The sequence below is a fragment of the Carcharodon carcharias genome, chromosome 14 (assembly GCF_017639515.1).
Source record: "Carcharodon carcharias isolate sCarCar2 chromosome 14, sCarCar2.pri, whole genome shotgun sequence".
Classification (NCBI taxonomy): Eukaryota; Metazoa; Chordata; class Chondrichthyes; order Lamniformes; family Lamnidae; genus Carcharodon; species Carcharodon carcharias.
Window position 1 is genome coordinate 148,363,272 of NC_054480.1, and position 72,089 is coordinate 148,435,360.

The window sequence follows — 72,089 nt, forward strand, 5'->3', positions numbered from 1 at the left end:
GTTAACTCTTCCGCCACCACCTTAGCTGTAATTGTCCTTAAAAGAATAGTTTCTGGAAATCAATTTGTCATATCCATGGCAGTAAGGATATACTGATGTCCTGCTTTCATTTTGCGTAATGGTCCTACACAGACTACTAATAGCCGACTGAATGGTCCTTCAAAAACTGGTATAGGTATTAAAGGTGCTGGTTTGATTACATGTTGAGGTTTACTTACTACCTAACGTATGACACGTTATACCATGTTGCGCTACAACCTTATGAAGTCTTGGCCAAGTAAAATACCTGTTTTTTGATGCTTGGGTTTTCCATTTTCCTACACGTCCTGCCATTGGGATTTCATGTGCTACTCGCAATATCTCCATACGATATTTGGGCGGTACAACTATCTGATGAACAACCATCCATTCCCCATCTGCAGGGTGTCTCCACTTCCTCATCAGAACTCCATTTTCAATGTAATAGCCCTCTGGAACTTCTTCCGCCTAAGCTTCAGTGTGAGCTGACTGTGCTAACTTATTTAACTCTGGATCTACTTTCTGAGCCTCAATCAATGAAGAAAAGCCAAACACTTCCTTTGACGTATCCTCATCCTTCAAGAAAGTTTTGGCTACTCTAACATCTGCTCATTGTATTACTTTGACCTCTGGTTATGGACTTTGTTTAGCCGTTGCTCTGGTCGCTACACATGATGGAAAAATGCCAGGAACTTGTTCTAGTAACTGTTCCGTCTCTTTAGCCTCTCTTGGATTTTCTGTAATTATGGGCAAAGCTATAGCCTTCACTCCTGCCAAATCATTCCCAAGGAGTTAATCAACTCTATCCACGGGTAATTCCTTAATCACTCCTACAACCACTGATCCAGACAACAGATCACACTCCGATTGCACTTTGTGCAATGGAACAGGGATATACTCTCTACTTGTCCCGTTTACCAATACTTCAGTTTTCATTGAACTCTCTGGAGGGAAAACTAGGTCCTTCTCCAGCAAAAGAGTTTGAGTAGCTCCCGTGTCTCTTAATATAGTAATGGGTTTAGCTGAACAAATGTGTCCCACTTTATTACAATGGAAATATTTAGGCTTTCGAGTTTCACCTCCACCCTCAATAGCTTCCTCCTTGATCTGGGGAGGAGATCTCAAGGTATTCCCAGCTATCCATTCCTTACCCTGGCTACTTGCCTTCTTTTCACTCTGCCACTTTCTATCCTTTTCAAATTTATGGGGGTGATGGAAAAAAAGGTTCAGTTTTATGGATCAGCTCATAATCATCAGCCATTAATGCTGCCTGTCTAGCAGTTGCAACCCTTTGGTTTTCAACATGGGTTCTTATTACAGGAGGTAGGGAGTTCTTAAATTCTTCCAAGCGAATGGCCTCTCTGAGAACTGCATAGGTAGTTGCAACTCCCAATGCTTGTATCCACCTGTCAAAACTACTTCGTTTAATCCTTCAAATTCAATGTAAGTTTCCACAGGCTGTTTCCTTAAATTTCAAAACTTTTGTATGTATGCTTCAGAGACCAACTCATATGCACTCAAAATGGCCTTTTCACCACATCATAATCACTAGAAACCTCCTCTGACAGTGAAACGTAAACTTCCTGTGCTCTACATGTAAATTTGCTCTGCATGCGCAATATCCAGCTTTCCTTTGGCCAGTTCATCTGTTTAGCTATCTTCTCAAATGAAATAAAGAATTCTTTAACATCTTTTTCTTCAAACCTTGGAAGAGCTTGTACAAGTTTAAACATCTCCCTACTGGGTTCCAATCTGGAAATAAGTCCTGCCTCACCTACTGGTGTCTCTTTTTTAACTGCCAGCATTTTAAACTGGAATTCTCTCTCCTTTTCTCTTTCTTCCTTTTCTAACTTGGCCATTTTTAACTCCCTTTGAAATGCTAGCTCTCTTTCCTTTTTCTTTCTCTGCCCTTTCTACCTGTTCCCTTTGGAATATCCTTTCTCTTTCCTTTTCTTTTTCTTCTGCCTCTAGTTCCAATTTTTAAATTTTCAACTGAATTTGAGCCCATTCCAATGAACCACCCTTGGAGAACTTGGTCTCTCAGGTATTCCTTCCAATTTCAAATGCTGTGCCGTCTCTTCGATTACTTCTGTCTTCCTAGCTTTGGCAGGCAATCTTACTCTTAATTTGCTTGCCACTTCAATTAACCAGGCTTTTGGGATCCCTTATAAAATCATCAGGAACATCTCTTCCACTTGCAGGAAAGCTTTAGCAGTTTTCAGTGCCATCTTATTTTTGACAGTACAAACCTGGTGTTTCCTTATAGCTCTTTACTTACTAAACCTACACCCGAATTGTCACTGTCTTCTGTTCCAAAATATCCTGGACCCAAGCCCCCAAACTTTGTCACAACTCACTGAGGATAGTGTACTGCAATATCAATCCCCACTGCTCCCCGAGCCGTGAAAAAGTTTGATCAACCCACCTAATTGTTCAACTTCAGTGAACAGAATATGAGCACCAGGTTTGTAAACTTAATAAGTAAACAACTGTTAACGAATAAATTGCTTTTAACCAGTGGCAAAAGAAAGAAATATGAATTGCTAATTTCTAACTCCATAACCTAAACTCTACCCCTTCTTAAATTTCTATACACACACACACACACACACACAAGACACATAACACACACAAAAACATGGATTTTAAGGGTGGGATAAAACAGTTCAATAAGACCAATTCCGGAGCACAGGATTTGATTGGTTGATTTTGATCGGTGCCTTCCAAATTCCTTTCAGTTCTTTGTGAATGACATGAGATGGTCTTCCAGCACTTTCAGACTTTAGTTCACTGGTTGAGCATGTGCCTTTCAATGTCTCTTACAGTGATTTTCCCCTTTGCCTCTTGCCAGGGGTTTTCAGAGAGGGAGCAGGTTATAGAGATATGAGGAGAAAAAGCCATCTAGTTATTATTGTAGAATTAGTGGAATCTTACACACACAGGAGAAAGAAGATTTATGTCTTTTTTCCTTTCAGGGTATGAGTTATTCTGCTGCACTGCTCTCACACAAAGCCTGGTCACCTAGTCAGGAGCCAATTAAAATGTTGTTTCCAGGCAGTTCCCCGTTAGACCAGACTCCTCCTCGGCACTATCCTGTCTTTCATGGCACACTCTGTTCCAGGACAGCAACATTGTATATATCCCTCACACTGTTTCAGTAAACATGCTTTTCAACTGCAGCCATTGTAATATTAGTCCACAGTCCAACAGAAATAAAATGATATGTTCTTTACACAGGGCAAATTGAAAACGTGCTTAAAAAGGCTTATGGGATCATGGGCTTTATAAATTGAGGCATAGAGTACAAAAGCAATTAAGTTACGATGAATGTTTATAAGATAATGGTTTGGTCTCAACAAGAGTATTGTGCCCAATTCTGGGCAGTATACATTAGAAAGTAAGTGAAGGCTTTGGAGAGGCTGCAGAAAAGGTTTACAAGAATGGTTCCATGGATGAGGGATTTCAGTTACATAGATAGATTGGAGCAGCTGGGGTTGTTCTCCTTATAGAAAAGATGGTTGAGAGATTTGATATAGCTATTCGAGATCATGGGGGGTCTTTAATTATTCTTTCATGGGGTGTGGGCATCGCTGGCTAGGCTAGCAATTATTGCCCTTCCCTACTGGCTCTTTAGAAACTGGTGGTGATCTGCCTTTTAACCCACTACAACCCATGTGGCATGGGTACACTCATAGTGCTGTTAGGAAGGGCTTTCCAGGATTTTGATCCAGAGACAGTGAAAAAATGGCAATATAGTTCCAAGTCAGGGTGGTGTTTGGCTTAGAGGGGAACTTGCATGTGGTAATATTCCCATGTGCCTGCTGCCCATGTCCTAGATGGTAGAGGTTGCAGGTCTGGAAGGTGCTGTTGAAGGAGCTGTGGTGAGTTTTTACAGTACATCTTGTAGATGGTACACAGTTCTGCCACTATGTCGATGGAGGGAGTGAATGTTTAAAGCGGTAGATGGGATGCCAGTCAAGCAGGCTGTGTTGTCCTGGATGGTGTTGAGCTTATTGAGTGTTATTGGAGCTGCACTCATCCAGGCAAGTGGAGAGTATTCTAACACACTGCTGACTTATGCCTTGTTGATGGTGGACAGGCCTTGGGGAGTCAGGAGATGAGTTAATCCTCACAGAACTCCCAGCTTCTGACCTGCTCTTGTAGCGACATTAGTTATATGGCTGGTCCAGTTCAATTTCTGATCAGTGGTAACCCACAGGATGTTGATAGAGGGGTATTCAGTAATGGTAATGCCTAGACAGAGTAGATAGAGAGAAACTGTTCCCTTTGGCAGAAAGGTCGAGAACCAGAGGACACAGATTCAGAGTGATTGACAAAAGAACCAAAGACGACATGAGAAGAGACTTTTCACAAAGCAAATGGCTGAGGTCTCAAATACACTGCAAGTGTGATGGAGGCTGATTAAATTGTGGCTTCCAAAAGAGAATTGGATAAACACCTGAAGATAAAAAATGTTCAAGGTTATGGGGGAAGAGCAGAGGAATGGGACTAGCTCAACTGCACTTGCAGAGGGTCAGCATGGACTCGACAGGACAAATGGTCTCCTTCTGTCCTGTAGCCATTAGAGAAAGGAGACATGGAAATGTTAAAACTAAGATCCACTAAAATGATAAAAATGCAATTCTATAATTATGAAAATAAGCTTAAAAAATTGGGGTTTTCTCCTTGGACATAGGGTGAGAAATTTGAAGTTTTCAAAACTTTGAAAGATATTGAGAGGGTGAGTGGTAAAAGATTGTTTCCAATTGTTGGAAGATCCATAATAAAAGAGAGGTGCAGGATTATCATTGGAGGAATCAGAAGGGCGGGGGCATGATTTATTTTATATGGAAATTTATTAGCACAAGAACAGTGACTTACAGCAGAATAAATAAGACAAATTAGATGAAAAATGTATAAGAATTTGAAAAAGAAAATGTAGAATGATATAGTGAAGGAACAGGAGAAAAGGATTAGCATATAATGATTAATTTGAAGGGCTAACCTCATCAGAGACACAAGAGGTCATGCAACTCTATTTTATGCTTTAATTTTTATGATCTCCATAAGTAGTGTTTTAAGTGAGCTCATGCATGACCATTAATAACCGGTAGATGGCTGGAGAAAGGTAAGACTGGGGTAGGTAATGAATGCTTAGAGGTTCAGAGAATGAGTTAGACTACAGGTATTCAAAATTGTAATGAGTATTGATTTTAGGAAACAAGATTGTGTAGGAAGAGGAGAAAGTATGTGGAGCAGCATATATGCAGCCGAGGTGCAATAAAAGCACAATGTTTATAAAGACATTGAATATAGTAGTATTAATAAAACAAACTGGAACGGTTGCAATAGAGAAGACAAAGATCACCTATCAGGCTGGCAAGTGTTCTTATCTTGTGTAGGAATGCAACAGAAAGGGTGCCAAGTTTTGATGTGTAAACAAAAACTGAATTTTGGCAGGTTATTCAAACTGAGACATTACAGCTGTGTCTGATTCCCTAGTGACATCCATGTATCCTTTCTAACAGGAGTCAATGAACAGTGTATAAGAGCAAGCATCCTGCTGATTTTCTTCCCCCTTTCTTAACCCAGCTGTACTGAAGTACCCTCACTAGCATTTACACCCCATATGACAACATTGTTCAGCAGTATACATTTCAACCTGGCCACATGAAGTGTGTAGATCACCACTAGCTGAATGACATAGTGGCCTGTTGAGCTCAAATGCCTCCTCTTGCAATTTATAAATCTCTCACTATGAGGTTTACAATAAATGTTCTAGAGTACATTTTGTCTTTATACTAATTTTATTGCTGTTTGCTTTGGTCACTGTATAACCATTGTTCAGTCGTAGCGCACATTCCTCATTGTTTGAAGGTCCTGGTTCATGTTGTATTCTAGTGATTAAGCATATAATCCAGTATGATAATTCAGTGCAGTGAAGGAATGTTGCACTGTTGGAGAGCAGTCTTTTGAATGAGATGTTTCTTGGGATTTCCTTCCCAACAGCACTGCGGGTGTACCTTCACCATATGTACTGCAGGTAGCTCACCATCACCTTCTCAAGGACAATTAGGGATGGGCAATAAATGCTGGCCTTGTCAGTGACACTCACATCCCAAGAATAAATATTTAAAAAAGCTTTCTGGTGGATGTAAAAGATCCCCAGGTACTATCTGAAGACCAGGTAGTTCTTTCCTGATGTCCTGGCCAACATTTTTGCTCTTCAATCATCACTAAAACAAATTATTTGGACATCCATCACATTGGCAGTTCTAGGACTTTATGTACATACATTGCCTGCCAATTTATTTTCAGAAAATAGTGACTGCACTTCAGAAATACTTTATTGGCTCTGAAGCACTTAGGGATGTTACAAGGATGCGAAAGGCACTATATAAATGCAAATCCATTTTGTATTACATGAATCAATTTTCAATTTTTGAACTGAATGATTTTCTTTCCCTTTTCTCCTTTCTTTAATTTTTCAAAGGTTGTGAGCATTACTGACAAGGCCAGCATTTGTTGCCCACGTCTAGTTGCCCTTGAGAAGGTGGTGGTGAGCCGCCTTCTTTGAACTGCTGCAGTCCATGTGGTGTAGGTACACCCTCAGTGCTATTAGGAAGGGAGTTCCAGGATTTTGACCCAGCAACAGTGAAGGAACAGCATTATAGCTCCAACTGAGGGTGATGCTTCCATCCATCTGCTGCCTTTGTTTATCTAGGTGATAGGTGGACATACTTTGCAATTTCCTTTTTGCTGGTGACCATGCACCAGCTGCTGGGGGAGAGTTGGACATGCAATATAGCATGGGCTTGTTCTCCAATGCATGTGACAACTTTGGCTTTACAATCAGCACAAAGAAACCTGAAGTAAGGTATCAGCCTGTTGCAGGGAAGCCGTAGGGCCCAAGGTTTCAATCCATGACCAGAACCTGTCAGCAGCAGATAGATTCACTCAGATATAAAAACAAAAAACTGCGGATGCTGGAAATCCAAAACAAAAACAGAATTACCTGGAAAAACTCAGCAGGTCTGGCAGCATCGGTGGAGAAGAAAAAGTTGACGTTTCGAGTCCTCATGACCCTTCCACAGAAGAATTCTGTTGAAGGGTCATGAGGACTCGAAACGTCAACTCTTTTCTTCTCCACCGATGCTGCCAGACCTGCTGAGTTGTTCCAGGTAATTCTGTTTTTGTGATAGATTCACACATCTCGGCAACATGCTCACTTGATCTATCTATATTGATGACGAGGCACATGCAAGAATCACCAAAGTGTAGCCTTTGGCAAATATCAGTCTGGGAATGAAGAGGAGTATGTCTGCCTGCAAAACAGAAAGTCAATAGAGAAATAGTCCTGTCCACTCTACTATAGCATGTAAAACTTGGACTGTGTGTCAGTGTCATGCCAAGATACTCAACCACTTTGATTTGAGCTGCCTTCGGAACCTTCTGAAGATCCAATGGCAGGACAAAATACCAAATACTGAGGTGCTCACTTGAGCTAGAATGCCAAACATCCACACCATATTGAAAGAGTCAAACTGAGTTGGGCTCGTTGTGTAGCCAGAATGTCTGATACTAACTTAACAATGCGAATTTTCAATGGAGAATTTGAGTCTGAGATGCACTCTCATGGTGGTCAAAGGAAGCACTACTAGGACACCCTGAAGACTTCATTTAGGAGTTTTGATATCACCCCTGAGAGCTGTGAGGAGCTTGTCCAGGATCGCTGCACCTGGTGCAACCAAATAAAAAAGGTTGTGGCCTCCTTCAAAAGCAAGCGCAATATCAGAGGCGGAGAGGAAATTCTGAGCCAGAAGGTTGTCCAAAACTCAATCATCTACAGTATGTTGTTCTGTTTGCAGCAGAACATTCCAGGCATAGATTGCCCTCAGCTGTCAACTACGTACCTACCAGAATCCTAGCAAACACTCCGGATAATAAACAAAAACAGAATTACCTGGAAAAACTCAGCAGGTCTGGCAGCATCGGCGGAGAAGAAAAGAGTTGACGTTTCGAGTTCTCATGACCCTTCAACAGAACTGATTTTCTGTTGAAGGGTCATGAGGACTCGAAACGTCAACTCTTTTCTTCTCCGCCGATGCTGCCAGACCTGCTGAGTTTTTCCAGGTAATTCTGTTTTTTTTTGGATTTCCAGCATCCGCAGTTTTTTGTTTTTAGCTCCGGATAATAAACATGGTCATCTTGGCCTTGAGGGATGAACAACAACAGGCAGTAGAGGTCACAGGTTTGGAAGGAGCTCTGGGGAGTTGCTGCAGTGCATCTCGTATGTGATGCGCACAGCTCCCACTGCGCACTGATGGTGGAGGGAGTGAATGTTTATGGGTGAGTTGCTGATCAAGCAGGCTGCTTTCTCTTGAACGGTATCGAGTTTCTTGAGTGTTGATGGAGCTGCGCTCACCCAGGCAATTGGATAGTGTTCCATAACACTCCAGACACGTGCCTTGTTGAAGGTGCTACACATGGTATACAATCCCATATGTGCATCGGCCTTCCATTACCTTGTCTAAGTATTCGCTACGCTTTACGTATGAACTCAAATGGCAACTGTCATAAATCTATTTGAACGTGGAGGATCTTCATCCTGCATAATTTCAGAAACGTTTTCTAAGAGGAGCCAGTGGGTATAGTCACAATCAGGAAACTCTGATTCTCCTTCCTCCCTTAATGCAGTTACACTGAGGCTGCTCAAACCCAACTGGGATCAGCTAACTTCAGACTGGGAATTAAACCTACTTTGTAATATTTTCCTATTGATCTTTGCAAATTAAAATGCAGTGTTCTATCAAAGTGAGGCAATAGGTGTTTTTGCAGGTACTGAATTGAGTATAATTTCCCCACTTGCTCTCAATGCCAGAGAATGTGGTTGCATCTCCCCCTGCGCGATGGATTCATCCAGTGCCACCCCTCCAAGCCCAAGCCACATGGGTTATTCCAATTGGCCCCGGAGGATGCTGGGGGTGGGAGGGGGGGGCGGAGTCACGTGGTTCCCCCGGCGTCACGTCCCTTTCAAGATGGTGGAGGCGATGGCGGTGGAGTCGGTCGGGCGGACACTGGTGGACGTGTCGAGGCCGCTGAAGGAGCGCTTTCGGGCGCTGTTCACCCTCCGGAACCTGGGCGGGCCGCTCGCCATCGAGTGGATCTCCAGGGGCTTCGGGGACGAGTCGGCGCTGCTGAAGCACGAACTGGCCTATTGCCTGGGCCAGATGCAGGACCCGCGCGCCATCCCCGTCCTGACCCGGGTGCTGCAGGATCTCAGCCAGGAGCCCATGGTCAGGCACGAAGCAGGTGAGGCTGGAGGCTGGACACCGGCTATCCCCAAAAACTGCTCAGTCTCTCCTCATAAGAACAAGCCCCGCATCTCTGGAATCAATCTAGTGAACCTCCTCTGAACCGCCTCCAGTGTAACTACATCCTTCCTCAAGTAAGGGGACCAAAACTGTGCCCAGTGCTCCAGGTGTGGGCTCACCAATGCCTTGTACAGTTGCAACAACACTTCCCTATTTTTATACTCTCTTCCTGGTGGTGTCCGCGCGACTGCGAAATACTGCGGATGCTGGAAATGCTCATCAGCTCAGGCCGCCTCTCCGGAGAGAGATGGGAATCGACGTTTCAAGCCGAGGTGACCTTAGCTCATTGTAACTTTTCGTCGGATTGCTGACACTCCTGACAATGCTGCACTGCAATGTTGCAACGAAGAAATAAGCAGCTTACAAATGGATGCGGACAGGTTAGGTCAATGGGTCAAAATTTGGCAGATGGAGTTTAACGTGAGCAAGTGTGAGGTTATCCATTTTGGTCGGAAGAATAAAAAGGCGACTTGTTATTTAAATGGAGAAAATGTTTCAGTGCAGGGGGATCTGGGTGTCCTCGTACATGAATCGCTGAAAGCTAGTATGCAGGTACAGCAGGTAATAAGGAAGGCAAATGGAATTTTGGCATTTATTGCCAAAGGAATAGAGTATAAAAATAGGGAAGTGTTGTTGCAACTGTACAAGGCATTGGTGAGACTGCACCTGGAGTACTGTGCACAGTTTTGGTCCCCTTACTTGAGGAAGGATGTAGTTGCACTGGAGGCGGTTCAGAGGAGGTTCACTTGATTGATTCCAGAGATGTGAGGCTTGTTCTTATGAGGAGAGATTGAGCAGTTTGGACCTATACTCGCTAGAGTTTGGAAGGATGAGAGGAGATCTAATTGAGGTACATAAGATGCTAAAGGGGATAGACAGAGTAGACGTGGAGCAGATGTTTCTCCTTGTGGGGCATTCTAGAACAAGAGGCCGTAGTTTTACGCTAAGGGGTGGTAGATTTAAATCAGGGATGAGGAATTGCTTTTCTCAAAGGGTTGTGAATCTGTGGAATTCACTATCTCAGTGCAGTGGATGCTGAATAAATTTGAAGAGATACAGATTTTTAATTAGTAATGGGTTGAAAGATTATGGGGAGAGGGCGGGAAATTGGAGTTGAGGCCAAAATGAGATCAGCCATGATCGTAATGAATGGTGGGGCAGGCTCGAGGGGCTGAATTGCCTACCCCTGCTCCTAGTATGTTCTGCCTCAGTGCTACACCGAGCTGCTGGGTGGGTCATATACTCAGTTATGGAGTGGGACTTGAGCAGCCTTCTATCACCCCCGGTCATCTGGACCTGAAACATCAACTCTGCTTCTCTCCAGAGATGCTGCCTAACCTGTTGAGCATTTCCAATGTTTTTTTTTTTGTTTTTTATTTCAAGGAGCCTACTGTTGGCAGTTTTATGCTTAATTCCAATTAGGTAACCATTTAACATGTGGAAAAGGCTCTTTTAAAGGACAAATTTTGTGTAGTAATTGCTCCTGTGAAGGGCCATGCTTTACTATGTAAAAGGCACTATATGATTGCAAAACAGAAAATGCTGGACATATTCAGCATCTGTAGAGAGGGAAATAGTTAATCTTTTGGGTTGAGTATGTATACTGGAGGGGTCTGGCACATACAGGGTTAATGTGGGACTGTACAGTACTGGCCACACACTGAGGTAAGAAGGCACCTGACTTAGACCTAGGGTCATTGTGGGGTTGGCCAGGGAAGTATACCTAGCATGGAGATAACTCCATGCCTGTACACTGTATATTTGTATATAATTACAGGTAGTTAATAAAAACTTGCTGTTAACATACAGAAGACAATGAAGCCTACTTTAGTAGGCACATTATATAACCAACACCATCCCAAAAGTATGTTCCAGCATTTTCTGTTTTTATTTCAGATTTCCAGCATCTGATGTACTTTACTCCCATATAAATATGAGTTGTTCTTGCACTACAATAGTGATTATGCTTCAGAAATATTTAATTGGCTGTGAAAAGCTTTGGGGCATCCCAGAGGTTGTGAAAGACGCCTTATAAAATCAAAGTTTGATCGTTCTTTTAGTTACACTGTGACTGGGATTGACAGACCAGAGGTAGGGTGTTGGAGCAGATATGTATTTTTTGACTGCTGTTCCTGGACAGCTATCTGTTTATTGGGTCTGTATATGTACTGGTTAAATCTTAATATCTAGAATCTGTTGGATTCTCTGTTAATATTAAAAATTCAGGTTAAATAACCAATGTTGCGGGGAGTTGTTCATAGTTTAAAACAGGTTACCTGAGGATTTCTCTGCTTTTCTGCCACTGCGGTACTTTTTAAAATGTAATCAATGTTGTTAACACAAGCAAACACAATTACAAATGCAAAGTTACAATTAGCAATGCAATAAATAATGAGTTAATCTGTTTTGGTGATGTTTGAGGGATAATCATTGGTCAGGGTACTGAGCAAACTCCCCTGCTTTGCTTCAAGTAGTGGAGTGAAATCTTTTAGATTCACCTGAACAAGCAGACGGGATCTGGTTGTAATTCCTCATCTGACAGATGACATCTCTGACAATGCTGTACTGCCTCAGTCATGGAGTGGGACTTGAGCATCCTTCCATCATTGAGCCATGCTGACAATATGATAACTAATATGCATGTTAGAAACTCATTGCTTGTTGCCCAGGTAAATGTACAGGACTTGATTACCATTGCCTGTGTTTCAAATGTAAATATTCCGTTTGATTTGCACCTGAGTTTGCTATGTATCTAATCTCTAGTACCAGTAATACCTATATGCTAATTCCTCATCCATTCTTGAGCACCCAGCTATTCAGTTCCTTTATTGACTGCCTTCGTACCCCTGATATGCTGGTACTCACTATCTTTCCCCAAAGTCTTCATTTCACTTCCCTAGCCACAAGCCATTGCCCTCAAATGCTTCACATCCCCTCCTGAGTACTTAAAAACCAGCACCCCTCTCTCAAACAATATATTATTTATTTACTGTTGCAACATAATTGGAGATCCACTTTATTATGAAACGCCATAGGCCTGGTTTTCGCTTTTAAGTCAATGGTTTTTGAGTGAGTTACAATCTCGCCTCATGTCTTCCAACTATCTATGAACAACACTGAAGGAAATCAGCTTCAGTGGTTAACATTAGAATTGGACATTTGTGTGGGTAGATGTCATGACTTGTTACAAATGCAGAATAATGCAGCTTTTTAGGGAGTGACATATGAAAACAGCCACATCTATCTGTCAGCTGTGGTTCATTGGATAGCGCACTCACCTTTGAATCACAAGGTTCTGGGTTCAAGTCCCACTCTAGGGCTTGAGTACAAAAGTCAAAGCTGACACCCTAGTGCCATACTGAGGAAGCATTGCACTGTTGGAGGTGCAGTCTTTAGGGCATTAAACCGAGGCCCCATCTGCTTGTTTGGGTGGATGTAAAAGATCTGTAGGCACTAGGAGGAGAGTAGGGGAGATATTTCCTGTGCCCTGGTCAATATTTATCTGTAATTCAACATCACAAAAAGCAGATTATCCGGTCATTATCACATTGTTTGTGGGAGTTTGCTGAGCACAAATTGGCTGCAATGTTTCTTAGATTGCACTACACTCTAGAGTACTTCATTGGCTCTAAAGCCCTTCGACACATAGTCGTGAAAAACGATTTATAAATGCAAGTCTTTCTATTTTTCATCACTGGCTTTTTGTTGCTATAGAGTGCAAACATATTCTGCCTTTTATCTGCCACGTGCATAACACTATGTATACTTTAAGTTGAATAGCATTCGCTAAACATGAGCCAATTTTTCTGGCATTTCTAGATTTGCTTTTAGTGGTTGAACATTCTAAAGAGTCTTTACATTTGGTGTTATGTGAGCTTGTAGATCAATCCCCAACACAAGCATCAAAATCATCAATGAAATAGTCCTGAGCCCTGCAGGAAATTATTGGTAACTAGCCTCCATGCAGATCTATATTTTTCAACAACAACTTTGTGTGTGCAGTCATTCAGCCAGTTCCCAATCTGCTGCAGCTAATAAATGTCTAAATTATCTTTTTTTTCCCCTGGGATTTATTTGTATTGCATTTTTAATACTGTTACTATATTTCAGGTGAGGCATTGGGAGCTATTGGAAAACCAGAGGTCCTTGAAATATTGAGCTATTACTCCCATGATGCAGCAATAGAGGTAAGGATATTTTAATTTCATTTTATAGATGTGTAATTTAATTAAGATCAGCTTCTGACCTTTTAACAGTAAATCTCCATTTCTACCTCTATCATTGCCCAGCTGCATCCCTACCTTGCTGTCTCTAGATTTGACTATTTCAACTCACTCCTGTCCAGCCTCTTATATTCTATCCTCCATAAACTTGATGCCATCCAAAATTCTGCCTGCGTCCTAACTCGCACTGAGTTCTGATCACCCATTGCCCTTGCGCTCACTGATCTGAATTGGCTTCTGGTTAAGCAAAGTCTCTTTAAATTCTCATCCTTATTTTCAAATTTCTTCATGTCCTCACATTTCCCTACCCAATCTCCAGCCCCACAATCTTCCAGGATCTGCCCTCCTCTTGAGCACTCCCAATTTTAATTGCTGCACCATTGGTGGTGGTGCCTTCAGTTGTCAAAGCCTAAAACTCTGGAATTGTTCCTCTGTAAACCTTTGTTTTTCTACCTCTCATTCCTCCTTTACTGTGCTCCTTAAAACCCACCTCTTTGACCAAGCTTTTGGTCATCTACCCTAATATCTCATTACATGGCTCGGTGACAAATTTTGTTTAGGAACGCTCCTGTAGCGCGCCTTGGGATGATTTATGATGTTAAAGGTGCTATATAAATACAATTTCTTAAAATATTGTTTTCTTCCTTTTTCTGGATTTTCACCTTCAAGATCAGTTCATATTACTTTCCATCTGATTGTTTCTTCCTTCTGATGCAGCTTCCATTTGGCCTTGTTTACTCCCAGCAAAGAAGAGGGTACATGGGATAAAAATTTTCTGGCTGTTAAATGGGTTTGGTAATAGGAGTGTTTAATGGAACTATGGGTTATTTCGTATTTTTTTAAAAAAAAAACACCCTCTTGGTTGTACTATGCCCCATCTCAGCATTGCTGCCAAGCATAGTTCTAGATCATCTTTACTAGAATATAGGACTGTACCAGCCAGTAACCCAGTGACTTTCCAGGAACAGAAGCTGTAACATAAAAGGGTCAGAACACTTATGGCTTTCCCCCCAAACACAAACTTCTTTTCCAGCCCTTGAGCTTCGAAGATCATGTCCGATCCACATAAATTGGAAAGTGCTAACAAAAAGAGGCCGAGCCCAGGAATTGTCCCTATTTCAGGCCAACAAGAGTCAAATGCAAGTCAGGAACAACACAACACGAGAGGGGAGAAATAATTAGACGGAAAGTCATAATCTAAAAGTATATTGAGGTTGAAAATCTATAGAAGAGAAAACAACTGCTTAATATCAACTTGTATTTGTATAGTGTCATCACAGCTTCAGATCCATTTTTTTTATCTGAAGCACTTCTTTCTCTTTTGATGTTTGCCCTGCTCCCCTCTTTTCCTGTTTCCCCCACCCCACGTTACCTCTGTCGAGTGTTCCTACCTGATGTAATGGGCTTCAACAGTGTCATGAAGGACCTAGGTTAACAACTATTGCCTTTGTTACTGGATCCTGATTGGAAGTTATTGATTCCACTTTGTTACTTGTTCAGTTTACAGCAAAACAGAATTTCAAAACACATGCCCTGTTCTGTGTTCAACTTGGATGATCCCAAGGCAACATGGGGCACTACAATTGGCTTCAGACTAGAGTGAGAAATTTAAACCAGAATTCCATTTTCAGAATGCTTTCCAGCGATCACAGTCAAGCAATAGATCTGAAACCCAATTTTTGGACTGCTGTGTTTCAGTGCACAGCTTTTCAATTTCCAGGATAATTTTCATGATGTATTTCAAATTCAGCTGTGTTTGCACTTGGCTTAAATAAATGATGCAATTACATCTGTAGAATTTGGGAAAGTTGTGTGTTTTACAAAGTGCTACTTATTAACCTATTGAAAGCTAGGGCAATAAGTTTCTCTAACAGTAATGTGGCTTTCTGAATAACAGCCCATATTAGAATGCATCAAGAAGTTCTTCTTTCACAGTGCAGCCATCAAACACAATAAGCAAAATACTAGCTGATACTTGTGCTCAACATCACAAGCCTTCTGAGACTTATGAGTTCTAAGACCAAAAGTAAAGAGGTGGAGCTGTGTTTTATACGCTATTGGTTAAATTGTATTTGGATTACTGTGTCTGCTATGGTTGTCCCATTAGTGAAAAGATATTGGAACCATAGAAAAGTTGCAGTTTAGATTCACAAGAACAAAACATGATGAAAGCATGCAGTAGTGATGAGAGACTTATAAAAACAAAGCTATGCTCACTAAGCAGGACAGATGAGACCTAATAGCAGCTATACTGCCAAGTGCTTTGAATTCATTTGTTGAGATCCCACATGTCCGTCTTCGGACAATTTTGATTTGGGTCTTTATAGATTCAGATTCCAACACCATAATGACAGATATGAATGAGCCTGGGCAAAACCCTGTTTGTATTCCTGTGAAAGTGGGGAGAGAGTGAGACAATACAACATGCAGATGTACAGCCATTAGTACACACATTATCTCTCTTCCTCAGCCCTACTGGGGCTGTTTAACTACCATTACAGAAAATGATAGTCTGAGCAGTAATACATCAGTGGATTGTGAGATGCTGGTGAAGCCCAAGAACATATGGTAGTTTATTTTCATGGAATCTTAGAACGCTGCTTGAAACTGAATTGTATTAATTTATTTTGATACCTTTATAATATGATTAAGTGGCTCTCCTATATCTCACTTAAATGGTTAATTTGTATTGAAACACTTAGGTTGCTGAAACTTGTCAGCTGGCAGTTAAACGAATTGAATGGCTTCAGAATAACAAAGGCCAGAGTGAAAGCCAATACTGTTCAATTGATCCTGCTCCCCCAGCTCTGGAGAAAGATATTAAGAAGTTGAGGGAAACTCTGCTGGATGAATCCTTGCCCTTGTTCGACAGATACAGAGCGATGTTTGCCCTGCGGAATATTGGAAGTAAAGAAGCAGTCTTGGCCTTAGGAGATGGTGCGTATTTTAGCAAGTTTTTTTTGGTTAGGTCATTAATACAGTTGTAATTTGGGGTTGACATATCAAAGTCAAATGATTAATTGTTTTCTTGCCTCTAAATCAGAATGTTGTAGCCTCACTTGACCTAACCACATTATATGGGCTGACAATCCAGTGCAGTACTTTGGGCAGGTTGTGCTGCCTGGAGTACCGTCATTTGGATGAAACATTAAACCGAGGAATTGACTGGGCTTCTCAGGGCCATAAAAGATCCAATGGCACCATTCAAAAAAAAACCCAGAAGAATAGTCCTCTCAGTGCCCTACCAAACATTTATCACTTAGCCAATTTCCCTGAAACAAATTGTTGTGATTTATTTCACGTCACCTTGCTGTGCTCAGATCGGTTGCTATATTTCTGTACATTGGCCACAAAGTGCTTTGGAAGGCCCTGAAATCATGAAAAGCACCATACAAATGCAATTTCTTCCTTTCTTCCTTTTAAATATTTTTGTATTTAGTTTATTGCTTTTATCTTTCCATAATATTTTCATATACCATCATGTCAAATCTTGGGAAGACATAAACTTCTCATTGCCCAAACTGTAAAAAGCATCTTCTGATTGGCTACTGAGATATAAATATATAATATTTCCTAGTGAGATGCTCTAAGTTGAGGCTATAGCTGTAGTTAGTAGAGCAGCTTTCTCCTGTAACGGATCTAAATGCAAAATGCTATGTCCCTATGGGGCTGAAATGTAGCATTCCACTTGTCCCAGACTTTAGCAAATCTCCTTTTGAAAATGACAAAGGCAAATTCAAGTTGACACACATTACAGAATCTAATGTCTAAATTAAGATGCACCTTTTAATTTGAAGAATAACTTTATCCTGTCTATCACTGCCATCTTAAGGTAGGTGAGGCCCTAAAAGCTAACAAAAGGCAGATGAAACTTGGGTCAATTTATAATTATTTAATATCATAGTATTAATTTGATAAGTTTTGTGGGCTGAAGGGGGCTGTTGGAATGTCTGTTTTCTGCCAGGCGTACACTAGCAGCTACTAGAATGCTAGTAGCAGGATTCTGATAGGGTTACCAGCATTCTAGTTGAAAAATCTTATGTTCACATTTCGGGGTGCTGTTGACTGTTGGCACCTTGCTGGCTCTTGTGGAAAGGCTGTAGAAAACTTAGTTGTTTATTTAGACTTTTGGAAAATAAACCCACAATAAATCAGGAAATTGGCTTATTATTTACACTGTACTATTAATGATTTTCCAGATCTTCTAAGTAAGCACTTCTGGATATAATTTTGATTTGACTTTGGGTGGTGACATCTAGTTTTGTGTATTTCCCTGCAGGTTTGCAGTGTAGCAGTGCTTTGTTTCGACACGAAATTGGCTATGTCTTTGGCCAGATGCAGCATGATGCCAGTGTTCCGCAACTTATAACAGCATTGAAAAAAGTAGATGAAAGTCCCATGGTCCGTCATGAGTGTGCAGAAGCTTTAGGATCCATTGCCAAAGAGCCATGTGTGGAAGTATTAAAAGAATATCTCCATGATGGGGAACGTGTTGTGAAGGAAAGCTGTGAGGTGGCACTGGACATGCTTGAGTATGAAAACAGTCCGGAGTTTCAGTATGCTGATGCATTGATTAAATTGCAAAAAACTGAGTCTGAGAATTTAACTTTACCTTAATGGAACTTACCTTAAACTGCTGACAGATTGTTGGGACTTGACGTAATGAACACACTATTCCCAGAGGTTGTAACTTGCTTCACTACCCGAGTTGTGTATTTTCTGATGCCATTCTTTCTATGTTGTTTAATTCTAAATAACGTTGTAGAAACTATAATGAAATACATCAAGTTTTATTTGTTTTGTGTCTAACAAATTTTAATAAATCAAAATGCTTATACCATATAAAATGTTTAGTTCCAGGTTAGTCTTTTAAAACTTCACTTTGGATCTTATTTAGGTATTGTTACCTGCTAACATTAGACCATATGTAAGGGGTTCAAAATCCTACATGTGCCAAGCAGTATTGTGTAAGCTGACAGTCTTAACACCAGACTTGTCAGGTGTTATTTGGTGGGAGCAGTCCTTTGGTTTAAAAATGTATTAAAAGGGATTTCAAATCTTAACAAAATGCTGGAAATACTCAGCAGATCAGATCAGGCAGCTGCTGAGTATTTTCAGCATTTCCATTTCAGATTTATGACATCCACAGTATCTTACTTTTGGATTTGAAATCTTTCACTCTATCTGATTGAGGAAATATTACAAATTTTTACATGATGTTGACAGCTCTGTAACAGATCTAAAAACTGCTTGGGTTATCGGTCAGTTTGTCTAATATGGCATCCTGAACAGAGAGGATCCAAGAAAATAAATCAGTAACCTTGTTATGTCTTTTATTTTGAATGTTTATAATTTATGTAATTGGTCTTTCTTATATCTTAGTTATACATATCAATGGTCCTGGACATTTATTAACCATTAACTGTACGCTTAGCTGACATGACATATGGCATAATGAGACACAATGCTACTCACATTTTATATCTCAGTATAAACTATTATTCTGTTTGGTTGTTCCACCTCTGAGCTGGTTAAATTCACCAATTGTCTGAGACTTCATACCATGCATTTGAACTCCATTCCACCAGGCTAGTAAATTATTGATTACAAGAAATCAAATTTTGGGCTGAAGGAAGGTATGCAGTGGAATTGCCCAAGGGTCAATATTTGGAACACTTCTTGATATATATTAATGCCCTGGACTTGGATGTACACGGTACAATTTCAAAATTTGCACATGAGAAATCTTGAAACTATTGAGAGGAGGATAGTGATAGACTTCAAGAGGACCTGGACAGGATGATGGGATGGGTAGGTACTTGGCAGATGAAATTTAATGCAGAGAAGTGTAAGTCGTACATTTTGGTATGAAGAGCCAGGAAAGACACTATATAATAAAGGACACAATTCTAAAGAGTGTGCAGGAACAGAGACAAATGGGGGTAAATGTGCACAAATGATCTGAGATGATAGGGCAAGTTAAGAGAGTGGTAAAAAAAAACATATAGGAAAATTGCAGGGCACCGAAAAGAATGTGGGAGAATGAGTTGAGTTGCTGTTGCACAGCTAATTGAGTTGCTGTTGCACAGAGTTGACACAGATACGCCACGTCAAATGGCTTCCCTCTGTACTGGAACTGTTCTATGATTTCATGAGGTACCTATTGACAACCCTATTTTCAGAAGGAAGGTTTCCTGTGCCTTTAGCTTTGCGTAAATGAAGTTGAATGAGGGCAGGCTCTTGTTAATTACCAACAGTATTATTTATCTGCTCAACTATTGTTTGGTGGAAGTAATATTTGTTGTGCATCAAATGTTTCTTTTAAAGGAGGGGGGTGCTTCTGAAAGTACAGCAACATTTCATCATCATGCACCATAATTAGAAACAATATAGAGGCAGTATATATTTATAAAACACCTATAGTAAATAGTCAAGACACTATTTTTGAAAAGTTGGCATAACTAATTTTTTATTTTGGTTGAATAGCTATACAATAGAAAATGTTGCTTGCAGTGAACATTTCAGTTTGTTTCCTTAATTTGTCTCTTTTCTCTTTCTAATTTAAATTTCCTTATCCATGGTATATTGTAGAAAACTCTTCAACTCCACCCCACCCATTATGTCCAATCATATTTCAGTAAAATAATGATATAGTTACAAAGAAAAACCTGAGATACAAATGTCATCCTATTCCTTACCCAGCCCTGACTGAGGAAATAAAATTTGCTTTACAAGTTTTGGAATATCTCATAGAGCTAATGAGATTTATTGCAATTAGATTCAGTGCTTTACTGTGGAGATGCAGGGTTCTCCTCAAGCTACTGTTTAAACAACCTATGAACTCACTACACCTCTTTAAACTCCATTCCAAGATCTATCTGTGTTCCAGCACTGCCTCTGCTGCTTCCCTCTTTCATCTATCCAATCTGCATTCTTCCTTGCAAACTTATCCCAGGTCTTCCAGTTAGATTCTGCTCCAGTCCAAAGCAGTATAGCTGTTTTTAAAAAAAAAAATCCAAGCAGTCCTGTGAATTACCAGTTTTCATTTAACTTAGCCGTAATGAACTACACACTGTATTTTCCTGTCTCTACAGAAACATCTTGACCTCAAGCTTTTAATTATTTGTCCTTGTGCCTATTTGTAATCATCTTATTATAAATCCCTAAGCGTTCCACCATATGTATGCGATACAAGTTTGATTGTAAGTAAAGTAAGCTGATGTATTACATTGAACAATATTGAAAATAATGCTGCCTTTGATAATGTCACTCCCTACCACTGTATCAACTGCTTTTTAACCTCCCACTTTTGATGCAGTATTCAAAAACTTAACATTTTAAAGTCAAGGTTAGAAGAGTTGACTTTAAAATTCAATTATTGTTCCAAAGGTACCAGCTTTATTTTGAGGTGCCCTTTGTTATCCAGAGTAACAATTGATGGACTTTTCCCCCTCTGATCTTAAATCGTCCACTAGAAGAGATACAATAACAATCCAGTTTACTGAGAGACACTGGCTAAACTCAGTTCCTTGATGGTGCAAAGCAGAAGTTATGAATTGGTGTAAAATCAGGCAAGTAAAGCTAATTACATAGAATTAGAATCACAAAAAGCTGCAATACAGAATCAGGTCATTTGACTCAGCTGGGTCTGTGCAGCGTTTATGATTCACGAGACACTCCCATCCCTCCTCACTTGACCCTACCAGCATATCCTTCCATTCCTTTCTCCCTCATGTGCTTATCCAGCTTCCACTTAAATACACCTATGCTATTTCCCTCAACTACTACTACTGTCTGGGTGGAGAGGCTTTTACTGAGCTCCTTATGGGTTAATTAAGTTTACCCAAGTGGGACCTATTGGACAGTGCAATCCCATACTACTGCAAGGTGAGAGTCCACTGTAGTATCTACCTTTTTTGCAGCTTTGAGCTCCACTGCATCAGTGGGTAAATGGCGTAGTACTGAGCCACACAGTCTAAAAACCCCCACCACACAGGTCCTACCTGCAAGCTTCACCAAATTAAATGAACTCAGAATGGAGACTGGAACTGGGTTCAATGCTTCTACGTAAGAGAGTGGGGTTACAGTAAATCAGGGTCTCTGGTACAGAGTACTACCCAAAAGTCCTCTGGAAGGTGTGTGTGTGTATTCAAGAAGAGGAACAGGAATGGACTTCGCTAGGATACCCCCTTTGTTGAATAGTCTACTGATATTCACTATCCCCGAAGGGCTATTTAGTGGTGCCTATGGAGCATCTCTCTACAAATCACTTACCTCAAAACAGGAGAGGTTTAAATGCACAAGCCGAAACATTTACAAAGCAACATTTATTTTAATTCATAATTTGGGAATTAAAACATCTGTAGATGGATTCAACATAAGTTTACATTGTTTTAGCAATTATACTCGATGTCAAATTTTGTCTCACCATGGTCCAATATAAATGGGAAAAATGTATAGACTAATATAGGGATAATAGAGGTGTTGCTTAAATGGGGAAAACTGAGAAATGAAGTATCTTGGTCTCATGGATGGAAGAAGTGTGATTTTTGCACCCCTCCCAGGTACACAGAGTGACTATCAGCTTGTCTGCAGCTGCAATTGGGTCACACAACTTCCAGAGGAGAGATGTACACCTTTGATTCTTGGTGACACAGTAAGTTATTAGGGAACACTCAATTAGATTTTAACTAGAGTTCACACTGTGGCATTTATTATGCAAGGCTTGTAAGAACACATATTACAGTTTAAAGATTATAGGTTCAAGTATTAGTTGTGCCTGAAACTCAAAACCACCAGCTTTAACTATTGGGTCAACTGATGGTTCTTAGTATGGCTATAAAGACGAATGCTAAACAGGATGTGCAGAGTTTCTGTGCAGTACTGCTAATATAAATTTTCCCAGAGTTTGTGTTAATCATTTACTATTGTTACACATTCTTTTTTTCAGTTATCTGGTGTTTCAACACACAAAAATTGCAGTTCCTGACCTTTGACCAAATTATTTCAACTCCATTGCAGGCACAACATTCTTATCTGTCATATTTTATTACCATTAAATTATACAACCTAATTAGAGGTGACTAGCAAATGAGTAGAAGTGCATCATTAGGGTTTTGCCCATGAATCTATTCAATGCCATTGTAGGAATAGACTGTAGAGGATTAAGAGCAGCAGGGGATAAAGCACATTATTTAATAAAGCCTGAGGAAAGAATTGGCTGCAGCCCAGGGTTTAATCTGCAGAATATGTATTTAGCAATGCTACCTTTTTGTAATTCACAAGGCAGCTGGAAGTTGTAACTACAGAAATACATGAGCATTTGTTCACATGCGATCACTGAAAATATGTCTAATATCCCAGATGAAACAGAACATCCTCCCCAGAACTTTTACAGAGAAGAGATCGTGTACAAGGATTATAAACCTCCTTCAAGAGATGCCATTCATCTTCCCAAACATGTAATCTATTTGTTTTTGGCGGCCCTGGTTGTTTTGGCTGTAGCATATGCCATTGTCGGGCATCTTATTAGGGATCTGATTCATGATTTTGCAGGTAAGTCACTTTTAAGATTGCCTACAATTGTATGCAGTAACATTTTTAAATGAACAGGAACTTCAGGAATGCTATGAGTCATTCTTCAAATTGTCAATTCTAATTTGCAAGGAGCAATTGAGATATAATTTAAGAATATGAAAGAAAGTATGGGTTGACTATCAGGGATTCTGGTCACAATATTTCAATTCTGTTTGGATATGCAAATGCTGCCAAAGAACTGGAGGATTGTAAATGTCAAAGAAGAGGAGAGGGATAATCTCAGAGGTCAGTCAGTCTAATGCTGATGGTGGGAAAACTTCTAGAGATCATAATCTGGGACAAAATTAACTTTCACTTGGAAAACTCTGGGTTAATAAATGACAGGCAACACAGATTTGTTAAAGACAAATTGTGCCTGCTAAACTTAATTGAGTTCGTTCATAAAATAACAAAGAGGATTGGTGAAACTGGTGGAGGAGGATTTGAATTAATTTGGGAGAGAGATAGGCACCAGGATGAAACATTAGAGAGGAGAAACAAGGTGCACAGAGAACAGCCTTGCATAGCACTACAGTAAAGAATAGTTCAGAAGTAGGAGGGATCAGACAAGAAGCAAATCCTTAACCAAGACAAACATCAAGCATGCAGACTATAAACTATAAACACATTTGTGTTAACTGAAGAAGAGTCATACAGACTGGAAACATCAACTCTCTTCTCTCTGCACAGATGCTGCCAGACCTGCTGATTTTTTCCAGCATTTTTTGTTTTTGTTTCAGATTTCCAGCATCCACAGTATTTTGCTTTCATACAACGCTCAGATGGTTATTCACCAGTTGCAATGTCTGGCTCCTCAACAAACCACCTTATAAAGAGACCTTTTTCAAAAACAACTGTGCTTTGTATTATATAGCATTTTTATCACAGTAAAATATTCCAAGGCATTTCACACGATTTATTCTGGTTGGTTCTGCTATTAACGCATTCTGCTGTTACATTTATGCCACTATTCGCCCTTTCTTTACTCTTTACCACTACCATTAACACTCCCTCTGTCTTGTGGCTATGACATCTGTCAATTTCTCCTTAGCTCCCATCTATCTCTGACCTTCTGTCATGCTCTACCTGCTCCACCCCTTCTTAAATAGTATAAAATCCATCACATTTCTACTTCTCTTTACCTCTGAAGAAGAGTCATATGAACTCAAAATGTTAACTCTGTTTCTCTCTCCACAAATGCTGCCAGACCTGTTGAGTTTTTCCAGCATTTTTGTTTTTGTTTCTGAGCATTGTATTTTTGATTATGGGAATAGCTTTCTTAGTCCATGCTCCACCAAGCCATGGCAAGTAAAGGGTGAAAGAATACTTTTTATAATTATAACTGAGAAAAATAGTTTTAGGGGTGGGAAAGGGGAAGAATAAACAAATCAATGAAATTATTTGCATCTTTAGCCAATAATGCAATGTGACTATGCAGGCATGGGGGCTGTATATCTTTTATAATGTATATAACATTATTGCATCTTAAGTTTTCTGAAGTTGAGGCCTGTGCCTATTAGTATCAGTAAAATGTGCAAAACTATCAACCATGGAGAATATATTGATTCATTAAATTGGTTACACTACAGTGATGAGGAAACTGCTGGCATAAGTCACATGATATTGTGATGGTTTTAAAAAACCTAAATGACTTCCCATGAGCAATGTCACACTGGCTCAGTTAGAAGTGGAAATCCAGTTAATAATCATTCATGCAGAAAAACTGTTCATCTTCTGCCTTATAAATAAAGAACACAGAAGTAACTAATTTTAAAGCTATCTTTATGTTTCACAACAGATTGTGTCCTTGGACCAAATCCTGATCAAGACTTTTGGAATAATGAAATTACCGATCAAGGATTTGTTGAGCAGATTGAAGAAACAGAGCTAGTTATAAAAGAAGGCAAGACAGATGATATCAGTGTGATAGTTGAAGTGCCTAAAATCTGTGTAATACCAAGTCAAAGGACTTCCTTTACCATCACATAACATGACCATACAACTTACCTGAACAGCTTGGCAGGACATGCAGATAAGCAGAGGGACATCTTTGGTAACAAAATCTTGCAACTTTATGGAAAAATGGAGACCATGGATAAGAAAGACAAAAATCTGTGAAAGGATTGCTCCAAAATTCAGTCAATATTGCTGTGGTTAAATAACATTTATAAACCAAACAATGTGAAATTTTGAAACACTTAAATCAAATGATAGTGTGATGGTTTAAAAAATAAATGACCTCTTAAAGTCTTTCTTTTCTTGGTGATCTGTCTCAGCTTGGTATTTGGAATGGGATGATTCAGGATATGGCCTGTGATCATCACTTGACAAAAGACGTGTTAAACCAGTGCCAGCACTTTTTTCTTACCTCTTGAATCTTTCCTTTCATAAGTTGCCTTACTTCTTAGTGAAGCTAAAAATTGGCCACTTAAATGGTATAGTATGTTTGAACAAAAGGAGATCCTGAGGTTCAAGCCTAAAACCATATGATGGAGAGGAAGCAGTTTAACTTTGGGCATGATAATTAGAGCTACATATCATTTCCTTTTGGATCCCTCAGTCCTGTTGGACAGGTAAAATCATCTTTAAACAAACCCAGGGAGAAAGAGATGCCGTCTTTTCTAATGGAGGACCATTTGGTGTCTTGATAGTTCTAGCTTGTTGTTTACCTAGGGCCCAGATTTTCATCCTCAAGATGGTTAGCGGGAGTCAGAAAAATTCTTGGCTCAGCCCACCTGCTTCAGGAGATGAAATTTTCATTGTGATGGGACGGGTGCTGGCTACAGTGGGGCCAGCCAATCTGAGAAAAAGTTTGGAGACAGCCACAGGGGCTGTGGGGTGCCAAGGCGGACAGTTTAAAAGGCCCGCCTTGGTGCTGTGGGGCTTCATCCCCGTTATAATAAAATACCAAGGCCTTCCAGCTCTCACCCTTCATACCCCACACACTCCCTATGCCCCATCCATGCAACTGTATGCCTCCTACCCACCCTCCTATGGGACCTCATGTCCCCATGCCAAGGTATTCCACCCAAACAACCCCCTGACCCCTCATGTTCCAATGCCAAGCTATGCCCCTCCAACCGCTTCCCATGACCTGCCATGTCCCCCCGTACCAAGCTATGTCCATTGTCCTCCCCCATGGCCCTCATGACCCCAATGCCTAACTATGCACCTCCACCCATCCCATGGCCTCTCATGGCCTCTATGCCAAGCTATGCCCCTTCACCCACCCCCATGGTCCCTCATGGCCTGATGAAAAGGTATGTCCCTCCACCCACCCCCATGGCTCCTCATGCCCCCATTCTAAGCTACGCCCTGTCACCACCCCCCCATGACCCCCCATGCCAAGCTATGCATCTACACACAATCCCCATGACCCCTCATGCTCCCTTTGCCAAGTCATGCTCCTCCAACCAGCCCCATGGCTCCACATGATCCATATGTCAAACTGTGGCAATTCTATGCCCATGGACCTACCATACTCTGTATACAACCAATGAACCCCAACATGACAATGGGATGTGTAAAAATAAGCTCTAGAAAAACAGTCATTCATCCATAAGTTACCACTATGTCATTTTAAAAAGACCTTTTGTTACAGGGCAAAGAAGTGTCAGTCATCCAGACCCTTTAACATTTCAATAGCTGAAACTGCAAGCACTTGAAACCTCTTAACCTTGTGTAAATAAACATTGTGCAGTTGACAGCAGAGATCAGAGAGCCAGAGCTGTCAATCAAGCAATGTTTTCTCTAGAGCTCAAGTGTTTTAGTACTCTAATGGATTCCAGGGTTCTCAGCCAAGAATACATAATGAGGCTTGGCTGAGAGCCCCAAAATCCATTAGCCCATTAAAACAACAAGTCCAGAGTGCAGGGTGCAGGCTTTTGACCCAAATCAGCCTGCACCCTTAAAAGGCAATCTTGAAAATTGAAAACTCCAGGAATGGGGTCAAGAATCCCAGAATTGGGTCCCGGCTGTTATTTTTAAAGGGTTCCCAAGCCATTCTGACTCCATGAAAATCCAGCCCTACAGGTTCAAATCTCCCATATAACAATTATTCAAGCTCAAGATGGCAAATCTTCTGGTCTGGGTACCAACAGAAGTTGATATAAAGAGCTTGATACGATTGGAGGCTTGTTCAAAATTTAGTGATTTAACCCATCTATGTGGATAAGTAAACCAGTTGTGATGCTCATATTGAGGGAATTGTGACTTGGTGGGTGGGTGATGTGTCATGATGCAGCACCTGAGTCTGAAAAAATACTTTGTGGAATCATGACTTACATTGCAATAAGGCAGAATATAGAATAGGCTGAGGAATAGCACCAAGATGCTGCTGAGATTTTTCAGAGAAAGTGAGTCTTAGGAGGGAAGCTATCATTGACAACCAAAGGATTAGAGGCAAAAACAGAATTACCTGGAAAAACTCAGCAGGTCTGGCAGCATCGGCGGAGAAGAAAAGAGTTGACCTTTCGAATCCTCATGACCCTTCGACAGTACTTGTTTAGATTAGAGGAATGGCCCAAAATACATGGCAGAAGTGGAGGGCCTAATTTTAACTCTGTGCTAGTGAATGGAATTTGAGTGGGTTAAAATATGGTTCTGGCTAGTAATCCATGTCAATGTGCATAGTAACTCAAAGAACAGAGGTTCAAGTATATAGGAGTGCTCAGTTGCTCTGTTTAAGCTAATCTGGTCCACCCAAAATCAATGCGCTTTTGGCTGACCCCTCACATCCCCCATGATGAGACCCGCTTGGGCAGGTCTGCAAAATTCCAGCCAATATTTCTTAAGTAGGACACTAAAGTGTGCAGAGCGCATGCAATTTTAATTCTCTTACTCTACCTTTCCCTTATTTCAATGCTTACTGTTAGGGGGAGTGTAGCAAGAATTTATGGAAAGGAAATTACTTAGAATCTGCAGGCAGACAGCTCCATCAAGTACATTAACAGTTCAGGGTTACTGGATGAACTTTGCTCGCCCTTAGAGCCTTCAATCACCAGAAAGACCCTGGGAACCAGAATGGAAACAGAGGATGAAAACAATATAGATTAAGTGTCCTCTTCAATAGGTAAGGAAAGGCCAGATGGTCCCAGCGTAGATAGGAGGAGAAAGCTATGCCTGTGTGTATGCTGACAAGATTGGAATCTGAACAATGTTCTTGTACGTGATCAGTGATGTATAAATAAGCTGTATGCTTGTAATTTGGTAGAGTGCTACCTCAAGCTGTTTTGAGGTGGTTCTCTCCTTGCAATTGCTCAAATAAACAATCGTAACCTGTACCTGGGCCTCCTGTGGTTCGTTTGTCAAACTTACCACAACATTTACTATTAATGGTCATTTTACCACAGGGCATTCTTGAACTCATCAATAGCTACTTTACAATGCACCCTTTGCTTACAACTTTTCCAGAAAGTTGCATTTTAGTTTCTCCCTTACTATCGTATAATACATGTAGACTTATCTACTGTTGTCTGCACAATGGCCCTTACTTATAGCTCCATATGTTCCTAAATGTGAAACTCTTCTGCATCTCTCCTTTGTTTATTAATGTTATGCAGGATAAGGTAGGGTGTAGCTATAAGCCTACACAGAAGAAACTACTACCTCCTCAGACCTTTTAAAGATACCACTTGGGCTAATCGATGCTGAGGCAGCAGAAAGGGGTGAGGGATGGTGAAGTTGATGACCACTCAAGCTGAGGTCTAGTGCCATTTTTATCATTCTCACTCAATCTACTCACCCATACCCACCACATACAACTCAAAGCACAAAAATGTGTAAAACTGTGTGACAACTTCTCATGGAGCCCGTTTTGAATTGATTAAACCATTATCTTTGGTTTTTTCAGGTGTCGAACCAAGTTATCCAATCATTTTGCAGCTACCAATGTCACTTACTGTTACCACCCAAGCAACAGCTCAGTCCTTTTGTTCAATGACAGTTATAAGGATTCTTCAGGAGATTCTGAGGACATCTGTGCCAGAGTTCCCATGAGCAGAGGCCTTAAGCTTCAATGTTAAATATATTCTCTCCTCAGATTTACGCACGTGTAATGATTAGACTGAGTAAAACATTGCCAAAGGCTACAAAGATCATTTTGGATCTGCTGTCATGCCATTACCACTATGTCACCATCTCCCCCAAGTGTTGGCACAGATGAATGTTTTGGTCTTCAGGACCCTTCTGCTATTTCCCTCTGCTTTGTATATATGTATGAATATATTCATGTGTATATGTATATGAGCATATAGGCCTTACAGCTGAAGATATGATGGATCGAGTACTTGGACCACCTAAAGATCCAATTTAAGCGGGTTCATAGAATCGTGAGGTATGGAAAGAGGCCATTTGATTCATCGTGTCTGTGTCATCTCTTTGAATGTGCTACCCAATTAGGCCCAATTCCTGATCTTTCCCTATTGACTCCTTTTCAAGAACACATCCAATTCTCCTTTGATAGAGGATCATCTTCCACCACCATTTCAAGCACTGTATTCCTGATTATCTTGCTGCATCAACAAAGATCTTGTTTTGATTCTGGATTTTTTGTTTCGGTGTTCCAGCCATGGTGGGTCACCTGTCATTTGCAATGGCACTGTGTGATTGGCTCCCTGCGGAGCAAAATTGATTACTATGTACCACATTTCTGGTTAAGAGTGACCAGTGGTCGCTCATTATAATATAACCCTCATTGCACAATTGAGAGCTCATCCATTTGTGTAGACTACAAAATATATATTATACTATCTGGATGGAAATATTTTCTTTCCCAGCGTGTATGATCACACAAAAAGTAAATACCCAGTAGTAAAAGCTAGCCATTGGGCAAGTAATATTACTGAATACTGATGAATAACCAGTAAAAAACGATATGCTTGGATTAAAATTTTTGCTCACTGTAAGTAAGGAGAGATCATTATGTTTATGTCTTTAAAGTTTGAACCTGCTAATAAAGGCACTATGAAATAATGACCAGGGACTTTCATAGCCTTTTTGCAGTAGGAAGTCAATGCTATCATATATAAAAATTACCATTGACTCAGATAGTTATAACATTATCATTAATAATCATAAAATGATTAGAACAGTTAAACCTTAGCCTTATTTTTATTGCATAATCAATATAAATAACAGGCACATGAGTTACATGTATGCTTCATTACGAACAGATTCAGAATTTCAATTGTATCATTTACATCGCTGGTTCTAATAGCTCTACTTTTGAGTTTATTAACATGGAAATTTGCAGTGATGGTTACATCCAACACCTGCTGGTGCAGAGATGAACATGGATTCAGATGCTTCAAAAGTACAGTGGAGGAGAGATAGATGGATTATTTTTTAGTAGCAAAATGAGATCTGTGGTTACCCCATAGAACTGGAATTAATTTCTTCTGTTATCACAATTGAATTTGACAAGTTCCAAAAACTCAGAAGTGTTTTTGCCCCTCCTATTATGACCACAAAGGGTTTGGGGACTTGTTTGCAACACCCTCTGGAGAGGCAAGTTAGTTCTTTTAATATTTAAATTAGGCTGAAGTAATTCGTTTTTCATTGTGATTTGATCCTAATGCCTCCTACACAAATTTTCCAGGCTTTGGGAAACTTGGCATTAAAGCAAAGACCAGATTGAATGGCACTTCATGAGGCTAGTTAAAGATCAGGAACCCTGAGATTAATAAAGGGTTAGTGTTCCCAGCTGCTTTTTCAGTTTCCTGGTTTGGTGAGTATACTTTGTGTGAAATAATTATTTGTACAGTTTGGAAGTCTTCACACAGAGAACATCAGAGAATGTCATGCCTGCATTAGATTGGGCTTTGGATGTGGAAGACAAACAGCTTCAGCAGCAACAGCAGCAGCAGCAACAGCAACAGCAGCAGCAACAGCAACAGCAGCAACAGCAACAGCAACAGCAACAGCAAGGTTGTATTGTTGAGGGAGCTTCAGGTGGACAGCAGAATAAGGAGCACCAGAAAGGTCAAGTTGGCCAGGGGCACTACTCACCCAACAGGAACCTCAGCTTCCTTGACCTATTGGAAGAACAGTGCTTCCGATTATTACAGTGGGTGGTCACAGATATCTGCAGCTTCCTAGTAGAGACCCTGTTGGATCTGGTGGCTACATATTACCATTGGTAATAAACATCAATATTTTTGCTTCTGCACTGAGATATATTGAGTGTCTCCCAGTTGACTGTACAAATGCACAAGGGAGGTGATGGACTTGCACTAACAGAAAGCAATCCTGTAGTCAACTATCCATCATTTGGTCCTCATCAATTCATGCCTTCTTCACATTCATCTCTAAGCAATTGAAGAAATGAGTTGACACATGGCAGCATCAATGGGGAACACGGGAAACATGCAAAATACTACATTTTATGTGAGTTGACACAAAAAGAAATGATGCAACTCCTATGGCCTCTGCAGAGGTGGAGAATTCTGCTCTGACTGTTGAGATGCTCATGGTCAATGATCCCTGAATCTTGGAGCTGTTGAGGGCCACTCTGCGGAAAAAAAATGCACCAAACGCATATGTTAAAACATCTCCAAGTAATTTGACAAATCTTTTACAGACCGGAATTTTCCACTGCCATTGGCAATGGATGTGTTTGATGGCATGAGTGGGCAGTTTGGTGAGAAAGCCAAAAATTGGTTTTACACCATTGTGAAACCAGTTTGCGATTGTCCGCTCCACCCGTCAATGGTGGGCGGCGTTTCCCACCATCCAACTTCGGGAACTTATTTTTAATGCATTTGCTTCTCATCATTGTGCCCACATGCCAGAAACATCCCCCACACGTCAAATTTACACCCCGCGTCGGTGTGACTTCAGAACAGCGTGATTTACGATTGCCTGGCGAGCTGAACTTCAAGGGGTCTTGGAGGTGAGTGCACACAATCTTGCTCAGCACTTGTGAGGGTTGCCTGTGGGTCATCAAGGAAGAGGCGCTATGCATTCTGGAGGGACACAGGCAAGTCATTTTGTCCCCGGCTGGTTTTCAGTGTGGGTGGAGCTGGTGGGAATGTTGGCCGAGGCAGCACAGGCTGATGGAACTATACAAGCATATGCTGGGGGTGGGGTGGGGGTGAGGGTGGGGGGAGGGTGAGGGAAGCTGCCACACACTTGGAAAAGTTTGTCAAAAGTGAAATTTCTTCCACTGCTGCGATCATTCAGCAGCTGCTCCATTGACCTGCTGGGAATCGAGCCTCTAAAGCTTTTCTGCCCACTCAAGAGACACAAAAGCATGAAAGGGCCACCAAATGATCCAGAACTTTCCAACCCTCGGGTGCAGGCTGCAAATTAATGTGCGGTTTAGGGGGCTGCAGAGCAACTGGATCACTGGAAAGTTGTAGAATCCCTTTACAAAAGGCCTTTAGATGGTGCTTGTTATTCCTGCAGGTGACCAAGAACCTGTGTTGCTGAAGATGGTGGATGTCTAGGGAACTGATCAGTCACATATGCCACCTGCTGCAGGATTTGGCGCCAAGGGCACCTGGAGGGTATTCACTGCCAGTGGCCATGAAAGTGACCATGGCACTCAATTTTTACACCAGTGGCACCTTCCAGTGCTCCACAGGTGACCCGTGTGGGATCTTGCACACTCAAATATATCCAGGAGATCACGGACACCTTCTTAGCCAAGGCACAGAACTTTGTGCATTTCAATCAGGATTAGGAAATCCAGGAAGCAAGAGAGCGAGGATCTGCAGTGATCTCTGGTTTTCCACAGGTGCAGGTTGGCACTTAGATCTCTGTGGCAACAAGCATTTCCAGTATATCATCCGCCAGGGCTTTCACTTGTTGAATGTTCTACTGGTCTGCGACTACCACAAATGCATCCTGCATGATTCCCAGGGAGCGTCCGTGACTCCAACATCTTCAGCAGGTCTCAGAGCTCTGACATCTTCCAGGCTCTATAGAGGCTGCAGGGTTGGCTCCTTAGGGACAAGGGCTACCCGCAGGGGACATGCCTGGTGACCCATGTGTGGCCGCCTCACATTACAGCACAAAGACAGTACGATGAGGCTCACGCCACAAGCTGGGTTGGTGGATCAAACGATTGGCATATTGAAAATGAGGTTCCAGTGCCTTGGTAGGTCCAGTGGAGCCTGCAATACAGGCCCCAGAGGGTGTTGCACATCATCATAGGTTGCTGCATGCTACACATCCTGGTGCTGTGTTAGGGGGGAAATATAAGGATACAGTAGAAAGTATAGGGATGCAGTAAGGATCTATTGAAGGTCTCTGGGATTACTTAAAATACCTAAGCATGTGAAGCCTGTAATTAACGGTTATAGGTCGGGCTGGATAGAGAGAGATTTGAACCTTGCACACCCTCAGGGCTTGTGATTACCAGCAAGGCCATACTGGACAAAGAATAATGCAACTCTGATAGATTGGGTGCCCTGGGAGTCAGACTGGAGCCTTAGGTTGGAAAAACAACCAAGATTGGGTTCTTCCCTTATAGTAAGTAAGGGAAGAACAGATGGTCATAGTGGATATAGGGGAAAGGTCACCAGGGTGAAAGTAGGGTCAGATGATGCATGTACCTTTGCACCAGAGACTTGTCTGTTTAATGTAAACCTATATGTTGACAAGATCGGAATCTGGAGGATGTTCTTGTACATGACCAATAATGTATAAATATGGTGAACACTTGTAGTTTAGCGGAGTGTAGCGGAGTGCTGTCTCAAGTTGCATTGAGATGGTGCTCTCCTTGCAATTGCTCAAATAAACGATCGTAACCTGTACCTGAGTCTCCTGTGGTCCGTTTATCAAAGACACCACAACACGCTGCAATGTGGGAGGATCTGAGTGAGGAGGGGATGGAGGAGCTCCTCGTATCCTCCGATGAGGAAGATGTCGTAGGGGATGAAGGTGATGAGGTCCTTGAAGGCGAGGATGCTGGTGATGAGACCATCGCACTGGCCAGATGAGACAGGCTCGCTCGAGAGGACCTGATAACCACAACATTCATGGAGGATGATGGCGAGAGGCAGTGAGGACAGTCCTGACATCCTCACCTTTTATCTGTGAACATGTGACTCCTGTGTGGCTGATGTCAGCGCACATACCCTCAGTGCTCAGGGTCTTGTCATGGAGACGCAGCAGAGACCCTAATAGTCACTAGATTGCAGGAGGATGATGATGACATGCAGTGAGGACACTCCATAGATCTTCACACAGCCTCTGAGAATATCTGTCTCCTGCCTGGCTGCACTCTGTGATCAGGGTCATATCATGGAGACGCAGCAGAGACCCTAATAGTCCCTAGATTGCAGGAGGATGATGATGACATGCAGTGAGGACACTCCATAGATCTTCACATTGTCTCTGTGAGCGCCTGACTCCTGTGGCTGAGGGCAGCTCGCTTGTGCTCTGTGATCAGGTTCATATCATGGAGACTCAGCCATGAAACTTTAAAGGCACCTGATCCTTTGTCAGCCTTCAGAACCTGACCCCTTCAGGATCACAGTGTCACCGGACACAGAGGCTGGTGTGATGGGGGCCAGCCCCAGCTCAAAGGTGCTAAGAGCACACAGAGAGAATGGCGGAACTCTGTGAGGCTGCCCATGACATTCTGGCAGCAATGACCAGCATCACTGAAGTGCTCAGTAATGCGTCCTGGACTGAGACACCTGCCTTTATCTTGTGCAGGAACCAAGGTTTCACATCTGAGTGACATGAACCCTGCTCATCATAACAAGGAGTCATTGGCTAGGAGACATTCTTGGGAGTTTATTTAAAATCATGAACATTATGTACAAGTTGTTACCACCTGTGCCCATGCTGGCTGGAGTGAGATCGCACCCCTCTCACGTTGACACTGTTGGAAGCTAACTATGAAGTCAGCGATGGAGCACAGCCTGCGGAGCAGTGCAGGACTGAAGTCCTGGATCACAGTCTCCATGGTGGCTGCCATTCTGCCAGTGTTGATATCAGTGTGACAGCATGCCGGCGCTATCTTCTCAGACTGAAGGCGGACGGACTCCTCCATCATCCCTTGTAGCATGAGGAATGGGCCAGACATCGCTTCCTGATGTTCCTGTGATTTTCTTTGCAGCTCCATCAACTGATTGAGGCCTGAGTCCAGAGGCTCATCATCTGACTCAGCAGATTCCTGGCCTCCAGCAGTCCTCCAAATGCCAGCAACCTTGGGTGTCCCTGTCTTCACCTGCTGTGGAATAGATTGTGTGCCATGCTCACCAGATTGTGATACCAAGGCTGCTCTACAAGTGGCCTCAAGAGGGTGAGGACTGAAGAGGCAGTTTCCAGAGGAGATGAGGCCAGATGGAGATGTGAGAGTGTGGGTTAGAGAGTGAGTGGTGGTGTCCTTTGAGCTGCCAGTGAATGTGTGATGGGCTTGTGAGTGGGTGAGTTGAGATTGATGAGACGGTTGACTTACCCTGGCGACACGGATCAGATAATTTATCCTCTTTCTGCACTGTATGGTTGACCTCTTGTGGGCAGCATTGCACTGACCACAGCTGGTACCGTCTCCCAGGCCAGAGTGGTGAGACTGATGAGCTTCCTGCAGCCAGAGTAGGGATAGAGGACATCGCAGTAGCTTCCACAGCATCCAAAAGACATTCCAGGGATTCCATCACTGAATCAGGGGGCTGCACTCTTCTTGGCTCTTAGGGCCATGTCTTCATGGGAACAGTCTTGGGCTGCGAGCATTGAGAGATGTGCGCGTGGCTGCAGTTTAAATATGGTGCCCAGAGTGAGGAAGCAGCGAGGTAACAGCATGGCAGACAAACAGGAGGCCGCCTGTCAACGACACGGTGTGTTTCCCATTGCTGCATAACTTATGAGGTGGGAAGGGGGCAATGTGGTGTGAAAACCTGCCATTACAGCCGGTGGCTAAAATGCTGTTTTTCACGCCCACTACCGCAATTTGTGCAATTCTAGGACAATTCCACCCATTGTCTCTTTCCAAGTGCTCAATACAATGGTGTAGATTTTGTCACTTTTCATCTTCATATCCTGAATGTTTGAGTGTCAGACTCTTCCACTGAAGTTCCCAAGCATCTTCCAAGAAGTCAATGCTGCTTAAGTGGCCACGAAGTTGTAAACATTTGTGAAATTTATTAGTATAATTGCATATGACTAACTGAAGGATTACCTACATATCTCAGTACTTTGATCCTTGGGTTGCATTAAGGATCAGAACATTGCAGTCACCTGGGCTCATTTTCAAGCATTGTGTAAGAGGCACCAGTGAAAATGGCTTTCCCTTGCCGAGTCCTTGTTGTTCTGCTTTTAATCAGTGCAGTACATGCACAGAGTGGTAAGTGCTAGTTTATTATTCATTTGCACTTGAGCAGTAACTCCACTTGAAAAGCAGGAAGTGTACCAGGAAAAAAGTACGATCCGAGGCCTGAAAAATGATGTTAACTCTGATCCATTTGTTTTTAAAGTTTAGAACTGTCTGTTCTGTTGCAGGCTGCTTTCTCACAATTTACTGAAATGAAAGATAGATCTGGGGAAACTGAAATGCTTCAGATGTCAGACTATTAAAGGGCTATTGTGTTGAATATTTGCAGACAGGAGACTATAACTTTCCAATTTCCACTCCATTCACAGCAACACTGCTTGAAAATGTTGTGTCATCAATTATTGTGAAGGCTTGCGCTACTTGCAGTTATGTGTTTATCTGTTTCTGGTGCCACAGTTTGTGTGTAAACTGTTGATTGCTGCAAGGAAGTGAAATCTTATCCTGACTTTACATGGCTTTCTGTGGTTTTTCACGTTAGAAAAGTCTAACTAAGATACCCCTTAAATTTAACATTTTGAATGTTGTTTCCTTATGCAGATTTCATAACCTCTGGACAGGTACAAAAATAACGACAAATGTTGCCAAGCTATCCACAGAAGAGAGGTTCTGATCCTGGGCTGAAGGGATCTGATTGCAGGATTTAGGGGGGCGGTTTGTATGTGTTGCCGGGGGGAGGTCTGATATTGCCCTTCCCCTCCTGGCCCACAAAGAGTTCTCCTAAAGCCTGTCCTTGCCTTGTTGCGGCTGCCAGGTTTCAATGCCTACTTTACATGACAGGCCACAGTTATACCTGCTTCCAGCCTCATTAACTCCACTCAGTAACATAGTTAAAATGCCAACATGTCCGCTGACATCAGATTGGCTGCTTGTCCCCATCCCACCTAAATGAAACCCATCTGAAAAGATTTTCATGGGACAAGGGTGTCACTGGCTGGGCCAGCACTTATATTGCCCATTATTAATTGCCTTGAGAAGGTACTGGTGAGCTGTCTTCTCGAACTGTTGCAGTCCATGTGGTGAAGGTACACCCACAGTGCTGATAGGGGGGAGTTCCAGGATTTTGACCAGCCACAGTGAAGATGATACGGTTTCAAGTCAGGATGGTGAGTGACTTGGAGGTTAGCTTCCAGGTGGTGGTGTTCCCATGAATCTGCTGCCCTTGTCCTTCTAGGTGGTAGAGCTCACAGGTTTGGAAGGTACTGTCGAAGGAGCCTTGGTGAGTTGCTGCAGTGCATCTCGTAAATGGTGCACACTGATACCATTGTGTGTTGGTGGTGGAGGGAATGAATGTTGAAGGTGTTGGAGGTGGTGTCAATCAAGTGGGCTGCTTTGACCTGGATGGTGTCAAGCTTTTTGAGTGTTGTTGGAGCTGCACTCATCCAGGCATGTGGGGAGTGTTCCATCACACTCCTCACTTGTGCCTTGAAGATAGTGGGCAGATTCTGGGGAGTCAGGAGATGAGTTACCCCACAGAATTCCCAGTCTCTGACTTGCTCTTCTAGCCACAATATTTATATTGTTGGTCCAGTTTATTTTCTGGTCAATGGTAACCCTTGGGAAGATGAGAGTGGGGGATTCAATGAAGGTAATGCAATTGAATGTCAAAGGGAGATGGTTCGATTCTCTCTTGTTGGAGATGGTCATCACCTGGCACTTGTGTAGCATGAATGTTACTTGCCACTTATCAGCCCAAACCTGGATGTTATCCAGGTCTTGCTGCAAATGGACATGGACTGCTTCAGTATCTCAGGAGTCATTAATGGTGCTGAACATTGTGCAATCATCAGCAAACATCTCCACTTCTGACCTTATGATGGAAGGAAAGTCATTGATGAAGCAGCTGAAGATGGTTGGGCCTAGGACACTATCCTGAGGAACTCCTGCAGTGATGTCCCTGTGACTGAGATGATTGGCCTCCAACAACCACAACCATCTTCCTCTGTGCTGCGTATGGCTCCAAACAGCAGAGAGCTTTCCCCCTGATTCCCATTGACTCCAGTTTTGCTAGGGCTCCTTGATGCCACACTCGGTCACATGCAGTTGACCAATTTCAGCCATAATTGCATTTTATAAATACATATTTTTAATAGCAACAATTTTCTCATATTAAGAAATGTTTTAAATTATCATTCCATACAGCTGGTCACAGTTAAAAACAAAAGTTATACCAGTTAAAGATGCATTGTCTTCATCAAACTGTTTAGCAAACTCCTTTGCTCAGGTACACAGAATGAAATGCTAAGAAATCAAACACATTCCAGCATCATTGGCTGGACTGAAGCAGTGTCCCTGACCTTGTCTGTTTTTCCCAATCACGTTATTTAGCTATCCCAATAGAAGAAGCTGGTGATGAACCAAATAAGAACAATGTCAACTTTGCAGAATAGTTCTGAATGTTTCTTGTGAGCAAGTCGTAGATAATAATGAGAGTTTGATTTGCTGATTCCAGTTATGTTCTAGCAGCTGCTGTATCTGGTAACTTAATGAGGCAAGAAAAGAACATTTTCTCTACACAAATAGATAAACTAACTTACAGTAAACAGCACCTGCTCCACAGTAAGAATATTTAGCAATAGTGCTGCCTGTACAAAATCTAAAAACTAGAGGTCCCACTTGTAGCCCTGTAAGTGATTTGCAAATGGTGTTTGTGCCAATGGAAAGATTGAAGCTTGGGTAATAAAAAATAATATTTAGTTGTACTGATATCAGTAGTTTCTAAGAGAAGAGATGATGAGGAGGCATGGTGGCATGAAGTGGGTGTTAGTACAGGTTTCTGCATTTCACATTTTGTATATTTTGTACATTCTGTACAGGCCCTCCAAGCTCCTAGGTAATTCACAAAAAGGAGCATATAGTTCCCTGTTGCTTTCTTCATGGCAACGTCTCGGCCAATCAGAACAGACTTGCCAACCAATCAGCACTCTTTTCTCCTTTGGTATAAATTTTTCTGATTGTTTGAAGTTTGGCATGTTGTGTATGTCCTGATGAGTGCAAGATGAAAAGCTTTAGCAACATGTCTCTCTTTTCAGCAATATTCAAGTTATGTGCTCACAAGTTACATTGTTACTTCTCTTATATACAAAACAATGGACAAAGTTTACACAGATAATACCCGCTGGAGGTGCTTTGATGCAGACTGTTTTTTGGCAAATCACATGAACAAAGAGAACATTTTATCACATGGACTTTAGTCCATCTGCTGATAAAAATTCACTTAACTCCACAATTCTCTTAAAAGCAATAAAAATACCAAGAAGCCTGCAACAAGCAAACAGTGGATGATCTTTCTCGGCCTCCTCTTGAGATCCCCAACCACACAGATGTAGCCTCCAGCCAATTCCATTCACTCCACATGATATCAAGAAATGGTTGAACATATTGGATACAGCAAAAGCTATGGAGCCTGTTAACAGCTCAGCTGTAGTACTGAAGACTTGTGCACCAGAAATAGCCATACCCATGGCCATGCTGTTCCAGTACAGCTACAACACCAGCATCTACCTGACAATGTGGAAAATGTTATGCCCTGTCCAAATTGAAGGACAAATCCAATCTGACCAATTGCTGCCATATCAATCTACTGTCAGCTGTCAGCGAAGTGATGGAATGTGTTGTTGGCTCTTACTCACCAAAACCTACCCACCAAAGCTCATTTTGGGTTCTGTCAGAGTCACTCAGCTCCAGATATCATCACAGCTTTTGTCCAAACATGGAGAAAAGAGCTGAATTCCAGAGGTGAGGTGAGAATGACTGCGTTTGACATCAAGTCAGCATCTGACTGAGAGTGGCATTAAAGACCCCTAGCAAAACTGAAGTCAATGGGAATCAGGAGGAAAAACTTTCCAATGGTTCGTGTTATACCTAGCACAAAGAAAGATGTTTGTGATTGCTGGAGGCCACTCATCTCAGCCCTGGATCATAGCTACAGGAGTTCCTCGGGGTCCTAGGCCCAACATCTTCAGCTGCTTCATGAATGACCTTCCCTCCATCATAAATTGAGAAGTAGGATGTTCGCTGATAATTGTAAATCCTCAACTTATCAGATACTAAAGCAGTCTGTGCCCAGATGTAAAAAGACCTGTGCAATGTTCAGGCTTGGACAGATGTGTGGTAAATGACATTTTTGCCAAAACAAGTGCCAGGCTATTTACAACAAGAGGCAATCTAACCATCGCCACTTGATGTTCAATGGCATAACCATCACTGAATCCCCCATCACCAACATCCTGGGGGTCCCTATTGACCAGAAACTTAGCTGGACGAGCCATATAAATACTGTGGTAACAAGAGAAGGTGAGAGATTGGGGTCGGGATTTTCCGTGCCTGGCATCACCGGGTGTGGTTGCTGGCGGGAGCAGACAATACGGCATGATCAGTTTTACGACAGCGTGAAACCAGTTTGCGATCGTCCAATCAGCCTGCTGCTGGCACGTGGTGTTTCCCACCACTGGATGTCAGGTTGGACATTGAGAACCTCATTGTAACACATCAGCATGTCATTATAAGGCCAGCCCACTAGACTCATCCCCCCATGCTGGATCGTCAGGCTTCACAGATAGCACCACATCACTTTTAGGGGGGTTCACAGGTCGGCCTCTGCCTATCAGATCAACAATGTGTGGCTGCAGGGCAAGATCTTTCTTGGGAAAGTGGGGAGAAGTGGCCTCAGGCAAGGGAAGACGCTGCAGTACGACGGCTGTACTGGGGAAGGAGGGTATCTCAGGGTGTGTGTGGGGGACACATGTTGATCTGTGCAAGTGGCCTCAAGATGGTGAGGGCTGAGGAGGCAGTGTCCAGAGGAGATGAGGCCCGATGGAGATGGGAGGGTGTGTCTGAGAGTGAGTGGTGATGTCCCTTGAGCTGGCAGTGAGTGAGATGCCAGTGAATGTGTGATGGGCTTCAGTGTATGAGTTTAGAGTGATGAGATGGTTGTTATACTCTGGCTGCATGGATGGGATCATTCATCCTCCATCTACATTGGATGGCCAACCTCTTCTGTGCAGCATTGGCACTGACCATCACTGCCACCACCTGCCATGCTGGATTGGTGAGGCTGCTGCCTGGCCTTCAGCCAGAGTGGGGGTAGAGGACATCCCAGTGGGCTTCCATGGCATCCAAATGGCGTTCCAGTGATGGATCACTAAACCTGGGGGCTGCAATATTTTGCCTTTTGTGGACATCTTCCCTGCAGTAGTCGTGGGCTGGTAGCGCAGGATGTGGTGCATGTGGGCTGGACTTTAAATATGGCGCCCGTCATGATGAAGCAGCAAAGTGACGGCGGGGGTGGGGGGGGGGACAAATGAGAGACCACCCGCCATCAAAACTGTGTTTCCTGGGAATGCATAAATAATGTGGCGGGTTTGGGACAATACGGTGTGAAAACCTGCCATCTCGACTGCCACACTTAGTGCAAATCTGGGACGATCCCACCCTGGGAATTCTGCAGTGAGTAACCTACCACACCTCTTGAATCCATGAATCCTGTGCATGATCTCCATGGCACAAGTCAGGAGTGTGATGGAACACTCAACACTTTCCTGGATGAGTGCAGCTCCAACAACTCTCAAGAGGTTCAGCACCATTCAGGCCAAAGCAGCTCATTTGAGAGGCATCTACCATCTTAAACATTCACTCCCTCCATGACTGCTGCACAGTGGCAATAATGTACCATCTGCACAGTTTTCCCAGACACAAATTGCCTATGATTTTGCTGCTAGAATTACACCCGGATAATAGAGTGTAGTTTTCATTAGTTTTATAAAGAATCATATCTTCTAAAATTAATAATAATGAATGCCTTCTAGATCTTTTGTTTTCTATGATGAGGTATTCAGAACAAGACTGCTGTTTGCAGTCCAAGACTTTTCTGGCTTGACTGGATGGATGATTCAAACTGCATCTTCTCCCAGCCTAGAACTGTTTCCAGGAGATCTTCCTCACACAGCCAACAGGCACTGGAGACAGGGTTGTCTGGGAGGTTTAAGACATGGAAGGCTAGAGGCATTAGGTTTGTGCATTTGCAATAAGATATAATGGTGGATTTGAGGTACAAGTAAATAGGTTGGGCTTAACATTTGCATTTTTAGATACGTTGAGAGTTTATAATAATGAAAAAATACAAAATCTCAGGTACAAAATAATAAAGTAGAACTTCAGGCAGACCTAATAATAGGGTAGAAGTTTAGGTACATCTCCTTATAGTGCAGAAATTCAAACACACTACATCAAGTGTAGAACTTTGGAAACACCTAATAATAGGACAACTCTTTAGGAATACTTTATCATAGAAAAGAAAAGATCTAGAAGGCATAGTTCATCATGAGGGGCAACCTCATGCATACTCATCACAGGGCATCTTCAGCACACCTCATTATAGCAGAAACCATCTGGCACACTCTGTTATATTAACTCAGTCATCTACCTATCCTAACTTATTGCTTTGACACTGGTAACGGATGTGAATTGGCTTCACGGACATGGTAACATCCTATATTGGAATACTCAGCTCAGATTCATTTAATTTTTAGTGGTTAGGAGTCTTGACATTTGCTTGGCATATCCTTTAAAAAATGGTAAAACAAAATAGGACTTTCAATGTCAATAAAATAGAATTGCGCACTAACACTAATATTTTAGAATTATCTCTAAGGATTTAATGGTATACTCAACATCTAGTGAAACTTTTGGCTTGCACTGTTATGAGAATGGATGTTATTTTTTAAAAATATTTTTTGGAGAACATTGTGTTATTCTGTGAAGAAGACTGTGTGTGTGTGTGTGTGTCTGTGTGTGTGTCTGTGTGTGTAAATGATTTAATTAAGCTGGGGAAAGGTTACTAGAGACAGGTTGTCTGGGAGGTTTAAGACATGAAAGGATAGAGACATTAAGTTTGTGCATTTGTAATGAGATGGGTTTGAGGTACAAGTAAATAGGTTGTTGGATTTAACATTTGCATTTTTAGACAAGTTGAGAGCTTGTTTGAATATCAAAGGGAATTCAGAGGTGGCAAGAAACATTTTTGCATCTTAGAGAAGCTTCATGGGTAAATAGAAGAGAGTATATTACATTTTATTGACCTGAAAGCGGAGACAAAATAGAAACATGAAAGATTTTATATTTGGAAAAATTTGAGTTTCAAAGAGATGTGAGAACAATGGAACCTGAGATGATAAGGGGGAAAGGGTATTTGAGAATTAATGTAGAGAGCTTAGCTGTTGGCTGTTGTTTGTGATTGGCTGTTGGCTGTGTGAGGGAGATCTCATGGAAACAGCTCTAGGCTGGTAGGAGATGCAGTTTGAATCAGCTATCCAGTGAAGCCAGAAAAGCCTTGGGCTGCAGAAAGCAGCCTTGTTCTGAAGTCTTGGGCCAGAGTATAACTCTCATCAGGCCGTTGTATGCCCAATCTGACCGAGCGAAAAATGATGCGCAATGATGTCAGGTGAGCATCCTGAGTCATCGCGCACTCGTGCGATATTTCGGACGCGGGTGCGCACGGGAGTTGGCAGCGTGCCCACCGACAATTAAATGGCCTATTAAGGTCATTAAAAAGGTAATTGAATGGAATTTTCGCTGCCCGTCGAACCTTGTGGTTGGTGGGCAGGCAAAAAGGCCATGCAGCTTTTGCACTTTTTAGGAAACCTCGTCCATGGGCAGGATGAGATTTCCAACAGCTATTAAAAGTTAAATGAAAATTAAAACATTTCATTAATGACCTGTCCATGCTTATTGTATACTGTGTATGCTAAAAATACACAGCAGGTCTGTAATTATCTGAAAGGAGGAAAGATAGGCTACCATTTCAGGTGCAGACCCTTTGCCAGATCCTGAAAGGTTCACCTGTATTTCCTCCTCTTAAATGATGATTAACCTACTTTGAATTTCTACTATTATCAATTTTTATTCCAGATTCCCAGAATTTGTGGATGTTTTCTTTCATCTTAAAACACCCATATAATCTTGCAAATGTGGCCTATTTGACCTGCTTGAATTAGATCTACAAAGCTCAAACAAGTGATACTATACATGGTGTACAGCATAGTACAAAACTCAATATAAATTATAAATATATTCTATAAACTTTGTGTGTACAAGACTGCTCTAAAATGCAATTAGAGAAAGACTGATATTGAACATTTGTTTGTTGGAACTCATTTCTTACTCTGTAAACAAGGATCTTAAACCATCTTTAAGTTTTTTTATATCTCAAAGGTGAAGCAAAAGCAACCAGCAATGGATCCTGGCAGCCTTGGCTCATTGGACTCACTGCCGTCACTGTGTTCGTTTTCATCGTCTTTGTCCTGTTAATACTTAACAGAGTTTTCTGTACAGGGTAAGTAAATGGAGCTAAACAAGATATTATTGTCAGATTGGCCAATGTCAAGGAGTCGGTATGAAATGTAATAGCGAAGCTGTGAGAGAGGGAAGGAGGTGATTATTTAAAAGGGACTGCGTACAAGCTCTTGCCTCATCAATTTTATAATGATGGAGTGACAATGGGAACAGTCAGAAAATTAATATTTCTCTAAATTTTTGTACTTTGTTCTTTTTGAAGTAGGCATTTCTCCTGCCTATCTTTAATTTTATCAGAGGTTTTCTGAGAATTTCCTCATTCTGTGAGCCCTTTCTAAATCTCACTGACCGCTCCCAGCTTTCCTTTCTCTCTGTTGTTCTTTCATAATAAGTGTTTTTGCCTCTGCTTTCATTTTATCCTTTCTAAACCTTATTTGACCATCTCCCCATCTATTTTTTATGCTTCTGTGTCTCTGGTTTTCTAAGAGGTATCTCTCAAAGTTGAACCTGTGGCATGTTGTATGACAACATTTTTCCAGTGACCTATTATAAACAAAAATAATAGGCAAATTGGGAAAATTAGATTTTCAAGGGGAAATGAGAACAATAGCTCCTACACTGCACCATCACTATTACCTTTTCCTCAATGTATATGAAGGTTATTGTTTCAGAGTGAATCCAGACTATAATGGTTCATTTGTAAACTGGAAATGGCTATAAAAGCAACAGTCATAGAATTGCGCCCTGCTCATTCTCTGCAGGCTGCCAATGGTGACCCCTGTGTTTAAGCATCTATTACACACTTATCACACCAAAATATTTTAATAGAAACCAAGATTAAGTCATATTGTGGGCGAACATCTCTTTTGCGAATCTGTAATACTCCATATTGCACATTGTCTGAGATCCAAATGAACAAGTTCAATGTTTTAATACTTTAGTACGGAGCTTAAGTTAATAAGTGTGGGTCTGTTGTGACTGAGCAACAGAAGCGTGATAATGAAAGCTAGTGGATTTTTGTAAAACCCTAACAGATTCATCAAATCCGTCGGGAAGGGAATCTGCCCCTTACCTAATCTGACTTACATGTGACTCTGGTCCACACTATATTGTTGACTCTTCCTCCCTCCTGAAGTGTCCAAGAAAGTCAATGGGTTGTAAGAACAATGACAAAACAAATGGATGCAAAGCTTGTTAGCGCTGCCATATCCTGAAATCAAAAGGAAATCAATGGGTGTAAGAGCAATGATACATTCCTTGACAATATCTCTTAGATATTTAAACATCTATGAAAGGACTATTGTGCTGTATTTACAGGAATGAAGAACCTAATCAGCCTCACAGTCCCCTGAATGATGGTGATAGGTAGGTGCTTTTTTTTGTCATTCAGACATTCATTATTTTACAAATTGCTATCATTTTGAGTGTATCAATGATAATTTATGCAATTTCCACTAAACCTTCTTAAATCGTGCTAGTAGAAATAAAGTTTCACTTTATGCAGATTAATGGGACTTTGGTTTTGTACGGTATTAAGGAGCCCTCTGGATGTGTTCCTGGAACTGTTGGGAATACCTTGCTTCTGACTCTCATCTCAGCCAGATAGGCTGTCACATGGGGGCTGGTGACATCCAGTTTGCACTTCCTCCCCTTAAGCACACATTACCCTTACCAAAGCTCACTGGATATAGGTACAGAATAGCAACAACAAATTAGTGACCCATAATTTGTGTAGCACACATGCTGACCTGAGGGTCTGATCCCTGTTCCAGATGAGCCAGACTCGGGGCCAGCCCCCATACCTTATCCACAGTAAAAATGCGCAGCATTTTTTGATGGTTTTGGTAAATGATCTCCAAGGACCTACTTCACAACAAAGACACGGTGACCTTAAAAAAAAACCTCAAAACTAACTAGCAATTACTAAATTGTTGACAGCTCTGAAACTGTTATGAGCATATGACATGTGAAATTTGTCCTCAATTTGCGATTACCCCAAGCAGTATCTGAATTGTGCTCACAAATAGGAAGACCCATCTCCATCCTAGTTTATGAGGACTGGCTCAATTCTATGCTTGTTACCCAATGTGATGGAGGGAAAGATGTCTGGGAAAGGCCCAAAACGAAAGGATAATTCTTCATCATCTTGAGCTAGTGAAACCAATGATTGATTATCTTCACCTGGAAGAGTTTAGGAGACTTTACTGGGTCACGATAGGACTTAAATCAGCTCTCATTTAGGGAGTTACATTTAGGGAAGCCAGAAAACTCCCTTCAATGCCCATAAATGTAGTGAGGGAGTTGAGTGGCAAGTTTTCCCAATTACCAACTACACTCCCCACCTAACATTGCTCCTAAGGGCACAAATGTGATGAAATCTCAACGGAATGGAGTTCATCTGTTCCTCCAGCCAGAAATTCATTCCACTTAGGCTTTGACCTTCATCAAAATTTGAAAGTCTAGTGACATAGATTTATTTGCCATAGTCTATTCTACGAGTATACTGTATCCAACATTCCTTTTATTGCAATGCACAAAAGTGAAATTAGCATCTGTGGTGAAATAGAAATTACTGAATAGGTTATGTGTGCTGAAGGTAAATTATTTGTTGAAATGTCATGAGTGTAGTGACAGAAACACTGGAATAAAACCTTTAATGCATTCGCACCAGGAACTGTTCATAATACTGGAACACCACCACCTGCAAGTTCCCCTCCAAGTCACATGCCAAACTGACTTGGAGCTATATTGCTGTTCTTTCACTATTGCTAGGTCATAATCCTGGAACTCCCTAACAGCACTGTGGGTGTACCTACACCACATGGACTGCAGCAATTCACCTTCTCAAGTGCAATGAGGGATGGATAGTAAATCCCGGCCTCGCCAGTGATGCTCACATCCCATGAATAAATAAAATAAATAAAAAAGCTCAAACAAGCAGCTACAAAAAATCCTTTAGGAAAATAAATCTTCATACAGGTTGAAGTTAAGCCAACTCAGAAAGTTCAAATTTGCAGAATTAACTGGAGCTGAGTGGCATGTATCCGAGTATTAATTAACTGGCTCTGCCTCCAATCCCATCAGTGAGACAGGCTCATTTGGTAGCATTCTCATATCTGAGACAGAAGGTTGGGGACTTAAATCCACTTCAGGCCTTGAGCACAAAAATTAAAACTGACATCCAGTGCAACACTGAGAGTGCTGTCTTCTGGATGTGATGTTAACCCAAGGCCTTCTGTAGCTGCTTGGCTGGACATAAAAGATCCTGTGGCACTGAAGAAGAGCAGTATAACTACCTCGGTGTCTTGGCCAATATTTATACTTCAATCTAGATGACATAAACAGATTATCTGGTCTTTATCATGTTTGTGCGAGTACCCTGTGGACAAATTGGCTGCCTTGTTTTCCTACATTACATCGAAGTGAATACACTTCAAACATATTTCATTGGCTGTAAAGCACTTTGGGCCATCCTGTGGTCATGAAAGGTGCTAGATAAATGCAAGATTTTCTTTCTTAAGCTCATCAACATTATCGACAGTGCCTTGATGTTCTGCAGCCCTGGCAGACTCTGATACATAATCAATGAGCTACCACAGAGAATTGATTCACTTCCAATCTTACATTGCCAGGCATGATATCTTGAAAGGAATTTTGAAAGTAAGAATTTGCTTTTTGGAGTCCACCCTATTGCTGCTACCCTATTGTTGATGGGAGGAAATGCCAAGAAAGTCCCAATATAACTATTGATCCGATGGCATGTGGGTTATATTAATGGTAAGGTTGTAAAATGCATGAAATTTGATTTTTCTAATTTTTATATCCATCTTGATTATAGATCTTCATCAGCTAATCCATACTTCAACTCAGCAACCATTGAGGATGACAAACTGACAAGTCTATAAAGCTCTGTGACTGGAAACTCAGACTACAATTTCAATGTTATCTTTACTTTCCTCCAAAAATATAGTGATTGCTCAGTAGCTGCTATAATGGAATGATTATTCTTGTAATATAGTTGGGGAAACAAAGGATGTTTAAAATGTTGACAAAGAATTTGTGAACATTTAAAATGCTTTGGAATTTATGAAAATATAATTTGCTACATGCTAAGTATCAAGAGATGGGAAGTGTACAGAACTGTATGAAAGTCCATCAATAAATCACAACAGAAACTTTGTGATTTTTCACTTAAAGCTGGGTAGTCCCCTGGTGATGTCTGTTGGGATACTTTGCAGATGTGAATCTTTTTTATATTTTTGATGTGAATGATGAATGAGCTCCATTGGGCTGGTTAATAAAGCAGCATACTCCAGCTTCAAAAGGAACACTAAGATTATCCTAATGGCAATAGGAACACATAGTGAAATATGTTTTCTGCTTTTGGTTTTAAGAAGGTTAATAACTCTAATTTTTAACCTTATTAATGATGAAGTCCTTCTGTGTGAAATCACCGGTGTTTCTCACATTTACCTTTTTGCCATTAGTGCTAATACAGAAATCTCACAAGTCCAGATGTAAGAACAAAAAATATAAGAGGAGCTGGAGTAAGTCATATGGCTTCTTGAGCCTGCTCCAATTTTCAATAAGATCACGCTGGTCTTCTATCTCAAACTGACTTTTCTGCCATATCCCCTATATCCCTTGATATATCCCCATATCCCCTATATCCCTTGATATATCCCCATATCCCCTATATCCCCTGATATATCCCCATATCCCCTATATCCCCTGATATATCCCCATATCCCCTATATCCCTTGATATATCCCATATCCCCTATATCCCTTGATCCCCCTTAGAGTGAAAAATCTAATTGAATATGCCTGATGACCAAGCATCCACAGCTTTCTGATGTAGATTTACAACACTCTGACTGAAGAAATTTCTCACCTCAGTTCTAAATTGTTGAACTCTTATCCTATGAGTATGACTTAGTTCTAGACTCTCCAGCCAGTATTTACCCTATTAAGCCCTCTAAGATTTTTATTCATTTCAATGAGATCACCTCTCATATTTTTAAACTTCAGAGAGTATAGTCCTATTCTATTCAATCTCTCCTCATAGAACAGCCCTCCCATCCCAGGGAATCAGCCAAAGGACCTTTGTTGCTCCTCGTCCATGGCAACTATATCCTTCCTTAGGTAAGGTGACCAAAACTGTACACGTAAAATGGCGGCGCACCCCAAATTGGGAGCACCGATCAGAGTTGCGCCCACCCGCGCCCGGCCCTGCACATCCCCCCCCCACCCCCAACGGGGGGAAAATTCTTCCCTATGTCCTATTTTTCCGTGCTAAGATCCTTTCTTACTATTGTCTTTACCTCATCCTTTGGCTGGGATTTTTCGGCTCCATTGTGGCAGGACCTGTCACAGGAGATTCGGTGACCCAGCCAAAGGTCCATTGACTTTCAGCAGGCTCAAACAATCCCAGTGGTGGTTGGGGCTGGAACATTCCGACCTTTATTACCAGGACTAATCCATCTCCTTTTGCATTTTGTTTATCTTTTCTAAATGTAATTTGTCCTGGAATATTTAGCTCCGAACCTCGGTTGCTCTGTAATCATGTCTTAGCAATGCCTATTTAATTAAAACCATTTATCTCTAGATGTGCCATTAATTCACTTCTCTTGTGATGAATGCTTCTTTAATTCAGATATTATTACCATCCGGTGAGGAGGGGTCCTATGGTTCTCCTCTTTGCCCATTCCTTGTTTGACTGTAACAGGTTTCCTATGAAAAGGATATACTTGCCAATTCAGGGAGCGCTTAACTGTTTACACACTGTGATCATAAAGAACCAATCGGACAGGTTTTCTTGAGTTTAACAAAGAAAGAGGTTAGCTTTATTGCACTTACCCCAGTCTTACTTTTGTGCTTGCACACACAAACAAACGCACAAACACAAACATACATACACACGCACATACACTCAAAGTTCACACGCACACAAAAATAGATTACAGAGTGGGGAAAGATAGATTAAACTAATTAGAGTCTCGAGATACAAAAGGGGTATATGGTCTGTAGTTTGGTGACTTGGCTGGATTCAGGATGAACTTGGTGGTCTGGCTGTTTCCCTCATGGATGCGGTCTAGAGATTTGGCTGTCCTCTGGAGACAGTAGTGCAGGGTTGATTTCTTCAAGAAGTTTCTGCCTGCAGCAGGACATCCCTGGGTGATCACACTCATCAAGCAGGGTTTGAAAGCTTGCAAAGTAGGTTGGAGAGAGAGAGGGACCCTACTCAGGTCTTCTCTCATTAGTGTATCAGCTGCTTGTCCTCTTACTGCAGAGAAAGCAGAAGCTTAGGCACACAAAGGGTGGGCCTGTCACATAACCATCACCCAGTGATTTAAACATAGCCATTACTAGTGTATTCCCCCTTATAACTTAATCAGCTCATGTCTGGAAACCCCCCCCCCCCCAACCCCCCCCAACCCCTCTTTCAGCCAGGTTCTCATTGTTCAAGTGATAGGGTTTAAGGCATTCATATTGTAGCTTGATGAGTTCATGTTTGGGAACCCCCCCTCTCAGCTAGGGTCCCATTGTCCAAGTGATTCCATTTCATGGTTTGTCTCCACCGGCTGAGTACCTCAGGTGTTTGCTTTGATGCCTTGCTAATGGGGATAGGATATGTGATTCCATCGTATTCCCCTGGTCATTGTCCGTTGTCCTTGTTGGGCCTTTGCAAACATGGTGCCTCCATCTCAATGGATTGGAATGTGGTAGGTACAGTGAAGCAAACTGGGTAGCCATCTTTGGCTGCAAGCTCAAGTCATTTCTGGTCTCTATTTTAAAAAAGTTCAATTCAGGTTTCCAGCTGGTGAATTAAAAATCATTATTTGACATGAAGCACGTTTTCATTACATTAAAGGTATAACACCTTTAATTTTAATTTATTTGACTATTTTTCCTTGATGTGGTCAGCCAGTTAGGCCCTATTATCTTTGCTAAGCTCTTTGTCCCTTGCTGACAAGCTCTGTTTGGTTTTACTGCTACTTTGTTCCATGCACTTAAAAAAATCATCCTTTTCTGAACCCTCCCCTCACCCCTTATTTACTTGTAACCATGCCAATTTGACATTTCTCAACTGGATTAACAGTCAACTAACAAGGTATAAGCGTCACCTCTGTTTGTGGGTCAGGTGTGAATTGCGTAATTCCAAAGCTAACATGTCCAGTTGTGTAGTCAAAATCTTCATTTAACAGATGATGCTCTGTTTGAACTGATGCATGTGGTGCTGGAACACAGGGAGATTCTTTCTGGATTGGCAGAACCCAAAATCACCAAGGCAAAGTGACAGCACGTCTGGCATGAAGTTACCAAATGCATGAATGCTAAGTCCCTGAGAGGAAAACGCAGATGTCCTAAGAAAGGCAAACCTTTATTAAGTTACCTTCCGTACCCTTACTGGCTCCAGACAGATTGACCTGGTGGAGTAGTCACAGTGGGCACCTCACTCAGAAAATGTCATCTGTATGTCACGGGACCCTGATTTGTATTTGATTAATGAGACTCCTGTCAGAGTCCAACAGCAGCCAAAACAAATAGTTTCCATCCCCCAACCTTTGCAGGAAAAATCAGCACTGTTATTAACCACCTCTATCTCAAGCCCGCTTCACAGCAATGCTGCTTTTTTCTAAAGGTGCCTACTGACCTCAAAGCAATTGCCTTCATTGCCAATTAGTCCCTCTTTACAGAATCAGTTATAAAGCCTCCCCAAAATGAGGTTCTCAGCTCCACAAAGCTATGAGTACATGTTCATATATGGGCCATGTGCTAAGTGTCGTGTATCAATGGTTGGTGCTCACTGGATCTCAGTAGTAAGGATTTCACACAATGTGTACTATCAGAGTGATCAGGCCTATTAATGCTCTCTGTTTCTCAAAAACTCCAGTCCCCTTAACATAGGGAAATGTCCCAATGAGCTACACAAAGCTTTTTTCAAACATAGATGCTGAATCAAAGAGAGAGGTATTAGGAGAGGTGTCCAAAAACTTGATTAAAGAGGTGGCTTTTAATCATGTTGGGGCTTTCTCCTATTTTAAAGCTGCTCTATAAATACAAACTGTAGCTACTGACTAACAGGGAGCAATAATAGGACAGTTCAGTCATGCCAGAAAGTGCTGGAAACTGTCCGAAATACTCATGAAGGCCAGACAGTATCTCTGCAGAGAAACAGAGATTTGTATTTCAGACAGGTGACCTTCCTTCAGGACCAGAAAAAATTAGAGATGTAACAGATTTTAAGCAAGCATGGAGACAGGGAAAGTTGAGGGGGGGGCGGGGGGTGGGGGCGGCGGGGTGTGGGGTGTGGGGTGGGAGGAAGAACAATAGATAAAGTCTGTGATAGGGTGAAAGGCAGGACAAATTAAATGAATAACAGCTTCATTACTGTCCAAAAGAATGGGAGCAGTGGTTATGACCTGAAGTTGTTGAACTTGAAGCTGAGTCCAGAAGGTTGTAAAGTGCCTAATGGAAAGATGAGGTGCTATTCCTTGCATTGAGCTTCACTGGAACAGTGTAGGAGGCCGAGGGTAGAGAGATCAAAGTGAAAGTGGGGTGGAAAATTAAAATGACGAGTGATCGGGAGCTCAGGGTTATGGTTGAATGGAGGTGTTCGACAAAGTGATCAACCAATCTGAATTTGCTGTCCTTAATGTAGTGACTGTATTGTGAGCAGTGAATACAGTATATTAAATTGAAAGAAATATAGGTAAATCGCTGTTTCACTTGGAAGGAGTGTTTGGAACTTGGACAATTAAGTCCAGGCATAACAACAATAATACCACCAGAAACTTGAATTTACATAGCACCTTTAATCTAGTGAAACATTCCAACCAGCTTCACAGAAACATTGGGTGGAATTTTCCCCTCTTGTTGGTAGTGGGCGTGTTTGGTGCCGTGAGCAGACAATATGGTGAGAAGGTCAAAACTCGGTTTTTTGCCTTTGTGAAACCAGTTTGCGATCGTCCGCTCCACCCGTCAGTGGTGGGCTGTGTTTCTGCTGCTGCATGTCGGGAACCTGGTTTCAATACTTTAGCATCTTATTATAAGCCCTGCTCACCGGAGTCATCCCCACACTGGATCACCCGAGCACGCCAGTGTGATTGCACGCCAGCGTGTTTCACAACTGTACGTTAACAATGTGCATCTGGCGAGCTGCACTTCACTCGGGACTTTGAGGTTTGTTTGCTTATCTTCCTTCGGGCAGCACTGCAGTTATCAGCACCAGGATTCACAGGCAGCACCATATCACTTTCAGGGGGGCTAATGGCCAGGTCTCTACCTACCAGACCAGCCGTAAGGAGGGGTTGGCTTTTCAATGGCTGCAGGGCTAGGGGCTTGCTTGTGGAGTGGTCTCAGGCATGGGTAGAGGTTGCAGGGTGAGGGCTGTACTGGGGAAGTGGGGTATCCCAGGATCTGTGTGTGGGGGGCACATGTTGATCTGTGCAAGTGGCCTCAAGATGGCAAGGACTGAGAAGACAGTCTCCAGAGGAGATGAGGCCAGATGGAGATATGAAGGTGTGTGTGAGGGAGTAGGTGGTGATGTTCCTTGAGCTGGCAGTGAGTGAGATGCCAGTGAATGTGTGATGGTCTTGAGTGTGTGAGTTTAGAAGGATGAGATGGTTGCCTTTCCCTGGTGGCACAGATGAGATCATTCATCCTCTTTCTGCACTGGGTGGCCAACATCATCTGTGCAGCGTAGGTGCTGACCATCATCGCCACAACCCCCCAAGCCGGAGTGGTGAGATTCCTGGACCCCCTGTGGCCAGAGCTGGGGTGGGGGACATCACAGCGAGCCTCCGAAGGCATTCCGGTGACGGGTCACTGAACTCTCCTTGGCTTTCAGGGCCATGTCTTCACTGGAGCAACTCAAGAGCTTTGCACTCCTTGGACACAGACTGCAAATGAATGAGTATTTTAGTGGACTGCAATCTCCTTGCTAAATCTGGCCATGGAGCAGTCACTGCTGGAGGTGCTCACAGCCCCTTGCAGTGTCATACTCTAAAGCTAGGTCCCACTGAAGTGTGTGTCTCTGCTCTGGTGGAGGGTGTGGGTGAAGCTGTGATGGGACTTCAGGGAGGGTGTCTACAGATTCCTCTTCAGAGGTTTCCTTGGGGGCTTGATTGGAGGTCCTGTGTCGCAGACCCCATCGGCTGTTTGGCAGATGTGCCTGTGAAAGCAAGGGGAGATAATTAGTACATGGCAGTGGCCTGTGAAACAGGACACATCACTCACAGCATGGTTATCTGATGGATGCTGCACTGCTGGATCTTCACTTGGTAGAGCAGCACTGACCTCACTGTCAGCACAGGACCGGTCCTGGTCATCACTGGCCAGCTTGATGGCTCTGTTTTCAAAGTCCGTGAGGACCTTGATTTCAGACATTCCTCCACCGGTCTGTGACCTCCCTCTTGTTGTGAGCCAGCTTGTCCTGCATGAATAGAGATGGAGAGAGTGTAAGCAGGATGCCTGCTGGGCCAGGAGATAAGTTTGCCTGCCCTGTGTGGGTGATGAGTGCTCCCATGGACAGGATGAAGCTGTGTGTGTGAGAGAGTTTCTTTTTATTCATTCGTGGGATGTGGGCTTCGCTGGCTGGGCCAGCATTTATTGCCCATCCTTAATTGCCCCTTGAGAAAGTGCTGATGAGCTGCCTTCTTGAACTGCTGCAGTCCATGTGGTGTAGGTACACCCACAGTGCTGTTAGGGAGGGAGTCCCAGGATTTTGACACAGCGACAGTGAAGGAACAGCGATATATTTCCAAGCCAGGATGATGAGTGACCTGGAGGGGAACTTCCAGGCGGTGGTGTTCCCATGTATCTGCTGATCTTGTCCTTCTAGATGGTAGTGATCATCGGTTTGGAAGGTGCTGCCGAAAGAGCCTTGGTGAATTCCTACAGTGCATCTTTGAGGAGGGGGGATATTTGTGGATATTGAATAGTGATGTCCCTTGAACTGGCAGTGAGTGAGGGCCTTGTGGACGTGTGATGGGCTCGTGAGTGTGTGAGTTGAGAGTGATGAGAAGAGTGACTTACCCTGGCAGAATAAAGGAGATCATTCATCTTCTTGCAGCACTGGGTGGCTGTCCTCTTCTGCTGGCATTGGTGCTGACCACCGCTGGCATCGTTATTGTCGTAGTAATTTGTAGATCTATGTTTGCGCTTCAAATTATTTCTTCGATTAATAAAGATTTAATTTAGTTTTGTAATAAACCTATAAGACTCCATGGTCTTATTACTGTTGAATTCAAAGCCTGCATCTCGAAATACATACAAATTGAAAATAGTGGTGGCAGCTGCTTCAAGTTACCCTCTTGGGTTTGAACAGCTCAGCATTTATCATTGGCTGTGCTGTAACAAAAGAGTGTGTTGGGCAGTCAAGTGTCAAGGTAACAAAGACATGGGTGAGGATTTCAGCAACAGATGACCTGGTGATGTTATAGAAATGGAGGAGGGTGCTTTTCCGATGGCACAGATGTGTAGTCAGAACCTCATCTCAGGGTCAGATTGGGAACAGTCTGTTTCAGCTTCATAAATCTACCAGGAAGTGGGAAGATGTTGGTGGCTAGGGCGTAGGATGCAATTGTCCCAGATTTTCACAAAGGGCAGTAGCCGACAGGAAAAGGATGTTTACCGGCCGGCACAATGGGGGCTTTTTGCACCATGTCCCATTGCCAGTGCATCCTGCCTCACTAATAATGCATTCCCAGGAAACACGCTGGGTGACTAATGGGGCAGCCTCTGATTCGCCTGCCCCACCATCACCTCAGGCCTTCAGTAATCCAGGCACCATATTTAAAGGGCGTCCCTGCACAGGACTAGCTCTCTCTATGGGATCGGAAGCTTCTGCAAATTCATGGCTGCCAAAGGGCGGAAACATGCTGCCCCCAAATTTAGTAACGCCTCCCTACAGGAGGCAATGGAGGCCCTGTCCTGAAGTCCTCTACCCACCAGCTCTGGGCGAAGACCAGCAAGCGAGGTCACCAGCCCAGCATTGGAGGCGGTGGCAGCGATGGTCAGTACCAACATCCTGCAGAAAATGACAGCCACCCAGTGCTGACAGAGGATGAATGATCTCCTCTGTTCTGCCAGGGTAAGTCACTCTTCTCATCACTCTCAGTTCACACACTCACAAACCCATCACACAGCCACAGGGATCTCGCTTACTGACAATGCAGGGGACATCACCATTCACTCTCTCACACACACCTTTGTCTGCCCTGCAGATCTTGTCCTCATCCCATGCATGGCGCTACTCACCACTCACACATGCCAGACATCCTTATCAGGCATCCTGCTTATACTCTCTCTCTCTCTCTCTCTCTGTCTTCATGCAGGACAAGTTGGCACACAACAAAAGGGAGAGGTCACAGGCTGGTGGAGGAATGCCTGATCGTCACATCAAGATCCTCACAGACTTTGAAAACAGAACCATCCAGCTGGCCAGCGAGGATCTGGACCATTCCTGTGCTGACAGTGAGGTCAGTGCTGCTCTACCAAGTGAGGATCCAGCAGTGCAACATCCATCGGACAACCATGCTGTGAGTCAGTTCCCCTGTCCTATAGCCCCTTGCCATACACTAATTATCTCTCCTTGCTTTCGCAGGCTCAAAAGGGAAGCATCCGAGGAGTCCACAACCCAGGTCCTTGACTCAAGCCATGAAGAGGCTTTGGAAGGAGAATCTGATGACACCCTCATTGAAGACCTGTCACAGTGCTCAGCCATACCCACTACCAGCACAGAGTCACACACTTCAGCGGGACCCAGTTCTAGAGTAGCCTCGGGGTCACAATCTGGTGAGCACATCACACTTTCTGATCCACAGCAGGTGGAGGCAGGGACTTCCCAGCTTTCTGGCACTCTGAGGACTGCATAAAGCCAGAAATCTGCTGAGTCTGAGTCAGATGAGGAGCCTCTGGACTCGGCCATACCTCAGTTGTTGGAGCTGGAAAGGCAAGCTCAGAAACATCAGGAAGGTATGTCCACTGCACTCCTCAGATTACAAGGAATGATGGAGGAGTCCATCCACCTTCAGTCTGAGGTGATAGCGCTGGCTTACCAATGTACCGAGGTCAACACTGGTAGGATGGTGGCTGCAATGGAGACCTTGGTCCAGGACATTAGTCCTTCACTGCTGCATGGGCTTTATCTAAAAATGCAAATTCTCCTTACACCTCATACTCTAAAACTTCAGCCATGTTTACGTATTTAGCATTTCAAACTTAGCTTCCTTTTTGATGACTCAAAACCTCCAGACCAGCTGTCTCCAATTCAATTAAATCCCACCACCCCCCACACACAGAGAAACTAATCCAAACACAACTATTAATCCACTTTTAACAATAAATCACAATAATACTATGAGAATTATTATGTTTTCCTGACAGGCTCCATGACATTACCCTGATCACAAACAGCAAGCAAACTGCCCTCAGCCAGACAGGAGTCAGACATTCACAGAGACAATGTGAAGATCTATGGAGTGTTCTCATTGCATGTTGTCATCATCCTCCTGTAATCAAGTGACTATTAGCCTCTGCTGCATTTCTATTATGATACAGCCAATGGTAAAGACTGAGCTGTTCAAATCCCATAGGGAAACTTGAAACAACTGTCATAACCAATTTTTTTTCCAATTTGTACGTTTCGAGATGCAGGCTTTGAATTGAAGACCATCAAGTCTCAAGGGTTTTTTCTAAAACTAGATTAAACATTTATTAACACAAAAATTGTAAGCACATAAATATGTCTACAAAATTACTACTAAAATAACTACAAAAATTCCCTAATTAATCTGACTCTCAGTTCCACCCCCCACCCCCGTTAAGGCAACAGTAAAATTCATAGATTAAAGAAGACCCCAGGCAAAGCACATTTGACCTCACAAATTCAAAATGAGGCTTCTTGCAGCCTGACTTTAGGTTTAGAGGTTGGAAGCTTCTCACACTTGATGGATTTAAAATGCCTCTGACACACACCTTTCTGTTTATACCCAGCTTTTCCTTTAAATGTAAATTTTATATTGTATTACTAGCTTTTTAACTTTACACCTCCTAACAATAATATTTTCATCCACTAATTTTATTAGTAACATAATCATGTTGCTTGGCATCTCCCAGTTAGCTATAAGATTTTACTCCCACACTTGAATGTTTTATTCAAACAATGCAAATGTACCCCCAAGACACCCATGTTTCTAAATTTTCCCATTTTTATCTAATTACCATTTTAAACCTACTCCTATCTATACATTAAAGCACCCAGGCTAGCTGGCTTTAATTCAATTAAGACACACACACATACACGCACATAGACAGACACCATTAAACTATTTTAAAAAATAATTTCCAATAACATTATAAACATTAATCTCTTCATGACAGTCTCCATGACAAGAGCCTGAGCACTGAGGGTATGTGCGCTGACATCAGCCACACAGGAGTCACATGTTCACAGATACAAGGTGAGGATGTCAGGACTGTCCTCACTGCCTCTCGCCATCATCCTCCATGAATCTTGCAGCTACGAGGGCGTCCCGAACATGCCTGCCCCATCTGACCAGTGCCATGGCCTCATCACTGGCATCCTCACCTTGGAGAACCTCATCAACATCATCCCCTTCAATGGTCTCAGGGCACCCCTTCAGCAAAAGCTGCAGCCTCTCTGGACTTTGGAAGATGTCAGGGATTTGAGGCCTGCTAAGGGTGTAGGAGTCATGGGCGCTCCCTAGGGATCATATGCAGACCTGTAGGATGTGTTTGTGGTGGTCGCACACCAGCTGGACATTCAGTGAGTGGAAGCCCTTGCGGTTAACATAACTGACCGCTTATTGCATGGAGATCCAGGTGCCACGTGAATGCAGTCGATGGCACCCTCAACCTATGGAAAACCAGAGATCTGAGCATATCCCAGTGCTTCGCTTCCTGGTTTTCCTGATCCTGATTGAAAATACACAAAGTTCTGTGCCTTCGCTGAGATGGTATCTGTGACCTCCTGGATATACATGTGCATAGAGGCATGCAAGATCCCACACAGGTCACCTGTGAAGCACTGGAAGGAGACACTGGTGTAAAAATTGAGCACCGTGGTCACTTTCATGGCCACTGGCAGTGGATGCCCCCCATGACCCCCATGGCACCAAATCCCCCAGCAGGTGGATTATGTGACTGACCAGTTCCCTTGACATGCACTGTCTTCGGTGACACTGGTTCTCAGTCATCTACAGGAATGACAGGCACCGTCTATAGAGCCCGGGTCTAATGAGATGCCTATGAGCGACGGCTCGCTGTGGATCTTCAGCTGCATACGCAGCAAGCTCTGCTGCCTCTACATCTTCAGGGAGGTGCTCCTCCCTTTGCCGAGCCAGGTGCTTCCACTGCTCTCTTCTTCTTCTCTGCTCCCTGTCAGCCATGAGTCATTCGCTAAATCACCAGGCTCCATGATCCTGATGTTATCTTCCTGCACAAAGAGAGAGATGCGTGACATGAAAATGTAATAATTTTCATAATACTTTTCTGGTTTATTGTGAAGTAGGTTTAGGGGGTAAGTATAGTCGGGCCTGTCTGTGTGATTTAATTACATTTGGAGTCAAGTAGACTGCGAATTTAAATCATGATAGGAAGCTAGGTGCTTGACATGGTAATACGTAAACATGGGCTGGGATTTTCCGGCCCCATCATGGGCAGGACCTGCCGCTGGCGAGGCAATGCCCCAGCCAGGAGTCCACTGACTTGCGGCAGGACTGAAAGATCGTGGCGGTGGGCGGGTGCAGAAAATCCCGCCCATGGGTGCTGATTTAGTGAGTAAGGTATGAAGGGAATTTGCATTTTTAGATAAATGAAGGGATATATGGTTTTCAAAGGGATTTTAGTCTGTTTACAATTAGCCAGATAAGCAAGGCTAAGGAATGTGTTTATTTTTCCCAAAGGTTACCAGCAATATTGGCACCATGAAACTTTTTATGTTATGAGGAAAATACAGTTTCAAAAACATATGGGACAATAGAATTTATACATTAAAAAGAGAGAAACATATATAAAGGAGAATGAAACTCTACATGTCAAGTGAAGGCCATGTAGGATCTAACAGGAGTGTGTGAAATAGTCTTAATGAAGCCTCCAGCATTTATGCATAAGTCTACTATCTTACAGAACTAAAGTTGGTGAAAAGCCATTTGCAATTCCACGGTCGAAGGTAGCGTATTAACTTGCTGAGTCTATTTTAAATCTAAAATCCTATTTGGGAATGTTGCCTTAAAGGGAGTGTAATTGGGGTTAGGCTAATTAGGAATTTTTAGGAGTTATTATAGTAGCAGATGTAGTCTTATTTATGTGCTTGACATCTTTTATTTTCTTAATAAATATTTTAATTTTATTTTTAAAATCTCTGTAGGAATTAAGGGACTTATTGCCTCTGAATTCAGTGCATGCATCTCGTAATAAATACAGATTTCCAAACCAAAGTGATAGCACCACCAAGGTTCCCTCGTGGATTTAGTCCACCTGACACACATCATTTGCCATGTTGTAACATGCATGGGTTAACATGGGTGTACTAAGAACCTCTCTTTGTTAAGTCTAAAGGCCCTTTCATCCATGCTGGAGAGTGCTGGCCACCACTTGGATGGCCAGTGTGTAGTGCTCTCATTGGCTGTCTGAAATCCCACCTACCTCCGCCCCACTCCAATTGGCGGCAGCTTCAGCCACTCAGGTGCAGGCTGTGCATTCAGCTCAGGTGCAGGCATTCTCCTAACCCACACTGCAAGGCTGTGCTATTAGCTTGAACCATATTGCATATTGGTCCATTTCATGTGGCTCTGAGCGCTTCCATCAGTGACTGCGCCAAGTCTGCCTTTTGCAAGGAGATTGTACAACTTGCCCAGTCGGTCAATTGCTCTGTCACCCCCTAAAATGCACATTAACTTTCAGTCTGTGCCTGAGGGGTGAAATGTTCTGGAGCATTTGCGGTACTTTTATGTTTTTGCGTTGCTTGAGTGGGCAGAAAAACCTCAGAGGCCCGAATCCAAGCCTGTCAACAGAGCTGCTACTGAATGGTCACAGCTGCGGAGGAATGCTCACTTTTTACAAGCTTTTCCAAGTGCATGGCCACTTCCTTCCCCCCCCCCCACCTCACCGCAACCTTCCCTCCGGCATGTGCTTGAGTATTTCCTTCAGTCTGTGCTGCCTTGCCCCCCAAACCCCCCCACCCTCCCACCCCAGGCCTGACCCACACTGGAGCCCTTGGCCGGCACCACGCTGAAAGACAGCTGGGAACAAGCAACTTGCCTGTGAATCCTGTGAATGCCTCTCTCTTGATGTCCCACAGGTGATGGTTGCGAGTGCTGCGCAATGTTTTGTGCACTCACCTCTGAGTTCCCCTCGAAACTCAGCTGGCCAGGTGTACGCCTTTTACAGGCAGTTGTGGAGACACCATCCTGACGTCACACCAATGGTGACAGCAAATCTGATGTGGGGCCAAGATCCCGATGAGCAGGGCTTATAATTAGATGCAAACGTATTAAGATGATTCTCCCGACGTTTCACATGGTGTATAACCAATTTTTGGCCTTCTCGCCATATTGTCCCCCCTGCCTGACGCTAACGAGGCCGGGAAATTTGTAGTTTGTGGTGGGGATTAAAGTTAACACCATGGGGAGGATTTCAGCAGTGGATGGGCTGAGGAAGTGGCTCTGTCACCCCCTAAAATGCACATTAACTTTCAGTCTGTGCCTGAGGGGTGAAATGTTCTGGAACAGGGACTGAGGCAGCTTACATCAGCCCTGGTGACCGTGTTTTTCAGATTCATAATGAACTCCAGTTGTGGTGTGTGGCCTAGACCAGCTACCAAACCTAGTGCTTGTTTGGAAGAATCATGTAATGTTACACCACAGAAACAGACAATTTAGCCCACAAGGTGAATCAATGTCACTTTCTGGCTTGCTGCCAAATACTTTAATATTCCTTTCCTTCAAACAATTAGTCCCTGTTTTGTTTAGTCAAATTATATGGCATATAATGGATGCTGATGGTCTTCAAGATCTTCTCAAAGCCATAAAGCAGTACACACCTGATTTGCCTAGGTAGTGGAATCTGTGTTTTGATGTGCCAATGGTATATTCTACTAGAAGTCAGGTGGAATCGTGAACCAAGTACAGTATATGTTCCAGCATATTTTGGGAGCAAGCGCTGCTTACTCTCGTAGCAGACTTTTCTTGGGTCTGCCTGCTTCTCAAAATGGTATTGGCATAGTGGACTGAGACTGAACAAAGACATCATGGCTGTGGTGGTGATGTTGCATATTAGGAATACCTGAACATAGGAATAGGAGGGGGCCTTTTGGCCCCTCAAGCTTCTTCGATTATTCAATGGGATCATGGCTGAAGTGCAACCTAATCCCATATAGCTTCCTTTGACCTATGACCCTCAATACCATTTGGTTAACAAAAATCTATCAATCTCCGTTTTAAAATTAACAATTGGCCTAGCCTCAGTTGCCACTTTCGGAAGAATGTTTCAGGTTCTACCATCCTTTGCATGTAGAAGTGTTTCCTAATTTCATAGCTGTAAAGTCTGGCTTTAAGTTTTAAACTACATCCCAAGTCCTAGATTCCCAACCAGTGGAAATAGTTTCTCTCTATCTAACTTACATTTAATATCTTGAAAACTTTGATCAAATCACTCCTTAACCTTCTAAATTCTAAGGGATACAACCCTAGATGTGTAATCTCTCCTTGTAATTTAACCCCTGGAGTCCAGGTATTATTCTGGTAAAACTACACTGCACTCCCACCAAGGTCAGCTACACCCAAGGTGCAATGCCTGGAACTGCTTGCAGTACTCCGAGTGAAGTTGAACCAGGGATTTGTATAGCTGATGTATAACTTCTACTGCCTTGTATTATAGTCCTCTATTTATAAAGAATTTACCTACATTATTGTGTTTTTGTGGTTCAGCACCACTTTATGTTGATGATATTATTGTTTGCACGATTGATAAATGTTGTAAGGTGGCCGAGTTCTACTATTAATGATAGAGTTGATCAGTAGACATTTATTGGGTGGAAACTTTAAGTTGATTTACAATATACTCAGCAGCAACTGCACGTGTGCTTTCAACTCCAACTCTATCTCTACACTGACTGATGAAGTAGCCCACACTACTCTCCTATTGGTTACTACAGATCATGTGATCCCTCCTAACAAGTATTATTCTTAAAGGCACAATATGCGTTAAATAAAGCTATAATTACTACAATAAGATTCTTCACTTTAGGAAACTTCCCACCTGCTAAATGTCCTGCATGTTCTCATGTAGTTGCCTCCTTCCCATGGAGAAAAGGGTAAAAGCAGTCCCCTGACAAACAGGATCCTGCAATCTCCTTGAAGCATCAATGGGCTGAAGTCTGACAAATCTGACGGATGTTATAAGTGGTACCTTAATCTGGTTGCATGAAATTTTAATGCTATGACCAGATAGAACTGCTTCTGGCTGCAGAGCCACTGCCAGTTATCCAGCCACATCACAGTCATATCACCCAAACACATTGCATCACGCTCACTGACACATTCCAAAATGGCAGTATAATCTGCCTACATGCTTGCAGCATATTCTCCCTGCGTTCCACTCAAAATAGCGTCCAGGACAGCTCACATCAGAAATGGATGCGGGTGTCACAGAAGCAATTTTGGAATCAAAGCAGCACCTGTCGTGGAGGAAGTACAACTGCCACAAAACCAAATTTCCCAGCCTTAGAATCTCAGAACAAAGCTTTAATTTTTTTTCTGAAAGTATTGACTCCCATCCACTTCTGAAAGGGAATGGGTTGGATTTTGTGGTCAGCAGTGAAGCAATGGTGCTCACTGCTGACCCTGTCCACAAAGATCAACCTGTCCTTGCAGCCTGGAGTTCCGCTTTTTAATTCCTGCACCAGATCAACAGCATTTCCAGGCATCCAACAGCAGAAGCAGAAAACAGGAAACTATAGGCCAGTTAGTTTGATGTCTGTCATGGGGAAGTTATTAGAATCGATCATTAAGGAGGTTATAGCTGGGCATTTAGACGTGTTCAAGGAAATAGGGAAGAGTCAACATGGTTTTGTGAAAGGAAAATCATGTTTAACCAATTTATTGGAGTTTTTTGAAGGAATCATATGCACCGTGGATGAAGGGAAACCTATAGATGTGCTGTACTTGGATTTCCAGAAGGCATTTGATAAGGTGCCACATCAAAGATTATTATGGAAAATTAAAGTGCATGTGCAGTGGGTAACATATTAGCATGGATAGAAGATTGGCAGTCTGGCAGAAAGCAGAGAGTATGCACAAATGGGCCTTTTTCTGGTTGGCAGGATGTGACTAGTGAAGTCCCACAGGGGTCTGTTCTGGGGCCTCAACTTTTTACAATTTACAATCAATGACTTAGATGAGGGGACTGAAGACATGGTAGCTAAATTTTCAGATGACACAAAGATAGTTAGGAAAGTATGTTAGGAAGAGGACATGAGGAGGTTGCAGATGGATATAGGTAGGTTGAGTGAGTGGGCAAAGATCTGGCAAATGGAGTTTAATGTGGGAAAATGTGAAGTTGTTCACTTTGGCAGCAAGAACTAAAAAGCAGAGTATTATTTCATAATTCTGAGGTGCAGAGGGATCTAGGTGTTCTAGTACATGAGTCACAAAAAGTTAGTATGCAGGTACAGCAAGTAATTAAGAAGGCTAATGGAATGCTATCCTTTATTATGAGAGGAATTGAACATGAAAGTAAGGATGTTATGCTTCAGTTATACAGGGCATTGGCGAGACTGCACCTCGAATACTGTGGGCAGTTTTGGTCTCCTTATTTAAGGAAGGATGTAAATGTGTTGGGGGTGGTTCAGAGGAGGTTTACTAGATTGATACCTGCAATGAGTGGGTTGTCTTATGAGGAAAGGTTAGACAGACTGGGCTTGTTTCCACTGGAGTTTAGAAGAGGTGAGGGGTAATTTGATTGCAGTATACAAGATCCTGACAAGGTAGATGTGGAAAGGTTGTTTCCTCTTGTGGGTGAGTCCAGAACTAGGGGGCACTTTTAAAATTAGGGGGAGCCCTTTTAGGACAGAGATGAGGAGAATTTTTCTCTCAGGGGGTTGTGCAACTTTGGAATTCTGCTTCAGAAGCTGGTGCAGACAGGGTCATTGAATATTTTTAAGGCAGAGGTAGATAGATTCTTGTTAGACAAGGGAATTAAAGGTTATTGGGGGTAGATGGGAATGTGGAAATTGAAACACAAGCAGATCAGCCATGATCTTATTGAATGGTGGAGCAGGCTCGAGGGGCAGAATGGTCTACTCCTGTCCTTATATTCTTATGTCATGTCAACAATCAGCAATCAGCCAATATATTGCAGTGTTCTCACTAATAGCAAACCAGGGTGTTAAAAGTACTGATTATCATCGTTTTTAATGTAAATTTCCAGATAGCCAAATACATGATTATAATTGGATTATCATAATCAAACTTCAACAAATATTTTAAAAATATGTGGATCTGTTTTTATTATAATTGAAGAAATTGACATTCCACAGTTAAAATTAATTTGTAAGGGCCAATGAGGGTATTTAACAGTTATTATGAGGTTAGTACATTGAGTTAACACTTCAATCAACTAGGCAGAACTTTTTCAAGGCTTCTTACAGTGAGACTAACAGCACAACAGTGGAAATTATAGTCACTTCACTGATTGCTTAGCGATTGCAGCCTGACAGGATGTCAACAGTGCACCTACCAGAGGAGCCTAGAATCACTGCGAACAACTTCTGAATCCCTGCATTTATCTGCACATATGGGGACTCCCAAATGGACTCCCAAAGTTACTGTCAGTTTCAGTGGAGTAATGACGGCAAACGTGACAGTTTTGCCAATCAATCCTCAGTCAACCCCACATCCCAACCCTTCCTCATGCAAGCACAGAGATGCAACACCTCTTTCACCTCCTCTTTCCTCACTATTCAAGGCCTCAAACACTCTTTCCAGGTGAAATAGCAATTTACATGTCCTCTTCCTTTAGGTACCATGCCCTAAGAGGGTGTTGGCAACCATGGACTTCTATTGGCTTGGCCCATGATTACGCTTGACAAAGTACTGTAATTGCCTTCTGCAGTATGGTTGACCAGGAAACTGTTCCACTCTTTCTGCCTGCCATCAGGTATAGTAGAAGGATTTACAGGCTGATAATCAACCTGTTTGGCCACGTTATAAACAAACTGAGATGAGGAGAAACTTCTTTAGCCTTCTGTGGTGAATCTATAGAATTCATTGCCACAGAAGGCAGTGGAGGTCAGGTCATTGAGTGTATTTAAGACTGAGATAGATAGGTTCTTGATTGGTAAGGGGATCAAAGGTTACGGGGAGAAGGAGGGAGAATGGGGTTCGAGAAACTTATCAGCCATGATTGAATGGCAGAGCAGACTCGATGGGCTGAATGGCCTAATTTCTGCTCCTATGTCTTATGGTCTTAGGAGAAATTTCGTCACCCAGAGAGTGGTGAGCCTGTGGAATTTGTTACCACAGAAAGTAGTTGAGACCAAAACATTGTATGTTTCAAGAAGGAGTTAGATATAGCTCTTGGGGTGAAAGGGATCAAAGGATTTGGGAAGAAAGCGGGAGCAGGCTATTGAGTTGGATGATCAGCCATGATCATAATGAATGGCGGAGCAGGCTTGAAGGGCCGAATGGCCTACTCCTGCTCCTAGTTTCTATGTTTTTATGTTCCTATGAACCCACCTTCCGTGGCCATCAAGTCCTGAAGTGGCCTCCTACACAATGTGGTCTGCTCTACATTGGGGAGATAAAATGCTGGTTGGGTCACCACTTTGTGGAACACCTCTGCTCTGTCCACAAGCAAACCCCCCAGCTTCCGGTGGCCTGCCAATTTAATTCTTCACCTTGATCTCACGCTGACATCTCTGTCCACACACACCTCTGCCCTCAACCTCCTGCAGTGTTCCAATAATATTTAATGAAAGCTCGAGGAAGAGCACCTCATCTTTTGATTTGGCATTTTACAGCCTGCTGGGCTCAACAATGAGTTCAAAAATTTGAACCCATATATATTATATTCTCTGGAGTTTAGAAGCATGGGGGGCAATGTCATTGAAACCTGCAAAATTCTGAAGAGACTTGATAGGGTGGATGCTGAGAGATTGTTTCCGCTGATTGGGGAGTCTAAAACCACAGGGACACAGTCTCAGGATAACAGGCTGATCATTTAGGACTGAGATGAGGAGAAATTACTTCACTCAAGGGGCTGTGAACCTTTGGAATACTCTACCCGGAGGTTGTGGATGCTCCATTGTTGAATGGATTTAAGGCTAGGATAGGCAAATTTTTGATATCTTGGGGGAATTAAGGAACAGGGAGCATGGGCAGGAAAATGGAGTTGAAGCCAAAGATCAGCCATGATGGTATTGAGTAGCGAAGCAGTCTCAATGGGTCATGTGGTCTACTCCTGCTCCTATTTCTTATGTTCTTGTGTGCAGATTGTGAACTCTGCCCCCTCCCCTCCCCCATATTGTTTTCTTTGCATGTTTCACCTTTAATCTTGTTTCTCTCTTGTCTTTTATTGTTTTCCCAGAAGGGAACTCCAGTAGTATGGGTACCAGCTGGAACCAGTTCTGAATGGGGAAATAAGAACAGTTCAGAACTGGTGGTCCAATGGAAATTGCCAGTTAATACTGGTAATGGTACCAGTAAGCCAGATGGGAGTAATACTGGTGATATAGCTACTACTGGTCCGAATTGGTTATTTTCCCAGTTTATCCGATGTGCTTTATAATGCACCTGTATTTATTGTGATATGCATTTATTTATCACATTTATTGCTGGTGAGCATCAACTGATGCCACTAACACCCCCTTCCAATGTGTATTTTTTGGATGGAAATATTCAAGATTAATAAGTGGGTTTTTGCAGATTTGCAGGTCTGACAAAACACTCAGAATAAAGAAGTATGGGTAAAAAACTGTGCAAATTTAACTGTGAAAAGTGCCAAGCCTACAAAGTGAGAATTCCTCCTTGATCACAGGCATAAAAAAATACTCAGAATAAAGGTTTCAGTAAAGGGCCAATAACTTTATTCCTGGATAAGAAGTGAGGAAACACCAATAAATCATGCTCAGTTTCAAAGTGCTGAATTTGGATGGCAGCTGTTCAATTCTGACATTCACACCTCCTCTGGGCCCATCTTTTGTTACTTTGCTTGTCTCTGTTCTACTCCTTTTAGCTCAGCCCCATCTTTTGTCTTTTAATGTCTCCGCCTTCCCCTCTGCCCAATCACAGATCTTCCTTTTTGCTCTTTTCCCACCTTCCCCCATTTGCCCTACTTAAAACCTATCACCTTTCTAACTCTTCCCAGTTCTGACCTTGGTCATCGACATAAAACGTTAACCATGCTTCTCTCCGCCCAAGAATTCTCTCATGGTCCCTCCATCAGTTTGAAAACCCATGTCTTAGTTCACGAAACAGCCTATTTGCAACATTGAGCTCCGGACCTATGACCCCCAGTGGGTGGGATTCAGTCAGCCACATTTGAAAACATTACACGATCCTGGTGACGAATACACTTCAGCATTTATAGAAACAGCCAACAGAGGTCAGTAGAGGTTTGTGTTTGAAGCTAACATATTCTCTGGTTCAGTCACCAAGAATCAAACTTCCACAATTTAAAATTATTAATGGAACTTTGAGATATCAACTCATTTCATCAGTATTACTGTCAATATTTAACTCAATCCAATCACAAGGCCAAGACTGCAAAATTAAGGCCTGTCTGGGTCTTGATAAGGTTGACTAGCCTCAAGAAACTGACTGAGATTATCCCATTCACCCATCTGTCCCATATTTTCTCCCAATTTTGTTCATCCCCCTGACCACTTCTCCTAAAAGTGTTGATTGCCTATTATGATTCGATGAATGCTTTTCTGATCAGAGTTACCCTCATGCTGTGTGAACCCTTTTATTTTAAATAAATTCTGTGAAAAGGTTATTTCTGGCACTAAATAAAAAACGATTGCCAAAATCAGAGTAGATTCGCTGACCCACCAGGTTCTTGGCCCTGTCAGATCTACTGGAGTCAGTCAATTTTCATAATGGCAGAGACTCCCTCTTGCCAGTGTCTGTGCATCATTGGTGCCCATTGATAGGGTAGGGAGCAAATTACAGTGCTAGGCCACAGCTGTGGGCAAAGCAGGCAGGTCTAACTGAAGAGTTAAATAAATATAAGATATGCTTCCTCTTCAGGAAGGCCATTGGCCTTGAGGTAAAAGGCCTTTTCCTGAACATTTCAGACCTTAAAGCCAGCCCTCAACATTCACTGGAACCCATTGCTGCTGCACCTTAAAGGTTTACAGTAAACAGGAACAGGAGTTTCAGGTGCCGACTCTGCCCTGCGGGCCAACCTCCACTTATAACATCACTTGGCAAGGAAATGGACAAAACAACTGGTCACCCAAGCGCCCAGGTCCCAAACAGGAACACTGACCGAATCAGCAGATGATTACCCATTTATAAACAATATGGATAACTTTATTTAACTTGTACTTATATTTTACAGCAAGTTTGTCCTATATCTTCAAGAGTATCTTACAGATAGTTTTACTTTTGACTGTAGTTCGTTCAATGCAGTAAACTAAATTCTTTAATTAAAACATCTTTGCGCTCATTGTAAAATTACTATCCAGTTCATCTTAGATATATCATAATGTTCATAGTTGTTATTTTTATTATTCTTATCTGATATCCTCTGTTGATTATATACAAATTATAAAGAAGATTGTGCTTGCTATGCTGCCTTACAGTTGATTTAACTTTCTTAGCTATGGGCAAACTAGGCAAGCAGAGTCCCACCCACTAGCCCACCCACTTCTCGCAACCCCCCCACCACTCCCAAACCCAGCCCACCCCTACCTGCCCCTCCTCCCAAGGAACCTCTGTTGTGGTGCAAGCAGATAAGGAAGCCAATTTTCAGTGCATTTGCGAGGATATTAGAGCTGATTAGCTTCCTTCTCCGCTCCTTATATACATTTATAGCAAGGCTCTTTGTTTTTTCCAAGTATGTAGCTTTGACTGGACAGTAATAAATGTTAAACAAAAACAAAAACAGAATTACCTGGAAAAACTCAGCAGGTCTGGCAGCATCGGCGGAGAAGAAAAGAGTTGACGTTTCGAATCCTCATGACCCTTCGACAGAACTTGAGTTCGAGTTTTTTTTAATAATAAATGTTATGCAGTTCGGTGTACAAGTCTCAAAGCTGGGCCTCAAAGTCATATTTGGACTGTAATATGAAGAGTCACGTTAGACTGATATAAATGGCTGATATAAACTCGAAGATAAAAGCAAAACACTGCGGATGCTGGAAATCTAGAACAAAAACAAAAATAGCTGGAAAAACTCAGCAGGTCTGACAGCATCTGCGGTGAAGGATACAGTTAACGTTTCGAGCCCGTATGACTCTTAATCAGAACTAAGAAATATAGAAATGAGGTGAAATATAAGCTGGTAGAAGGGGGTGGGACACGAGAGCTCGACAGGGGACCAGTGATAGGTGGAAGAGACTGCCAAAGATGTCACAGACAAAAGGACAAAGGGGTGTCAACTGTGATAATTTGTAAAGACACAAGCAGCATCGTGTCAGTAAATCCAGAACTGGCCCAAGGAGAGTGTCCATTGGCTTTTACAGGATTACAGTTTTAAACGGTAGATGAGAGTCTTTTTTCTACTTTCAAGGAGACATTAGATTTAACTAATCACACTAAGTACAATCAGCAATCTGTAATTCGGGTAGCCTGATTCAATGCATCTATTTGGTGGTCACCTAATACCATGTCTGAAGCAAGCATTGAGTTTACATCAAAAACAAAAATACCTGGAAAAACTCAGCAGGTCTGACAGCATCTGTGGAGAGGAACACAGTTAATGTTTCGAGTCCGTATGACTCTTCATCAGAACTAAGACATATAGAAATAAGATGAAATATAAGCTTTTCGAATAGTTGGAGTCTCTCTCTCTTCAGAATTCACCTTTACTGGGTAAATTTACAAACTTTAAATATTTTTATATTAATTCACGGACTGTGGGCATCAGTGGGCAGGCCAACATTTATTGCCTATGACAAACTCAGCAGGTCTGGCATCAAAGGCCTGCTGAGTTTTTCCAGATAATTCTGTTTTTGTTTTTGTTTTTGTCTCTGTTTTTGTTTTGGATTTCCAGCATCCACAGTTTTTTGTTTTTATTTATTGCCCATCCCTAGTCAGCCTTTGGAAGTTGATGGTGAGCTGCTTTCTTGAGC

The 72,089-nt window shown here is 42.4% G+C and overlaps 1 protein-coding gene across 2 annotated transcripts; it reads left to right on the plus strand.

The window, feature by feature from the left end:
• The first annotated feature begins 9,026 nt into the window (after positions 1-9,026).
• Positions 9,027-18,939, plus strand: dohh (deoxyhypusine hydroxylase/monooxygenase). Of its 2 annotated transcripts, none has more exons than XM_041204698.1 (4): positions 9,027-9,330; positions 13,503-13,579; positions 16,318-16,552; positions 17,895-18,939. In XM_041204698.1, exons 1-4 carry the CDS (start codon positions 9,057-9,059, stop codon positions 18,230-18,232), a joined length of 924 nt encoding a protein of 307 aa, XP_041060632.1. In that variant the 5' UTR covers positions 9,027-9,056; the 3' UTR covers positions 18,233-18,939. The 2 variants fall into 2 exon arrangements, with proteins under 2 accessions (XP_041060632.1, XP_041060633.1); XM_041204699.1 differs by lacking the exon at positions 9,027-9,330 and adding an exon at positions 9,480-9,664.
• Positions 18,940-72,089: the final 53,150 nt, after the last annotated feature.

Bases quoted from the DNA above. Each gene is read 5' to 3' on its own strand.
- dohh (XM_041204698.1), top strand. From the start codon at position 9,057: ATGGTGGAGGCGATGGCGGTGGAGTCGGTCGGGCGGACACTGGTGGAC. The intron at 9,331-13,502 runs GTGAGGCTGGAG...ACTATATTTCAG, and splicing joins CATGGTCAGGCACGAAGCAG to GTGAGGCATTGGGAGCTATT. The intron at 16,553-17,894 runs GTGCGTATTTTA...ATTTCCCTGCAG, and splicing joins AGTCTTGGCCTTAGGAGATG to GTTTGCAGTGTAGCAGTGCT.